The sequence below is a fragment of the Papaver somniferum genome, chromosome 8 (assembly GCF_003573695.1).
Source record: "Papaver somniferum cultivar HN1 chromosome 8, ASM357369v1, whole genome shotgun sequence".
Taxonomy (NCBI): domain Eukaryota; kingdom Viridiplantae; phylum Streptophyta; class Magnoliopsida; order Ranunculales; family Papaveraceae; genus Papaver; species Papaver somniferum.
This window is the reverse complement of record NC_039365.1, coordinates 33,806,697-33,878,785: the sequence shown is the minus strand read 5'-3', so window position 1 is coordinate 33,878,785 and position 72,089 is coordinate 33,806,697. Positions and strand designations below refer to the sequence as shown.

At 36.1% G+C, this 72,089-nt stretch overlaps 6 protein-coding genes across 6 annotated transcripts; all 6 read right to left on the bottom strand.

The window, feature by feature from the left end:
• Positions 1–5,277: 5,277 nt before the first annotated feature.
• Positions 5,278–8,955, bottom strand: LOC113301614 (chloride conductance regulatory protein ICln-like). The gene is made up of 7 exons (XM_026550395.1): positions 8,691–8,955; positions 8,450–8,573; positions 7,804–7,912; positions 7,576–7,635; positions 7,414–7,476; positions 7,239–7,315; positions 5,278–5,613 (listed from the first exon to the last, which is right to left on the bottom strand). The coding sequence occupies exons 1-7, from the start codon at positions 8,858–8,860 to the stop codon at positions 5,539–5,541; spliced, it is 678 nt and encodes a 225-aa protein (XP_026406180.1). The 5' UTR covers positions 8,861–8,955; the 3' UTR covers positions 5,278–5,538.
• Positions 8,956–9,932: 977 nt separating this feature from the next.
• On the bottom strand, positions 9,933–12,244 carry LOC113303562 (7-ethoxycoumarin O-deethylase-like). Its single transcript, XM_026552601.1, has 2 exons — positions 10,923–12,244; positions 9,933–10,715 (listed from the first exon to the last, which is right to left on the bottom strand). Exons 1-2 carry the CDS (start codon positions 11,895–11,897, stop codon positions 10,083–10,085), a joined length of 1,608 nt encoding a protein of 535 aa, XP_026408386.1. The 5' UTR covers positions 11,898–12,244; the 3' UTR covers positions 9,933–10,082.
• A 6,308-nt stretch (positions 12,245–18,552) lies between these two features.
• On the bottom strand, positions 18,553–23,251 carry LOC113306738 (geraniol 8-hydroxylase-like). Its single transcript, XM_026555646.1, has 3 exons — positions 22,187–23,251; positions 19,594–22,096; positions 18,553–19,435 (listed from the first exon to the last, which is right to left on the bottom strand). Exons 2-3 carry the CDS (start codon positions 20,539–20,541, stop codon positions 18,803–18,805), a joined length of 1,581 nt encoding a protein of 526 aa, XP_026411431.1. The 5' UTR covers positions 20,542–22,096; positions 22,187–23,251; the 3' UTR covers positions 18,553–18,802.
• On the bottom strand, positions 21,458–24,028 carry LOC113305380 (cytochrome P450 76C3-like). Its single transcript, XM_026554428.1, has 3 exons — positions 23,991–24,028; positions 22,187–22,856; positions 21,458–22,096 (listed from the first exon to the last, which is right to left on the bottom strand). The coding sequence occupies exons 1-3, from the start codon at positions 24,026–24,028 to the stop codon at positions 21,458–21,460; spliced, it is 1,347 nt and encodes a 448-aa protein (XP_026410213.1).
• A 35,880-nt stretch (positions 24,029–59,908) lies between these two features.
• Positions 59,909–63,403, bottom strand: LOC113304888 (putative disease resistance protein RGA3). Its single transcript, XM_026554018.1, has 2 exons — positions 60,388–63,403; positions 59,909–60,293 (listed from the first exon to the last, which is right to left on the bottom strand). Exons 1-2 carry the CDS (start codon positions 63,345–63,347, stop codon positions 60,260–60,262), a joined length of 2,994 nt encoding a protein of 997 aa, XP_026409803.1. The 5' UTR covers positions 63,348–63,403; the 3' UTR covers positions 59,909–60,259.
• A 4,235-nt stretch (positions 63,404–67,638) lies between these two features.
• On the bottom strand, positions 67,639–69,739 carry LOC113305379 (F-box protein At3g07870-like). The gene is made up of 2 exons (XM_026554427.1): positions 68,648–69,739; positions 67,639–67,839 (listed from the first exon to the last, which is right to left on the bottom strand). Exons 1-2 carry the CDS (start codon positions 69,737–69,739, stop codon positions 67,639–67,641), a joined length of 1,293 nt encoding a protein of 430 aa, XP_026410212.1.
• Positions 69,740–72,089: the final 2,350 nt, after the last annotated feature.

The window sequence follows — 72,089 nt, the reverse complement described above, 5'->3', positions numbered from 1 at the left end:
CTGTTACAAAGTACCCTAACACAGAACTGTTGCGAACTCTGAATAATTCTTGCAGGAATTGTGACAAAAGTGATTGAATTTTGAAAGAAAAGGCCACGGATTCTGCGACTGTCTTTTATTGTTGTTATGTGTTCTTCTTCTTCCTCTCGCATGTATCTCTGCAACTTGGTGTTTTTATGCTCTGTTATGTTCTAAACTTCCCCAAAGTGTACGTACTTCCTTCTGCGACTCCCTAGCCTCCTATATATACACGGAAGGTCCCGTATAAGGCAAGTGAAGTCCCAAAAATAACTCTTTTCTTCGGTAGTAATACTCGGAATTTTCTTCTCTTCCAAATCTTCTTTACGCGGTTTGTGAGTTATAAAACTTCCTAAAACTGAAAGATACGAATCCCAGAGAGTAAATCCTTCTGTCACAACACCAAACTTCCACAAATGTAACCAATGAAACTTCCACGAATAACCAGTGCTCTGTTTTATCCAAACTAAAGATTGATGCCTATTTTTTCGAATCTGGAAGACCTACCAACCCTGTTTAGTCGTAACAGGGTGGTACCAATCCATTCCAGCGTCAAACACCGAGAAAAACTCAACATAATTTAATCCAGCTCTTCCCAGGAAAATACGCGGCTTGTACACCAGATTCCCGCCAATTTGAAATTCGAATTTAAAGTGAAGAAAAGGGGCGCCCCCTATCCAGAGTGGGGGTGCGAATAACAGATGCCTTGGGGGTGTCCTGGGGGTGCTCCTTATCCAAACCGGGGGTCCGAATAGCAAGTGTCCTCCGGGTGCTTCCCGACAACTTTTCGAGCCAATTTTTTCCAAAAATGTTTATTGGCCAAAAATACCTATAAATAAATAAAACACCATAATAAGTACGAAAATGAGCCCTAACAATATATAGAATCGAGACAAATCGGACACAAAAATGTGTCTATCACACTTTCTAAAGAAGTCTCTAATCTACAGACTAATGTTCCCTTTGAAGTTATTGCAGTTCCAGTTTCTACAGTTCAGACTAACGTTACTTCTGACTCTACATCTGAAGTTCATGCTGTTCCACATTCTTCTTCTGAAGTTTCTGCAGTATCATCCACTTCAGCTGCCTCTTCACTTAGTTCTTTAAAGTCTCCAAGTCCAATTTTTAACAATCATCAAATGGTGACAAGAGGTAAATCTGGTATTTTCAAACCAAAAGTTTTCAATACCAGGCATGCACTCTCTACTCAACTTAGTTCTTTTATTCCTCCTTCAACTCCAACTTTCTTCTCAAAAGAAATTAAAATCCCACAATGGAAGAATTCTATGGAAGAGGAGAATACAGCTTTACAAGATGCGGGCACATGGAGTTTGGTTGATCCTGATCCATCATACAATGTTGTAGGCTGCAAATGGGTTTACAGAATCAAGCACAAAGCAGATGGTTCAATTGAAAAGTTTAAGTCCAGGCTTGTTGCAAAGGGTTTTCATCAGCAAGAAGGAATAGACTACATTGAAACCTTCTCACTTGTTGCTAAACCAACCACCATCATGCTAGTTTTATCTTTAGTTGTTAATTTTGATTGGCCAATCAAACAATTGGATGTCAGCAATGTTTTCCTTCATGGAGACTTGGAAGAAGATGTTTATATCCAAAAACCTCCAGGCTTTGTGGATAATACAAGACCTAACATGTCTGCAAGCTTCATAAATCCATTTATGGTCTTAAACAGGCACCTAGGGCCTGGTATGACAAAGACGACTATTTTGGTTTCTCACAATTTCAAGCCTTCTCTTGCAGATTCCTCACTTTTTGTTCAAAATTTGGGCACCATAATCACTATCATTCTTGTGTATGTTGATGATATTCTTATCGCAAGTAACTCCTCTACATATTGCAATGACTTCATAGCCACTTTACAGAAAGAATTTACTACCAAAGACTTAGGTTTAGTTCACTATTTTTTGGGATTGCAAGTCAAGAGGAATCACAATCAGCTGCTTCTAAGTCAGAAAAAGTATGACTTGGACTTACTTGAAAGGTTTGGCATGACTGGTGCTAAACCATGTAAGACTCATATCTCTCATTCTTCTTCTTTTTCTGTTACAGATGGTACTCCTCTTTCGGATCCTAGTCATTACAGATCCTTAGTTGGAGATCTCCAATATTTAATATGGACTAGACCTGAGATTGGATTTGTTGTTCATCAAGTTTGCTTACACATGAAGAATCCTACAGATACTCATTTAGTGGCAGCTAAGAGGATCTTAAGATACATTAAAGGTACTCTTGATTTTGGTATTCTTCTCTCTAAAGGCTTATTGGGTATTCATGGATTCAGTGATGCTGACTGGGCTGGTTCAGTTGATACTAGAAGGTCCATAGGTGTTTAATGCATCCTTTTTGGATCAAATCCTATATCATGGTCTAGCAAGAGACAAAATGGTGTTGCAAGAAGTTCTACAGAGGCTGAGTATAGGTCCTTAGCTAATACTGCAGCATAGGTAGTTTGGATTTGTCAACTACTGAAGGATTTACATCTTTTTCTTGCTACACCCCCTCTCATCTCTTGTGATAATGTCAGTGCAGTCTCCTTATCATCTAATCATGTGTTTCATAGCATAATGAAACATCTTGCTATTGATTTTCATTTTGTCAGGGAACTGGTGCAAAACAAATCTTTAAGAGTTCATTATGTATCTATTTTGGATCAGGTGGCAGATGTTTTTACAAAAGTTCTAACTGGTCCAAGATTTGCTTTTCTCAGGGACAAGTTGAAGGTTAAATCTTGCAAACACCTTCAACTTGAGGGGGGCTAATAGTACAGGTTGTAATTGTCATTTGGTCCTCTTCCTTTGTCATGTATTTTATCTGTTCAGTCATCGGTCCATGTGTCCTGTCTGTGTTGGTTACAGTCTATCCAGTCATGTTCTTTCTTTGAGTCTTTATATAGAGTTGTCTTTCTATTACATTCTGTAAGTTGAGTTCATTTTATTAAACTGATACATTCATTACAACTATTATATACCACAAATAAGGCCTTAAGCTGGGTCCTGGTTATTTGCCTTTCAGCATCTTCTTGTTCCATGAGCTCTAAAAGAAGTTGCACTAAATCCTTCATGTTCTCCTTGCTTTGGCAAGTTTGATATTGGTTCTTGTTGTCTTTTGATTTCTCCCTACGGTCGATAACCAAATCGATTTTGCAGTAACCACACAGAGAGAGTTGTTGCTTGACGTTCGATACCTTGGATATCGAAGCATCTAAGAAAGGGGAAAAAGTCCGAGACATTAGGTTTGCCTAGGACTGCACAAGACCCGTCCATGATACCCAAACCCGCCCGTACCCGCTAAACCCGTGGGTTTTTTGTCCAAACCCGCCCGTTGTGGGTGCGGGGTTGGTTAAGAAAAAAAAAACCATTGTCTGTGGGTGCGAGGTTGGTTTTAGCTAATACCCGCCCATACCCGTCCAAAAACCCCGCAAAATATATACCATTAGATAAAACGAATCCTTCTACCCAGAAGCTTATGAAAATCAAAGACTTTTAACACCAGCTAGCCAGGGCCACTACAAGATTAATTATTATTATTTCCTTTTTCTTGTTGATTGCTTCCCTCCTGCAATATCATGTTCAAACTAAATCTGATAATTCAAAACTCCCTTCACCTCAATACCCCTTTTCTCTTAAATCCTCCTCCCAGCTCTTCTTCTGCATTTCAAATTCAAATCTCCTCTAAACTTTCGATTTAGATGACCCACATCACAATAAGTATTCTAATTTAAGTATGTTATGTGTTTGATAAATTGCCTCACTGAACTGAACACAAAGTTTGTTTGTCAATCTAATCAATAAAGTTGAATCACTAATTAAATTTGTAACTTTTATTATAAGAATTATGTAGTTATTGTTTTTATTGTAAGACATTAAGACTTATGTAGTTATTGTTAGTTTTTTTTGAGTTATTAAGAACTTAAGTAAAACACTAGTTATTGTTAGTTTTTTTTGAGTTATTAAGAACTTAAGTAAAACACGAGTGTGTGTTAATGATTATTGTGGGTTTAAGCTGGTTTAAACCCAAACCCGTCCTACCCGCAGCGGGCGGGTAACGAATCCCGTCCACTGTTTATGGGTGCGGGGTTGGTTACGAAAAAAATCCCCGCAGTCAGTGGGTGCGAGGTTGATTTTAGCTTACACTCACCCATGTGTAGCCCTACGTTTGCCAACTAGTGTATTCAGCTCAACAATCACCTTCCGAAACTCAAGAGCATCAACCCTGGACCTCTCTTCTCCATGAACTGTACCACCCCATAACATTCCCGTAATCACATTAAGAATGGTTACAAAGACTTCTTCACCGAAATTTATGGGCGTACTAATCTTCAGTTTTTAAATTTCAATTACTGTTTTCCGAATTTCTTCTCTGCGTAAATCATAGCATGATTCAAGACTTTTTTTACTCGGCAGTTCATGAGCGAGAACTTTTCGAAGTTTTCTCCATTCTGAGTTACTTGGACTCCATGCAATATCTGAACCACCATAACTTGAAACTAATGCGGCAATGGGTATATCACGGTTAGCCAAAATAGAATCATAGGCTTTCAGAACTTCTTTTGCCATTGAAGCTGAACTTATTACAACATATATTTTGCTACCCATTTTAACTTTTATAACTGGACCATAGGTTTCAGCTAATTTCCCAAAATAAGTATGAAGATAGCTGCCACAAGAAAGAAGACTGCCAATTAAAGGTAAACCTCGAGCCCCAGGTGGCAATTGTAGTTCTCCATTTCTTTTCGACTTTCCATTTTCAAATGAGTACCAGAAAGAAATTACAATGATCAGCACAGCACTCACCATAGCAAATGTGATTGAGTTTTCGCCGATGATGTAACCACCTTGCTTCGCCATGCTTGCGATAGCAGATGTTTTACTAATCATCTGTTTCTAAACTGTATTTTGGATACAAAAAAAAAAAATTCAGTAACCCTGAAGAAAAAGTTTTAAGTGAAATATTTAGTCTTCACGGACCGAATTTATACAAAGATGGCAAATGACTTTCACACTCTACCCAATGGAGTAGTCTACCCAGATGTAATTCGGCCTTTGGTATGATCAAAGAGCAAAAAAGAGAGTAATCTATGATCCAAAACTATCAGGAGCTTAAGATAAAGTGTAGAAGTCTAAACATGTCGTTTTTTCATTAGGAGCTTAATAAAAAGTCTAAACATGTCGGTTTAAAAGTCTATTCTTTCCCAAAAAAAAAAAAAAAAGCCTTCTCTTCTGTAACCATCTTCTGACGTTTTTTTTTTTTTTTTTTTTTTTTCTGTTTAGAGGTCGATCGGTCACCAACCAATACCAATAAAATAAACAAAAGGTGAACAAACAAGACCCCAACCAAAACCTTACACGGACATTTTAGTTAAAAAGTACTTCTAAATACTTAAAACATTGGAACTGTTTACAAATGTACCAACTTGGACGCGCTACATGACTTGTTATAACTAGTGAAGATTCGCGTTTACAGAGGAAGAACCAAATTACGTAAACTGAAAGGGAAAGCTCACTGATGCCCACTATCTGTCTCGCGACCCATTTCCTCTGAAGCATCTTGAAAGCGTTGATCGTCAATTTGAAGCTGTTACATGTAAAAAGAAGATAAGTCATCCAAGGAAGAATTAAAAAGAGAAGGACAGAGTGTTTATAGAGAGAAGAATGTTAACAGCTTGTACAAAATATACATATGGTTCTATCTGAACAACAGCTTGTACAAAATCATATATACTGCAAGAAAAAGTTAAACATCATGTCCATCTTTGCAAAGAAATCAGCCAAGAGTCTCTATAAGCCCCGAAGTCGAGCTTTGTGGTCATTGTTACAAATATGCAAAGCAAGTGGATGCAAATATGCCCAAGCAATGCATTCAACATCACTTGAACCTTTTGATGTGTCTCGTTGGTATCATATCTCGGGGTCACCTAAACCTGTCCCGTGTCAAACTACCCAACTTCTCAGTACAAACATTATCTAATTAACACGCAAAAAGTGTAGTGTCGAACTTGCACAGTATGGTACATAATGAGTACCGACTAAACAACTTTGAAAGTGAAACTCAATCCTTCATAGACAAAGATTTGTATTGTTTACAACATGAATAGATTCAAAGTTTGGATGAACTAAATGTGAGTATAAAATAACTGTTCCTATCACTAGCCTAATGCGAGTCTTTTCAGCTATTTTGAGCAGATAATACTTTCCAGCTTTCCAGATCTGGCTAGTGCGATCATCTATCTTGAGCAGCTAATACTTATATCTGATCAAGCATGAATTGCCACTTCTATAGTTAGGATGGTTTGCCAGTCTACCCTACTTGGAAGGCCAAGTAATTTCCACTCCACCAGGCATTCTCCCAATCAAGTTTGACAACTTAAATTGGTTCGTGTTTAGTACAATGACGCCATCACCATGATAGCAAGTTGTACAATCATTTTTAAACTGATAGGCCAAAGAAAAATGTTTAAGTGATATAACATAAGTCTTAATCTCTTCGATTCATCTTTAACCCTGCCTAAAACTCATTTGCTTCATGTTTCGTATGCACTGTTGTATGCAAATTATTTTAGAGTCATTATTTTGTATAGATAAAAACAAAATGATTTTCTAATATTAGATAAACAAAAAACTCACTATTGAATTGCTATGAGTCATAAGAAAATTATCCGCAACCGAGAATCTACCACCTACTTTTATTGATTATTTACCATGGATATAAATGCTTCAGATATAAGTTTCTAAGAATTTTTGTCCCTGACACTACGTTCAATATCCAATTCCAACTTCTAAACAATTATAATATGACAAAATAAGCATCCAACAGGTACTGTTTTTTGGCAACATGATCTCAACCAATGTTTGACGCATTGAATAATGTCGTCTCTGACTACATGTCCAATTTGTTGTATGCATTCTTAACCAATACTATAATGGAACAAGATAGATCTATGTTCAAGATGAAAAACAACAGAACGACACAGAGGAGAGAAGTAGTAGGCCTCCACATCAACAATTTAACAAGCACATAAAAATTCTACAAGATTTTGATACGAAGGGTGCGAATATTGCAAGTGTGAGAATTCAGGACCATACAGCATGTACAAAAATAACTTCATCTCCGCAATATAAAAATCTTCCTATCAATCACAGGGCAGATACACAAAAACTAAAAATTTCAAGCATAATGATGAGCATTCATAGCACACATACCTCGAGCACAGAACGAGATAGCTCATGTTCACCATTTGAAAAACCAATAGGATTTTCGGGATCTTCACAATCACCATCTGATGGAAAAAGAGATCTACATTAGAGTGGAAAGCAAAAAATAACAGGTAAAGAGAGACAAATATTAGTAGCAAGTACAAATGAGTTTTGACTTTACCATCATCTTCTTCAACTTCAATCTGGTCAGCATTGAAAACCCAATCAGGATTGTCCTCTGGCTCTGCTCATTTACCAAAGTGACTAGAGTAAAAAACACAAAGCTCAAAACTTAATAAATGACGACAACATTTAAAAATAAACAATAAGTAATAGTAATAACCTGCGTCAGGGTCAGGGTTTAGTTCAGCACACTGACAGAAGATGTCAAACAAATCATCCACTGCCGAGTAAGAAAGTTAAGGACCATCAGAAGAGTATTGTCCATTGTAGGTCACACAAAAACCATGTCAACAGAATATCACAAGACCCACCCAAAAAAAAAATACAGAAAGATAAATCAGGTAACTAATAGAATTTCAAATTGTAAATTTTTAATGGTGAAGGATACACTGGGTAGGATCTGAAGGAATGAGCCTCATTTCTTCAATCTCAGATAAGTCTAATGACTGAATACTATCTGAATCTGACTGCTCTTGTCCAGTTGTTAAAGTCTCAACCTATTAAAAAAAAATAAAAAATAAAAAACAAGACATAATAAACTGATTAGTTAAGCTGCTAATAACAGAATCGACGGGCAAAGTCAATAAGGGAACACAAGGACAAAGATAAAGATTAATAAAGAATATGGAGAATGTGTGGTGGCAGTATAAGTAACGAAAAGAAGCTAACTAAATTATTTTTTAGTAAGACGCAAATCTGTTGCACAACCCATGTATAGTTACAAGTAGATAATGCAGCATTTGATGATAGAACGCTTAATCTGTAAATAATGCAGCCATGTACAGTTACATGTAGATCACGAAACATCTCAAGACAGAACGAAAAATCTGTAACGCGACCCATGTAATAGTTACAAGCATAGATTATGCAGTGTTCCATGCATTAACAAACAAATCGCCCACAGTCCATACCGCAACCAACCAAAACTTAATTGCGCACATATAGGTGAACAAAATCTCCATTCAGCTTCTCTTTTTTTACCCTAACAAAAACAAACAAAAAATATACCAAACCCTAGAAACATTAAACATTACTTGAGCATAAATACAAGGCAAAGCGTAAGCCTCAGGGTCTGTAGAAACAGCATGTAGAGAAATTGATAGGAAATCAACTACATAACCCAATGCCCTCTCTACATCACTCAACCAAATAATTCGTCTGCATTACAAAAAAAAAAAATCAAAAAATTAGAGGTTAAAAAAAAACCTAGAGAAATCTTTTTTACAAAAAAAAAAAAAAAAGAAAAAGAAAACAATAGGAATGATAGATAATTACTTGGTGGTAATATAAAGAGTTCCAGGAGATTCAGGAGGTCGATTTGCAAGAACAATGGCTACTAAGGGTTGGATATGCATCAATTCTTCACCATTCTCAACATCTAAAAGTGGTTCTCCAGCACCATCTCCGATTCTGTCTGTGAAATTTCTTATTCCAAGTGAAACCATTATGATGGTGATGAAATCGCTCGCTCTTCTTCTTTTTCTTTTGTCTGGTTAGGGTTTAGAGCGCCAAGGTGTTTCTTTCGGTGTACAAGGAGGAATGACCATATATAATGATTATGCTGCGTCTGTGTTGTAAAAGGGATTGTACATCCGCATTGTTAATGTGTCATAATAACCTACTTTTACTGGGTGCTGCTTAGAATTATCCTAAGGGGTGCAAGGAGACTTTTAGGCCGTGTTGGGGAGCTTTGACTACATAAAGCTTAGCTAGGGAATTTTTTTCTCTAACTTGAGCAACATTATCTCAAGATGTATTAATAAAGATGATGTTTGTTTTTTCGTTATATCCATCACGGATTTATCATATATTATGTTTGTCTCTTCATATTTTAAATATGTATTTTTATAAAATAGTTATGTATTATGGATAAAATTGTCGGAGAAAAAAAATAAAAACATAATAATAAAGTTAAAAAAGTTGAAAATATTTTGATTAATTAAAATAACTACATTTATAACCGTCTAACCCAGGCAAGGATATTGGTATCCTGGCTATTTTGGAGAATAGCATAACCTTGCTTTTTTAGCTTCCTAAAATCAAGGAAAATTTAGTTGTTCATATCCTAAACTAGAATTAGAACAAGACAAACATAATTTAAATGTATTTTCTTGATAACCCTACCTAGGATAGGCATTTCCAAGGGACCAAACACGACCTTAAGAGATTTTCAGGGGTAGGAACGTCAAGCAATAAAGTAGTCTCCTTCTGAAACTTGCCAGATTCCGGCTAATGTGAAGCTGAATTTTGATGCCTCATATGTTAAGAGAAACTGGTTTAGCAGGACCTGGAGGAATAATTTGTAATTCTGCAGGTTCATCCATGGACTTAGATGCTGTTCAACAAAAGTTTTAGACCCTGAGCAGGCAGAGGCACAAGCACTCCTTGATGCAGAGAAGAAATGGGGAATTGGACAAGGGATCACACACATCTTCATTTGGAGAGTAAGGGCAGCAACTGCTGATCAAAAATCGAGTAATGGCAGCAATGTGGTGTATGCGTTGTATGGAAAACAAGTATCTGTGAAGTGAACAATAAATCACCTCATAGAGGATAGCAAATAGGCACACATTGATGCTCAATAACAATGTTGATACATTATATCTCTTTACAACTTGTCACTTCAGGAAAATACTATTCGTAAGAATTTATTCGAGTAAAGTTTTCTCAATAAAAATCAAGATGTGATAACCTTGGAGTAGGAATAGCAACAAGAGGTGTTGCTTTCTTCAAAACAATCCCAAACTTCTCTGTAAGATCGAGTTTTTCCCGCTCGGGTAATTTCCAATCAAATGAATGCAAAAGAGAAGCTAATACATAGATCATCATTCTTTCAGCAAGAGGAGTTCCTGCACAAATTCTCCTCCCAGATCCAAATGGAATATAATCAAAATTGTTACCTGTGTAACCATATTTCTTGAGGTTATCATCGCTACTCAAGAACCTCTCAGGCTGAAACGTTAGCGGATTGCTCCAAGCTTCTGAGTCTCTGTGAATAGCCCACGCATTAACAAACACTCTGCTGCCCTCTGGAATAGTGTACCCAGCAACTACTGAAGATTTAATAGAGCGATGTGGAATCAATAATGGTCCTGGAGGATGTAACCTTAAAGTCTCCTTCACCACTGCTTCCAAGTAAGGCAACTGGTTCATATGAGACTCTTCTACGATGCTGTTTTTTCCTACTACTTCATCTAACTCTTCTTGAGCCTTCCTCATAACTTCTGGATTCTTAATCACTTCTGACATTGCCCATTCTAGTGTAGTCGCCGATGTGTCAGTCCCAGCTACAACAACATCCTGCATGTTTATATAAGGTTACATGATTTAGTTTCACATTTAGGCAGAAAATGTGTGAATTGATATTATCCCAATTGTGGCTTCACATGTATTATTAAAACTCAAAACCAAATGAAACATACCACTACTAAGCAGACCAATGAATACCTTAATAACTAATATTTGCTCAAATAAAAAATTTCTAAAAAAAGATGAAGTATTACGTACCAAGAGCACGGCCTTGAGCTGAACCATAGTTACTTGTGTTTTCAAATCATGTTTCTCCTTGAGCTCCAACAGAAACTGCAAAAAGTCTTTCTCACTTGTCTGTTTCTGTCCATTATTCTCCTTATCTAATTTCAAGTGTTGATCAATAACCGAATCAAACATCCGATCCATCTCACTAAAAATCTTCCACGACTTCTTCTCAATTCCTTGTATGTCAAATCTTGTAAAAACTGGAAAAAAATCTGAAACATTGGGTTTAAGGGCTAACTCAATCATCTCATCAAACAACTGCCGAAACTGAATTCCAACACTAATCCTCTCGTCCCCTTGAATAGTACCACCCCATAACATGTTCAATACCACGCTAACAGTGGTTACAAACACTTGTTCGCCAACATTTATGGGTGTATCAATCATATCATGAACATCTTTCACCATCTGTCTGATCTCAGATCGGCGTAGAGAATAAGAAGAATCAAGACTTGTGTTACTCAAGAGTTCATGAGTCAATATCTTCCGAAGCTTTCTCCACTCTTGGTCATTTTGACCCCATATAATATCTTTCCCGCCGTACGTCGAAATCAACACTGATGTCGGTATATCCCTGCCGGCAAAGTTAGCATCTTGGTCTCTAAGGACTTCTTTTGCTACAGAAGAAGAGTTCAACACAATAACACACATCCTACCAAGCTGAAGTTTGATAATTGGACCATATATTTTTGATAATTTTGCAAAGTATACATGGAGATCAGGTTCTAAGGAAAGAAGGTTTCCAACCAAAGGTAACCCTCGAGGACCAGGTGGAAATCTTAAACTTCCAATGTTCCTACTTTTCAATCTCCTACCAATAACTACAAAAATATAAGTTGCTAGCACCAATACTACCACAGAGAGTCCGGTATTGATTCTGTTTCCACCATTTGTGACGTCTTCCACCCACCGCCACCATGACAAGCCTGAAATCTGCGAAATCATCTAAATGAAGCTGAAAGTATAGACCAGCCAAAACTATTTCCACAGATAGAATTGCAGTAAGGCTGGGTAATGAACATAAAGAGAATGAACTGAAGATAAATATTTCACTATTTCCACAGATCGAGATTCATAGAGGTTATGTTTTGATGGGTTTTTTTGGATAGAATACCAAAGTTGACTAAATTATTAAGTAAAATGGTCGGCAAATTTCCTTTTTAAGTATTTTATTAATCCTATTCTAATGTTTTGGAACGTGGAATTGTATATTTGTTGTTCACATGATTGATGCTTTCCTATGGAAGTTGGATTATCAAATATAGCTAGGTTCAGTTTCTTCAAATATGCAGGAAAAACAGCTTACTAGTTTCCAGTACTAGTACTAGAATTACTACTAATTAACATCAGTGAATAATAGAGATACAAAACACACGAATTCTAATGATAAAGAGAAAGGCGGCTTTAATGGTCAGTTAGAACATTCCACAAACACATAAGCGACATAAAATCAAACATGTTACATTCAAAAAAAAAAGCCGTAATAGATGAAATTATCACAAATGAAAATCAAATTAAAAATACAAACCTATCTGTTAACCGTGCATCGTAGAGTCTTCCTCAAGACTCTCTGTTCAGTTAGTCAATCAGTCTGCACTAGACTATAGGCTAGCTAATCGTTCCCTTTTGTTGAGCTATAAACTCGTTCTCCAAATCTGTAACAATATTTGGCTTTATCTATATCTCTGTAACTGTTTTTAAGAGTATAAATAAGAGTTTAATCTTCACAGGATTTCTGTGGAAGATATTCACCAAGAATAGTGTTCTAAGTTGGTATCAGCTTGTCGATCCAACGCTTCTGCAAAATCCAAACACAAAACAAAAAAAAAAAAAAAAACCTGAAACATCAGAATGGCCTCAACATCAAGTCTTAGACAAATCCAGATACATCACCTGGTAACCCTCAAACACACAGAAACCAATCATCTTCTTTGGAAGACACAGTTCAAGCCTATTCTCAAAGGATATGGTCTCACTGGTTTTATTGATGGCACCAAGGTAAAGCCTGCAAGAAATCTTCCTGACAGTGATGACATCAACCCAGACTTTACCGAACATGAGGCTTGTGATTCACTGCTAGTTGGCTGGCTAAACTCCACTGTTACGCCTGAAGTGCTAACTGAAGTTGGAGGACTGGATACGGTTAAGCAAGTTTGGGATAAGCTAGAAAGTCACTTTACACCAAAAACTCTTGCACATCAGGTGAATCTAAAAAGTCAACTTCATTCCCTGCAGAAAGGTAATAAATCTCTTAAACAATTTCTGCAAGAAGCTAAGAATTTATTTGAGCAGCTTACTGCATCTGGATGTACAGTTTCAGATGATGAGAAGAAACAGGCCATTAGTAATGGTCTAAATCAATCTTATGACCCAATCGTAACATCCTTGAGCACTGCTGAAAATCTGATTATAGATAGCTTCTATACTCATTTACTAACCTTTGATATGCGGTTAGAGCAACAGTTACAGGCTTTGCAGCAACCTTTGGCTAATGTTGCTGTTGCAAGCAACAGGTCTGATCAGAGGCGTTTTAGCAATCATGGGAATCAATTTCAATATAATAATAATCAGAACAACAGAAGGAACAACAACAACAATCCAAGAAACTACAACAACAATCAGCAGCAACCAAGGGGTAATCAGGGAGATCAGGTCTGTCAGATTTGTAAGAAGAGAAATCACACTGCAAATCGGTGCTGGTTTCGTTATGAGAAAATTAATGACAATCAACGTCAACCTGCAGCATATGTTGCTTTACCAGGTGGCCAGAATGATAATAGTTGGGTAACGGACACGGGAGCAACTCATCATCTTACTGCAGATATGAGGAACCTCACTATACCTCATGAATATGATGGTACTGAGCAAGTACACGTTGGTAATGGTAATGCACTCAACATTGCCAATGTTGGTAATGCCTCATTCCTCTATAAGTCAAGATCTTTTGTTTTAAACAACATTTATCATGTTCCACAAATAAAAACAAACTTGCTGTCAGTTACACAATTTTGCAAAGACAATGATGTATTTTTTGAATTTCACACTTCTTACTTTGTGGTGAAGGACAAGAAATCGGGGGAAACGCTGCTGCGAGGGGTGAATAGGAATGGTCTCTACATCTTCTCGGGCATAGACATGATAGCACCCACAATAAAGCCGCAAGCTCATTCTGCTCTACTCTACCATTGTGGCACCAACGTCTGGGTCACCCAATGTTGCGTACGGTCTCCAAAATTTGTCACCAATATTCTATTCCTGTCTTAAGTAATAATTTTGAGTTCTGTCACTCCTGTCATGTTAGTAAAAGCAGGAAGCTGCCTTTCTCTCTTAGCAAAACTGTTTATGACAAGCCTTTGGGCTTGATAGTCTCAGATATTTGGGTTTCACCCAAGCTGTCTAGACTTGGTTATCGTTATTATATTCTTTTTATGGATGTTTATTCTCATTTTACATGGATATATCCTCTTGTTCAACGTTCTGATGCATTGCAAACATTCATTCTCTTTCGAAAGCAAATTGAAAATCTTACAGACCATAGCATTAAGGTCTTTCAATCTGATAATGCTCTAGAATACAAAAAATTCACATCTTACCTAAATGAGTCTGGAATCCAACACAGGTTTTCATGCCCACATACTTCACCTCAGAATGGAATTGCAGAACGTCGCATACGTCATGTGACTGAGTCGGGATTAGCCTTATTGTTTCATGCACACATGCCTCAGTCTTTTTGGGCTGATGCATTCTCTACATCTTGCTATCTCATTAACAGACTCCCCAAATCAAAATCTGAGAATATTACTCCTCTTAAACTCTTATTTAAAAAGCAACCAGATTACAGCTATCTAAGAGTTTTTGGATGCTTAGCATATCCCTGCCTTCGTCAATACAATAAACATAAGCTTGAGCCACGTTCACTTCCGTGTGTTTTTATAGGATATAGCAGTTCACATAAAGGTTACATGTGTCTGCATCGTGAAACAAATAGAATCTATATTAGTCGTCATGTTCGTTTTGAAGAGAGATCATTCCCTTTCATGCCTATACCACAGCAGATGCCGTCGTCTTGTTCAGGTATAAAGCCTTCTTGCACTAGTGTACTGTTTTCTCATCCTTTTAAGAAAAAAAATCTCTCAGCAGCTCAGGGTTCTGGTACTCAGAACTCACTTGTTCACAGTGCATCACCTGCTAACCTACCAACAGTGTTGTCTACTGAAAGTGCATCTTCATCTGCTCAATAATCTCCAGTTTCTACAGCGCAGATTATGGATCCACTCATTGTTTCTCAGGCTAACTCAAGCAGTTCTTTGGAATTAAATCAGGATATACTACAACCTGATCAGCAGGAAGTTGAACAGCATATGCAGCAAGTTACAGTCACTCATCCCATGGTTACAAGGGCTAAGGCAGGTATCTCAAAACCGATTCAAAAGTTGTGCTTGACAGCTACGAAACATCCTCTTCCTGTGTCGGATTTCATGGAGCCAACTTGCTTTTCTACTGCGAACAAAGATCCACAGTGGAGGAGACCTATGGATGATCAAATCAATGCTCTCATTCAAAATGGTACGTACTCGTTGGTTAAGTATAAGCCTGGCATGAATGTAGTTGGCTCAAAATGGGTATTTCGTGTTAAGAAAAACCCTGATGGGAGTATTGAAAGACGAAAAGCACGTTTGGTTGCAAAGGGCTTCAATCAACAGGCTGGTGTGGATTACGGAGAGACTTTCAGTCCTGTTGTAAAGCCATGTACTATTAGGCTTGTATTATCCATTGCTGTGATGAATCAATGGCAGCTGAAACAGTTAGATGTTGAGAATGCCTTTTTACATGGAAATTTGGAAGAAGATGTCTACATGACGCAACCGCCTGGATATGTTGATCCAAATTATCCCAATCATGTTTGTAAGCTGCACAAGTCGCTTTATAGTCTTAAGCAGGCTCCCCGTGCTTGGTTTTCGAAGCTCTCCAATCACTTGTTGCATCTTGGGTTTAAAGCATCAATTTCTGACAGTTCTTTATTTATACTGCTCTCTGACTCTTACACAATTTATGTGTTGGTGTATGTTGATGATATTATAGTCACAGGTTCGAATCCAAGAATGATTACCACTCTCATTAATGATCTTGGAAAAGCTTTTGCTATAAAAGACTTGGGTAATTTGTCGTTCTTTCTGGGTGTTGAGGTTCTCAGACAAGGATCAGAAATTGTTTTAACTCAGCGCAAGTATGTTACTGATCTTCTGCGCCGAAAAAAGATGGATGGTGCTAAACCAGTGACAACCCCTTTAGCCTCAAATGCCAAGATTCAAAAAGTTGGCTCAGAAAAGTTTGCAGATCCGACTTTGTATCGCAGTGTTGTTGGTGCACTTCAATATTTGCATCTGACAAGGCCTGACATTTCAGTGGCAGTTAATAAAGTGTGTCAATATATGCATGAGCCGTTTGAGGAGCATTGGGAGCTAGTGAAAAGAATCCTTCGTTATCTGAAACATACTATTGATTTTGGTTTACATCTGAGATCATCCAAGGACTTCTCTTTGCATACTTATTCTGATGCGGACTGGGCAGGTAGTTTAGATGACAGAAGGTCTACAAGTGGGTATTGTGTATACTTTGGTGGGAATTTAATTTCATGGAGTGCCAAAAAGCAGAAGACTGTCTCTAGATCGAGCACAGAGGCTGAGTACAGGGGTGTTGCAATTGCTACCTCTGAAATTATTTGGATTCAGTCATTACTTAAGGAGCTTGGTATTTTTGCATCATGTCCAACATTGTGGTGTGATAATCTTGGTGCGACGTATCTCACTGCAAATCTTGTCTTTCATGCACGAACTAAGCACATAGAAATCGACTATCATTTTGTACGGGAGAGGGTCGCTGACAAGCAGTTACATGTGCGGTTCATATGTTCTAAAGACCAACTGGCTGATATATTTACTAAGGGGATCTCTTCTCCTAGGTTTCAGTACATACGAGACAAGTTGCACATTCGTCCACTCAAGTACAACTTGAGGGGAGGTGTTAACCGTGCATCATAGAGTCTTCCTCAAGACTCTCTGTTCAGTTAGTCAATCAGTCTGCACTAGACTATAGGCTAGCTAATCGTTCCCTTTTGTTGAGCTATAAACTCGTTCTCCAAATCTGTAACAATATTTGGCTTTATCTATATCTCTGTAACTGTTTTTAAGAGTATAAATAAGAGTTTAATCTTCACAGGATTTCTGTGGAAGATATTCATCAAGAATAGTGTTCTAAGTCTATCGAATGGGATGGTCAAAATCCAATCAAGTGTGTGAAATAGGGAACAAATCAACTATCTCCGACCGTTTAGAGTTGCAAGTTACAACAGCCATCAGAAAACGGGTAACTGGAAAGAAAAAGAAAACAAAAGGGGAAAAAATGTTAAAACGGCCGTTATTATGGTAACCGCCACAAACTGTTATTACCGTTACAACAATTTGTCATATTGGGTTATGCCCTTGCTAAAATAGTAAAATGTTTTTAGTGTCATTTTAAATCAACCGCAATGTCTTGGTAATTCATTTATGTCTTACTCGTAAGGTCTGCATAACTTTAGTGCAAAGTTTTCTTTGAAATTCAAAAATTTCAGAGATGTAATATTTCCGGGTTAGTCAAATGAGACTTCAAATGAATCCTAGAGAATTTCAGAATCTATTGTTAGTCTACGGATTTTTTTTTCGAGAGTCTCCAAATATTTCTTGTTATTGGTTAGAGACTTTTTTTTAAGTCATTCAAATTCTCTGAAACTCAATGTTATTGGATTAGGATTTCGTAAGAGTCACTCCAACAACTTTGTTATTTGAAGGAGAATTGAAAGTCATTGATTTGTTGTTTTCAGAGATTTGGAGAGACTTTTTTAGTAAAATAGGCATGGTAGAAATCTCTCCCCAATAGGTGATATTTTAGGAGACTTGGAAATTTGGAGAATATTTGTTATTTAAGAGTATGACCATTTTTTTTCTCTTTTTTTTTGTTTGAGTTGATAACCAGGGAACGAGTCATTTGCGCAGTAATCCAGCTGACATCATCTGAATATATTGGAAATCTCCTCTCTTTTCTTTTTACCAGTGGCGAGATAGCATAACAAATAAAATGTGGGATGAGTGGAATAAAGAGAATAAAAAGTTAAACATAGGATAGCAGTGAGATTTATTTTTGACAATGAACGCATATTTTACTAGGTCAGATTTGTTTTTGACAATGCACACATATTTACTAGGTATCCATGGTACTTTTATTAATAGTATAACGTGCATTATCAAAAAAATTGGTAGATTTTTGAACTTTTACTTAGATACTCCCTTTGTTCTTTTTTAATAGGCTGGTTTTGTTTTTAGAGAAATTTAAGGAAATTAAGAGAACTAATCATTGAAAGTTGTCCTCTTGACACTTGTCAATAAAAGAAGTGAAGTGAAATGGTCCCCATGACACTTGTCAGCAAAAGAAGTAAAGTAAAATGGTTCACATGACACTTGTCAGCAAAAGAAGTTAAGAGAAAAGTGGTCCCAGAAAATTAAAGTAACCTTTGACTTTCCCAATTAGGAAACTGACCTATTTTTTTGAAACATTAATTTATAGAAACCAGCCTATTAAAAAAGAAACGGAGGGAGTATTATACATTTTTTTGTCTCTACAAGTCACCGAGACTCTTTACAAATCTCATATTTTGTCTCTACAAGTCACAAAGACTCCCTGAAATACTCTTAGATACTCACAAGAGATCTCTAGATTTTTAGAGAATCTCCGGAAATCACTCAAATAGAAAATCTATGAAAGTCTACAAAAATCTCATTTGACTAACCCACTGTTATTCCAGTAAAATTTTCTCAATAAAAATCAAGATTTGGTGACCTTGGAGTAGGAATAGCAACAAGAGGTGTTGCTTTCTTCAAAACAATCCCAAACTTCTCGGTAAGATCAAGTTTTTCCCCCTCGGGTAATTTCCAATCAAATGAATGCAGAAGAGAAGCTAATACATAGATCAACATTCTTTCAGCAAGAGGAGTTCCTGCACAAATCCTCCTCCCAGACCCAAATGGAATATAATCAAAATCGTTACCTGTGGAACCATATTTCTTGAGGTTATCATCACTACTCAAGAACCTCTCCGGCTGAAACGTTAGCGGATTTTTCCAAGCTTCCGGGTCTCTGTGAATAGCCCACGCATTAACAAACACTCTGCTGCCCTCTGGAATAGTGTACCCAGCAACTACTGAAGATTTAACAGAGCGATGTGGAATCAATAATGGTCCTGCAGGATGTAACCTTAAAGTCTCCTTCACCACTGCTTCCAGGTAAGGCAACTGGTTCATATGAGACTCTTCTACGATGTTGTTTTTTCCTACTACTTCATCTAACTCTTCTTGAGCCTTCCTCATAACTTCTGGATTCTTAATCACTTCTGACATTGCCCATTCTAATGTCGTCGCGGATGTGTCAGTCCCAGCTACAACAACATCCTGCATATTCATATATGATTACATGATTAAGTTTGAAATTAACCAAAGACCGTGCCAACCAATATCATTCCAGTGGTGGCTTCAAATGGATTACTAAAACCAAGCAGACCAATCAAGTAAAAAGTGATTTTATTAAGAAATGAAGAAGAATTACATACCTGGAGCAAGGCCTTAAGCTGAGCCATAGTTACTTGTGTTTTGGACTCATGTTCTTTAGTGAGCTCCAATAGATACTGCAAAAAGTCTTTACTGCTTCTCGGTTTGGAGCCATTATTCTCCTTCTCTAATTTCAAGTGCTGCTCAATGACTGAATCAAACATCCGATCCATCTCATTCAAAATCCTCCACGACTTCTTCTCGATCCCTTGCATGTCAAATCTTGTAAAAATTGGAAAAAAATCTGAAATATTGGGTTTAAGGCCTAATTCAACCATTTCATTGAACAACTGCCGAAATTGAATCCCAACACGAATCCTTTCGTCCCCCTGAATTGTGCCACCCCATAACATGTTCAATACCACATTCAGAGTTGCTACAAACACTTGCTCACCAACATTTATGGGTGTACCAATCATACCATGAACATCCTTCACCATCCGTCTGATTTCAGATCGGCGTAGAGAATAAGAAGAATCAAGACTTGTGTTACTCAATAGTTCATGAGTCAATATCTTACGAAGCTTTCTCCACTCTTGATCACTTTGACCCCATATAATATCTTTCCCACCGTACGTCATAATCAACACTGATGTCGGTAAATCCCTGCCGGAAAAGTTAGCATCTTGATCTCTAAGGACCTCTTTTGTTACAGAAGAAGAATTCACCACAATAACGCGCATCCTGCCAAGCTGAAGTTTGATAATTGGACCATATATTTTTGATAATTTTGCAAAGTATACATGGAGATCAGGTTCTAAGGAAAGAAGGCTTCCGATTAATGGTAACCCTCGTGGACCAGGTGGAAATCGTGTTTCTCCACTGCTCCTCCTTTGCAATCTCCTACCAAGAACTACAAAAATATAAGTTATAGCACCAACATTACCATCGAGACCCCGGTATTGACTTTGTTTCCGCCATTTGTGACGTTTTCCATCCACCGCCACCATGACAAATCTGAAATCTGTAAAATCATCTAAAATGAACCTGCAAGTATAGATCAGCCTAAACTATTTCCACAGAGAGAATTGCAGTGAGGCTGGGTAATGAAGATGAAGAGATTGAATTGAAGATAAATATGTATGTAAACTATCACCTACTATAAAAAATATTTTAAAAGAAGACGTGTAGAATCAGATCGAGATTCATGAAGGTTATGTTTTGATGGGTTTTCTTGTGGTAGAATACCAAAGTTGACTAAATTATTAAGTGAAAGGGTTGACAGATTATGAGAAAGGACTGTCTCACCAACTTCTTTTCCTTTTTAAGTATTTTATCCTGTTCTAATGTTTTAGAACGTGGACTTACTTTGAGAACGGCTGTATTCGTTGGTTGAGTTCACATTATTGATGCTTTTCTATAGAATTTCGATTATCAGAATATAGCTAGGTTCAGTTTCTTCAAATATGTAAAGATGGAATGTAAAAACAGCTTTAATGGTCAGTTAGAACATTCAACAAACACATAAGCGATATAAAATCAAACAAAACAGCCGTAATAGATGAAATTATCACAAGTGAAAATCAAAATTAAAATACAAACCTATCAAATGGGATAGTCCAAATCCAATCAAGTGTTGTGAAATAGGGAACAAAGCAAACGTCTGGAACGGAATTTGCTAGTTTCCATCTCTCTAATAAGCAACTATCTCGACCGTTTACACTTTAAGAGTTACAAGTTACAACAGCCATCAGAAAATGGTATTACTGGGGAAAACTAGAAAGAAAGAAAAAAACGGAAAAAACGTTTAAATAGCCGTTATTATGGTAACCGCCACGAATTGTTATTACCGTTATAACAGTCCCACTCCCCCTTTAAGACATTGTCACATTGGGTATGCCCTTGCTGAACTGTCCCATTTATGTCTTACTCGTAAAATTCAGGATTTGAAAATCTAGGAGTAGGTACAGCCACAAGTGGTATCGCCTTCCTCGAAACGATACCAAACTTCCCTGTGAGATCGGGTTTCGTACCTTCAGGTAACCGCCACTCGAACGAATGCAATAGCGTAGCTGATAGGTACGTTACCATTCTTTCTGCAAGAGAAATCCCAACACAGACCCTCCTCCCAGACCCAAATGGAAGATAGCTGAAGTTATTTCCTCTGTAATCATATTTCTTCATATTATCAGGAGTACTAGCCAAGAACCTCTCAGGTAGAAACTCTGACGGATTGCTCCAAGCGTCTGCATCCATATGCATTCCCCATGTATTGAAAATCACTTTAGCACCTTTGGGAATAGTGTACCCACCAATTGTGCAAGGTGAATCGGGGCAGCGCCTAACCAACATTGCACCTGGCGGGTGTAATCGAAGGGTTTCTCTTACTACTGCATCCAAGTAAGGCAACTTGGAAATATGAGATTCTTCCACTATGTTGTTCTTCCCGACCACTTGTTCTAACTCTTCTTGAGCTTTCTTCATCATGTCTGGATTCTGTATCATTTCAGATATCACCCATTCCACTGTCGCCGATGTTGTGTCTGTCCCCCCAACGGCAATATCCTAGCAATTGTGCAGGGTATGCCATATTAAGTTTATAATCAAGAAAATGTAAAGTAAGTGAAATGGTGAAAGAGGGAGATAAAGGATTACCATGAACAACGCCTTCATCTGGGCCATGGTAATTTGTGTTTTAGGATCCTGTTTCTCCATGAGCTCCAAAAGAAATTGTAGAAAGTCCTTGCTTTCTTTGTGCTGCTGCTCCTCGGTTCTTTCCATTTTCATGTGCTGATCGATTATTGAAGCAAAGATTCGGTCCATCCATGCTAATAGCGCCTTTGCTTTTTTGTCAATACCTTGTATGTCAAACCATTCAAGAAACGGGAAAAAATCTGAAACATTAGGCTCGGCACTCAGCTCAACAATCTCATGAAATAGTTGCCTGAACTCCGCATTAACACTTGTCTTCTCGGCCCCAACCAGTGTGCCACCCCATAGAATACTCATTATCACATTAAGGTTCGTCGTAAACACTGCTCCGTAGACGTCAACCGGAGTTTCTATCTTACTGTACAAATCTTTCACCATCTTTCGAACCTCATTTCTACGAAGACTGTAACAAGAATCAAGATTTGTGTTACTCATCAGTTCATGGGCACATATCTTTCGAAGTTTTCGCCATTCAGCGTCACTAGCACTCCATACCATGTCAATACCACCATAGGATAAAACCATCCCCACGACAGGTCCGTCGCGATCAGCAAATTTAGCATCTTGATCTCGAAGGCCTTCCTTTGCTAGAGCTGAAGAATTCAGTACAACACTTCATACCCCATTGAAGTTTGTAAATTGGACCATAAACTTTGGCTAATTTTGTAAAATAAAAATGGAGATCAGGTTCCAGAGATAGGAGGTTTCCAATCAAGGGGAACCCTCGCGGTCCCGGCAACGACTTTCCGCAGTTCCTCCTCCTGCTAATTATAGACAAAGAGATTGCCACCACGGTAACCGCCACAGAGACGACTACTCCATTGCTGCTGACAATATCCTTCCACCCTGACCAACTAGAAACTGTAGAAATCATCAAGTATCTGACACTATGTTTGCAACTAACTGAAGATGATTTAGGTTGCTTATGATGCCTATTTTAGGTAATTGAATCTAGGAAATGGTTTCTTCTCTTATTCTGATCAGATCTGAGAACTGGTTTTATTTGGGTTATTAGTGTCAACATATTTTAATGAGCAGCCGGGGAAAAACAAAGACAAGTTGCACTATTTAATAAGAGATAGATATGTCATAGAAAACTTGGCACTCACATCTCTGAATATATTATTAAAAGTTATTATTGATAAAATTTTGCCAGTTCCGGATATTGAATATTGCATTACTGCTTGGCAGAAAGTCCAATTTGCAAAATGTATTTTCGGTGTCAACTTTCTTCATTTGGATATCGTTTGGTGCAACCAGAAGCAGCATAGCATTCATTGTTCATGTCAAGCAGAAAGCAAGGACATTCTACAGTTTCTTATGGAGCTCATGGGGAGAGAGGATCTTGAAACACAAATAGTCATGACCAAGATGAAGGGCCTTGTTACTGACAAGAAAAACGTTTAATACAGAACCGAAAAGTAAGTCTGTCAAGCTGACCACTTCTCTAACCTTACTAGTTCTTTGGTTTCCGGCAAGGGACACCCCTGATGGCGCTCCTTACCTCAAGATTGCCAAATTTTGAATTGTACCAGTAAAATAAAAATCAAATGATGTTCTGTTTACTTTGACACATTTGACAGAGTTAAAGGAGATCCAACCACAAAACAAAAACTCAAAACACAAAGACAAGCCCAACACCTAGTGCCTTGTATGTGCCTTATCAATAGCCAACATCTCCCTACAAAGTCCTCGCTTATACCTTCTTCTTTTTTTGAAGCATCTGATGCACAATGTTAACACACACCTCAGAATGCGAATCCCAGCAAGATAATCGGCTGCCATAGCTCTCTCTATTGCGGGGGCAAACTTTTGATTGAATGATGTTTACTTGATCTACTCGTTGACTCCAGTCTTGCATAGTTGCATATATTGAAAACTTAGCTAGTTTGAGGCCTGTCCATTTATTATTTGAGACCTATCACAAAAAGATAAAAATGAGTCAAGCAAAATCAAAAGCCTATTATTTCCATTATTATTATTTTACCACTTTTTCTTTGATGAAAAAGTTAGAAATATATTAATCAAGCAATATGATGCAATAAGTTTACAATTTCATTTTTGTCAAAAATATTAAAAATAATGCTAGCGTTTTGAACTCTTTGTTGAATATGCAAAGATCGATGTTGAATTTTCCTGCTCCTTGCTTCTTTCGCAATCGAGTTCGTTGTCGCATTGTAATCTCTACTTATGTATCTGACTTGTGCTTGAGTAAGCTCTGCTAAAATTGTAATGGTTTCTTTGATCGTATTCTCTGTTATCCAAGAAGTATCCTTGTCTTTGTTGATGATCGAATCTGCTAAGATTTTACAATCTGTTACAAAGTCACAATTGGTAAAATGTTGTTTCTTAACCATCTTATCGCCTTTAAGAAAGATATCGCTTCTGCATGAAGAGCTGATGAAGCTAATCCCGAACCCGCTGTAAGATGTAAGAAGGTTTCTTGATCCACTGAATACAATATATAAGCATAACTCATAGATAAATTCTCTTTTTTAAAAGAGGCATCTGTGAATATTATCCAATCCGTCTTTAGATTTGACTACAAATATTTGGTAGTCTTCATTTGAATTCCATGATTTGATTTTTGTCGTTAATATTCGAAGAGATGTTGAAATTCTTTATTCGTTCAATTAAGACTGTTGGTTTTGGGCTTATATTTCCAAAAATCACTTCGCATCTATATTTCCATATGAATCATAAGATTGTCGCGCTTCTTTCACTAAATTGGGATAACTTTGCATCTGTAATCCACTTTTCTATCCATGAAGTTATTGAATTCGTAGAAATCTGAGAATTTACTGCGTCTAAAGAACAGTCAAACCATATTGCTTTAGTGAAAGGACATCTTCAGAATAAATGATTTTCTGTTTCCGAGGCTTGTAAGTTGCACATAGGGAACTAAGATAATATGTTCGGGTTGTGGGTTGCTCGTCTACTATTCGTTGGTAGAGTCTTCTGGTGCAATTTCCAAATAAACAGTTTTATTCTTGGTATTACTTGCATTTTCTTGGTTTCGGTTGATTATGAAATTGTAAAGAGATATATACAGAAGTAGGCCTGTTCTGGACCCTTGTTTTCGTTTCTAGGCCTCTTTTTTTATTTCTTACAAATCTAGGCCAGTTGAACGGATTCCATCCAAATCCGTTATCTCAGTCAATATCTCATGTTGACTGGTCAATATATCGCCAAAATCACGGCTGCAGAGATCTCATGAATGTGTGAAGATTACTAAAATGCCTTTTTATACGTTTATAAAGATGATGACAAGTGTAAGGTCAATTATAACTGACCTAATGATTTATATATCCAGAAAAAAATCAACAGTTTATAGAACCGGCGATTAAAATAATCGGCATCGACACGTGTCACGTTCTGCATCAATTATCAAATCTAATATTTGGAAATCTATAGAAGATTCGACGGTTAAGATTAAGACTATCATCATTATATTTTAACCATGATAATCTGAATTCCCCTCGTTAACAATCTCCCTGTTTCATTAGTTCTTTTTCTCTCCCTGGTTTTTCGAATCAGAGTATTCTTCTTCTTCAAAATTGATAGAAAACTTAGGGGTTCGTCTGAAATCAAGGATAATCGTACTTTGGATTAATTTTTTAGCACAAAATTAAGTTGTTTGATTGAGATTTAATCGTGGTAAGGATGGCAAAATCAAAATGAAAAAGAAAATAAAGGTTAGTGACAAACCCATTTATACATTTTTCTTCGTTTGTGTGATTCTCTATGTTTATTATTGATTATAGATAATGCATATGTTGTTATTATGGGTTAATTTTTGGACAGTGTTTATGCCAAAAAAAAAACGATTGTTTATGCCAAAAAAACGATGGGGAACATTGTTTGTCGCGTTGTTTTTATGGAAATGAATGAGGGAGATTGAGTCTAGGATAAATGTGTTTTGAATTGATGGAGTTCCAAGATGAGAAATCACGGAAATAAAGCAAGTTTAGAATTATGTTTGCTGCCAGAAATCATCAGCAGGACGTACAGAAGGTGTGTGGAAATGCGGCTTAGGAAACAATGGGAAGCTCAAGTTTGTAACACCAGCAGGACGTACAGAAGGTGTTTGTGGAAATGCTCGAGGGATCAGTTTTTCGCAGATTGATTAATGGATGTGAAGTTGTTTAACAGATCCATCTACAATCACAAGATGAACTGCTGCGCTGACTAGTTTAACGGATCTGAAGTGTTCTTCAAACTTGATAATGGTTTAACTGGTGTTTTGTTATCATTGGTGACGAGATGGAGATTGATTTGGAGATGGTACTGTTGCAGATAAATGCCATTGTGTTTGTTGTCATTGTTAGTGATTAGGAACAGTAGAGAAGATTAAATGAGTTGAGATGCAAGTGGGACGGAGATTATGCTACCAGTTTGAGGTTGAGATTGAAGTTGTTTAACGGGTTCTGGTGAAGGTGCAGGTGCACTGTTGAGAATGTAGAGAAGAAAGTTGAGCAGTTGTTGTTAATTACAGAGAAGTGGGGTGTTGGCTTGAGTCTGTTGATGCTATTGACTTCAGATAATGAAGCAATACATAGAAGGAATGTATGCTTCAATGGTGGTACTTGAACTGATTTGGTTGCAGTAATAGATGAATGTTAGGTTGAATTTCAGGGAAATAGAGATGGTAGTAGGATGGGTCGTTATGACCTTGGATTTGTTTTGATCACTGTACTAATTCTGTCTATATGCCACCACCATAATTGCATCATCATACGGTGATGAAATATGATTATGATGTTGCTGGTAGTGAAGGTTTAGCTGAGATTTGAGTAATGGTGGAATTCTATGATAAGCTGTTGTGGATTATGGAACTGTGAATGGTGACATATACAAAACTTTTCCATGGCATGATTCCTACTTGATTCCCACGTAAGCAGTCCACAGGCCATATCCGAGTCTACATGTACACAGTCTATCTTGACTTACCCGAGTGAGATCAGTGATACAGGCTTAAATTGCCGATTCAAATGACTAATAAGTCTTTTTACTTCCTCTTAACGGTGATAACTTTCCATTCATCGATATTGGTCAAAACTTTCCTAGTTTTGTAAGAAATAAAAAAAGAGGTCTAGTTTTGTAAACCATAAAACAAACATGCCTATTTTTGTAAAACGCCCAATTGTAAATGTTTTTCACCGAAAAATTTCCCGATTGATGATGTTTCCATCTGATTTTATCCACATCATTTTTATTTGGAGAAGTTGCAAGAATTTTTTTCTTTTATCTCTATATTAAAAAGATCTTCTAATTTTTCATTATAGAAATCTCCTTTTGAATTCATTAGCTCTTGGACTTTTTCTCGCAATGGGTCTTCTTTATCCGTCGGTTTTTGGGGTTTATCTGAATTAGGTATCCAGTTGTGTTCCCATATCCTTGTGTTAGCTCCATTTTTTCTTTGCCAAACGAAATTATCCTTGATAATATTAAGACCTTCTTGGATACTTATCCAGATCCAGGATAATTCATAATTTCTTGTAGGTGCCAACGGATTGGAGTTTTGGAAATATTTTGCTTCTAGCAGTTTTACCCAAAGTTGATATTTTCCCATCATTATCCTACTTGCCAACTTTGATAGTAAAGTTATGTTGATTTTGTGAGGATTTTTGATACCTAGACCCCTCTCCGATTTCGGATTGCACATGGAATTCCACGCTTTTATATACCCACGTTTTCTTTTCTTCTCATTTTTATTCCACCAAAAATTTCTTTGAATCTTATCCATGATCTAGAGTTTCTTTAGGAAGAGCAAGAACTTGCATTTTATACTTCGGATACGCTTGGAGGATGGATTGAATTAAGACTGTCCTACCTTCTTGTGATAAAAGTTTTACTTTCCAACCTTGTAGAGTCGCATAATATCTTTGGAGCAGGGGTTCAAAATTTTCCTTCCTATTTTTATCAAAGAAGAGAGGTGTACCCAGATATCTATCCTTTTTCACCATCAAGGGAACCTTTAGAATCTTCGATATTATTTTTCCATGTCTTGGATGAGCCTTCGGACTGAAATAACTTCCTGATGTATACCTTGGATATAATATTAAAAATTAACCAGTAATGCTTATAGAATATTACTCTGATTATCTCTGAATATAATATTAAAAGTTAACCAGTAATACTTATTCATAGAACTTTTCCAATTCTAGATCTTGAATATTCGCACTACTACCTGGCAGAAGTCCAATTTCCAAAAAAGTAGTTCACTACAGACCGCCTTACTGGACTACTCAAAAACTATTCAGACACATGAATGGGTCCGGTAGGTCCCACCTCTCCAAGAAAACAGTTGGGGTCCCATGTTTTGGGATGGGTCCGTGACTCGGCATTTTATATGTGGTTCACGGTATGTATATATTTTTTGTTTGCAAAGTGTATTTTTCGCATGGTTGTTAACGGGTACCGGTTTACTGGGGAAGGTACCAAAACTCTTGTAGTCCTATATGGGTTTTGGTACACCACATCAACAATGTTGTATTTTTGGTGTCAACATTTTACATTTGCATATCCTTCAGTGCAACCAGAAGCAGAAACACAAGGAAATTACACAGTTTCTTATGGAGCTCACAGGCAGAGAGGATCTTGAAACACAAATTTACATGACCAAGATGAAGAGCCCATTTTTTTAAGTTTTGATACTAAACGGTATATCTGTCAAGCTGCCAAACTTTTCTAATCTAAGTACCTTACCACTTGTCTAAACATTTCTAATCAACGGAAAGTTTGAAGTTTCCACTTGGTTGATATTGTTTCACATGTCCACCGATTAAGGTCTACAAAATCAACAGAAAACTGGCCCTTTTTTCAGGCTTGCAGAATCGGTATATATGAATATTTATAGCAACCGATTATGGAATGAAATCCACATAACTGATTGATATGTAAGGCCATATCAACCGATTGTAATCTTGTTACTACAAACCATAAGTTGAATTATGGATAAACTCATTACAAATCGAAATTAAAAACCATATGTTCATTCATGCATAAATCAACTTTGAGATAATAAGAAAACCTCATCTAAATAAGTGTTACCATAATTACAAACCAAAAAGTCTTAGAACTAAAACTTATAATGTCTTAATTATCAGAAAAAGGTAACAAAGAGCATCAGCAACACCACCACCATCAGTTGCTTTGGCGATAACAGCAGTAGCAAGTCTTTAAAAGTAACTGCTTGAATTTCATATAGCTCCTTGATCCCTTCATTATGTGCCCTCCGAAGTGCAATTTCGTTTTTCTACTTTCTTGGAAATTTGATAAGTTGATGTTCTTCATGGTCAAGTTAATCATCCAGTTCAAATTTCTTCTTTAATTTGTTCTTTATGTCATACGTGAACTTGTGTTGGCTTCTTTTGATTACCTCTAGCTTCCTTTCAATATCCTTTTCTGGTGAAATTTTGATAATATAAACCTAAGTAACTGAAGTCCATATCGACAGAAAGTAATATTACCTCTAGGTAAAGTACTTCTTGTTGGGAGACAGTTAGTTAAGCATTTCCAAATGAAGAGTTTAATTCTTTGAGACATATTTAGATTCCATAATTTCTTCCAAAACAGAGCTTGATTATCGTATTCCTGTATAACATGGTTAGTAGCACTTGAGGAATTACTAAGTTTAACATGTAGAATTTGGACCAAAAAATCAACATTTTCGACTAAATTCAACCTTAGTTGATCCTTTAGTCTTTTACATTAAATGACTTGTGCGGTCTAATACTCAAAATATGTTTAACAATTTTAACATGGTAATTTCTTGAAATGATTTGTTAATTCGACTTAAGGTGTGTGTGCCTCAGTCAACCAGTTTAGTTACAAGGGTTATATTTAGCTTTCTTAATTTAAAAACCTAACTCTACTAGAGATTTATACTTATTTGGTATCCATTTATCTGTTAAAATGTTAAATAGAGGACCCAACGTGAACCAACATGCCACCCATTGTAACTTAGAACATTTCTCAAACCCCAAGGGAGGCAACTAATTTTTATTACAAAAGCTTAACAAGTTAGTAAGTAACCCTAAAAAGAAAATTTTAATTATTTACTCCATTAGGTCCAAGTAATTTTGTCCACCCACCAAAAGTCCAAAGCCCAAATATCGGTGGTTTCATTTTCTTTTGTGAGTAAAGGGAAGAGAGAAAAGGACATGTCGTGAGGAAATGTTTAAGGGCGCCTAAATGCTAAGTACTAATCAACAACTGTTTTAGGTAAGAAATTTTTCATTTATACCTCATTTCCTCGTCTGTTTCCAATTACTTAAAATTTCGATGATTGGTGTTTAGTATTTTTCAAATTTCTATGGTTTAGTATTTTATTGGATTTGATTTCGATCGTGAGATGAGAGTTATTGTTTGCCTAAGATTGATACAATGATATTAAATTATTGGTTATTGAAATTGTCTATCACTAATTAGAAATTATCAAGGGTATGGGTTTCATACTTTTCTTAAAATTGAGAAGTTGCGCAGATTTTCTAATGAAATTGAAACTTGGCTGTGAATTGGCGATGTTTACAATGTCAACTCTTCATCATCAAGGGCCTAAACGAAGGAGAAGTACTTCAGAAACATAGTTGAGACCTCGACATTAATCTTGGATAACAAAAAAAAAAAAAGTGAACTAGAGATCTTCACCTCAACATCGGCATATTCGTCTCTGGGGAGTAAAGGAGTAGAGCAATTTGCACATGCTATCCAGACAGAAGAATCATTCATTGAAACTTTAAATTTTGAGATAACTTGGTATTCTATATTTGATCGGAACTGAATGTGCAAATCTGTTATCCTTGTACCCTTTATAAATACCTCGGTATCTTGGTCAGCACGACTTTTCCATAAATATTTTGTTGAACGAACGAATTGCTAGATTTGGTGTTATGTTCATATATTTCCAGGAACGGAAAGAATACATGTATATTCTTATCCCTAATGGGAAAACAAAAGGTAAAGATGTAATTTAATAATTTGTATCACTTCTTAGATTTATTTCTCAAAATATAGCAAAAAAAACTACAGTTAGACTTAAAAAATATTGAAAAACTATTTCGTTTTTCGATTTCTAAGTAAAAAGTATAATTAGATGACGGGGTTTTATTTTTCTTAAACACAGGTAACACATTCACCTGATAATAATATTCATTCTCTCTCTTCCCTTAATCTTGGATAACAAAAAAAAATAGTAAACTAGAAATCTTCACCTCAACACCGGCATATTCATCTTTGGGAGTAAAGGAGTCGAGCAATTTGCACAAGCTATCCAGATAGAAGAATCCTCCATTGAAACTTTAAATTTTGAGATGGGTTGGTATTCTATATTTGATCGGAACTGAATGTGCAAATCTGTTAGCCTTGTACCCTTTATATATACCTCGGTATCTTGGTCACCACGATTTTTCCATAAATATTTTTGTTGAACGAACGATTTTTTTTGCTATATATGAATTGCTAGATTTTGCGTTCTGTTAATGTATCGTCAGGAACGGAAAGAATATATGTATATTCTTATCCCTAATAGGAAAACAAAATGTAAATATTTGATTTAATAATTTGTAGCATTTCTTAGATATGTTTCTCAAAATATAGCAAAAAACTATGCTTAGACTTAAAAAATATTGAAAAACTATTTCGGTTTTCGATTTCTAACTAAATTATACTTACTTCTCAAAATATGCAGTGTTAGTTAGCAACGCAGTGGATGCGTTTCAGGGCTAACATAGCAGCTGATTTGTATCAAGGTTGTTGACCAGAGAGTTATTTGGAACTCCATAAGGTACATCCCTACTTGGGTATTCTTCGGTGCATGTGGATTGGAAGCTTATTTAGAATTGTTCGTGGAATTGCAAGGACTAGTTTCTCTTATTTTGTATTGAACATATGTTGAGGTAGCATATCGATTAGCATATCCGCATCTTAGGATAAGGATGACATTTGGTTGAGCTTCATTTTGGGATCCATCCTTGTTTCATACTTTTTCGCATTCTATTTGTGACTCTCCAGGGCGTAAGATTTTCCAAGAAGAGTGACAAGTTGTATCTTGATTAGATATGGTGGTCTGTGACGGTAAGTGGATCTGAAATGTTTTTTTGATTCGGTCATGAAACTATTGGAGCCTTCCCAGTTGTTTACTAACTTTATCATATAAACGATGAAAAGACGAATCTAATTGACAAAGAAGGAGGACAATTGGATAAATATTGAAGGAGTTATGAGTAAAATGGTAAAATGTAGTAAACTTTCTGATTCCCTTGTGATCGAGTTGTAGGGATCTTGACCTAAACGAATTTGAGAGGAAATGTTCGTAAGAATCTTAAATTTTAGATCGTTATCTGGTCCTTGAGAGTGATGAGGCTGGTTGGATGGTTGCTCCATTATATTTGTCGCGAGCTTCATCTCTTTGGTGAGTTCGGTTGCAAAGTAGCTCTCATTTGTGATATTCTCAAAAGTTTTAATACTACTACTTTGGGAAACATGTGCTCGATCTATATTTGTAGTATTTATAACCATTAGTCATTCTACATGTGTCTCAGGATGTCGATCCAAGTTTTCACAATATTATTTTGAGTCATGGGGATCTCGCCTTGGTTCTCAACCATTATCTTTGAGATATGGTGAAGGAATAATGAGCATAGGGTTCACGGAGAAGTGTTTGTATTGATGGCCAAAATTAAGGTGGAATCGGACAATGAACTAACAAATTCACAAGGGTTAAATATATGTCTATTTATTATGAGAGACACTAATGAGGATTCAAAGTCTTGGATGTGTCTGTGATAGACCTGGAGCCATCTGCAGATGACGTGGCACGTCTTGTATTTCATCTTCAGCATTCTGAAAGTTCAGATCTGAATTTCTGGAAACATTTTGTTATGATTGAAGTTCGAAGATCAGTTTCCACCCAGATGAAAACCATGATTGCAACCTAAAATTGTAACTGAATGGATAACCTCCCATGCTGGTCGCAAAAATATAGTTACCTAATAATGGTGAGAGGTTAAAAGAGAGATTTTAGGGGTTTTGAAAGTGAGTTATGGGAGGTTGAGCACTAAAAGTTATCTCTTAAACCAAGAAAAAATGTCGTACAAGGGATGCTTCAGTTACAGAAGAGATTATAGATGGTCTCTGGGAGGGAAGCAAAGAAAAGAGAGACCAAAGAATAAAAGAACTGCTCTAAGAGTTATGAGAAAGTTGTTTTTATCTTGGTGAATATATGATCTATTTATATTTTGGACGGTATCAAAAATCATTATCCAAGTGTTAATCAATTTAATCAACAACCAAAGGTTGAATTCACAATTGATTGAACTTACGCACAACCTGTGATATTTCAATTATATAAACAAATATAATGCGGAAAACAAATAACACAGACACCAGAAGTTTTGTTAACGAGGAAACCGCAAATGCAAAAAAAAAACCGGGACCTAGTCCAAATTTGAACACCACACTGTATTAAGCCACTACAGACACTAGCCTACTCCAAGTTAACTTCGGACTGGAATGTAGTTGAGCCCTAACCAATCCCACACTGATCAAGGTACAGTTGCACTCCTTACGTCTCTGAATCCCAGCGGCACAATATTTCCAGCATCCCTAATCAATCTCACCCACAACTAAGAGTTGCTACGACCCAAAGTCGAAGACTTGATAAACTAATCGGTCTCACACAGAAAAGTCTATTGAATTGATAAATTTGTCTCCCACAGATATACCTACGAGTTTTGTTCCGTCTTTTGATAAATCAAGGTGAACAGGAACCAATTGATATACCAGGCTTATATTCCCGAAGAACAGCCTAGAAATATCAATCACCTCACAATAATCTTAATCGTATGGTAGAGAAACAAGATATTGTGGAATCACAAACGATGAGACGAAGATGTTTGTGACTACTATTTATCTTGCCTATCGGAGATTAAATATCGAGCCAATCTTAGAGAAGATAGTAATCAATCATAAAATAAAACAGCAAGATCAGAACACGCAACTACAGAGAAAATAGTTGGATCTAGCTTCACAATCCCAATGAAGTTTTCAAGTCGTTAACCTACAGGGTTTTGGAAAAACCTAAGGTTAAAGGAGAATCGACTCTAGTCGCAACTAGTATCACACAGGAGGTGTGGGGATCAGGTTTCCCAGTTGCTAGAGTTCTTCCTTATATAGTTTTCAAATCAGGGTTTGCAATCAATGTTACCTTGGTAACAAAGCATTCAATATTTACGGTTAGATAAAAACCTGATTAGACTCAAGCTAACATCTTTCAACCGTTAGATCGATCTTATCTTGTTATACACAAATGAAAAGTGACTTCATTTAGATATGGGTAACCATACCTAAACATGTACACCTTTGTTGGGTCAACAATAGTTAACCGAAGTTAGCCATATGAACACTTTCATGTCAACCATATTCATCTTAACCATAACTAGTTCAAATGACTCAAATGAAACTAGAATTTTTCAATTGTTTATATTCTCATAGAAGTATACAAGACACAAATTGAAGCAAAATCGATTTTGATTCACTTGAATCAATTCATGAACATTATAGCCAAGGTTTGAAAAATATCGCATTCCTTATTATATAAACATATTAGTTCATGAACAAACCCATTTTAGAACATAACCTACTCAAGTATGCGAACAGGTACGCATACCTAAGTGGCCGGACTAAATTATGGTTCACCAGTACACAAATGGGTACGCATATCACCAAACTCAGTTAAGTCCCAGAACTTGAAACTCACGCCAGTACGTGTACCAGTATGCGTGTATAGTTCCCGGACCTCTACTAAACCAAAGTATGCATACGGGTATGCATACCATGGTTCCAGGATTTGGAATAACTTGTAACAGTTAGCGTACAAGTACGCATACTATGTTATATCCAATCATGGCTATTTGTTCTAAACTTCCAATTTAATCATTGAAACATTCTCGGAAGACGGGAATAGCTGTCTCACACAATCTATTAGCTTTAAAGCAATTTTCAAGTGATCAAATGATCAATACAAAACATTTCAAGTCTTCATCAAATGAATGTCTCACACAAATCATGTAAGATTTTACCAGGCGATTTTCACATGGTCATCTTTGGACTTTTGTCAAGAATCTAAGATGAACTTGGTTAAAGTGAAAGCTTACCAACACATATTTCGAGAAGTATATAAGTGAGTTAAACTCAGCTCGAAATATCAAATGTGTATAATCGAAGTCTATATAGCTATACGACTTTTGTCTCAAATAGGAGATAGAGTAGATATACTTTTGAGTGATATATGAGTTCAAGTCTCCACATAACTTTTATTGATGAAGTTCCCCAAGCTCCCCTTAATAGTTCTTCGTCTTCAATCGATGAACGTCGTGAAGTCTATAGCTCAACTACACTTACTATCCTAATCCGAGACTTAGCTATAAGTAGACTAGAAATCAAGACTTATAGTTTTGACAACTAAACTTGACAAACAAGCTTGAGATAGAAACGCTTGCGAGTTCGACCGAGAAGTGCTCTAACAATCTCCCATTTTGTTAATGTTAGTGACAAAATTATCAATACATATGGATTACAAAATGAGTAAACTTTGTAGCTTCTCATCCAAATGCTTGATTTCCTTGGTTCTTCAACATTACTCAAAATCTTCGTCACTTCCAAGTACTCCAGTGATTCTGAACGTGTTCAACTCAGCATCATAGTTGTTTAAGATCCATATCTATAACAATGAGAAAACAGTAGCTCTCAATCATTGATATACAGTGTCATGGTATTATTAATTACACAGCATCAAAGTCCAATTGTATCACAACTTTGACAACAATACTATGGTGATATGTATCACTCCCCTTTAGTCAATACCTTATCTCACATGAAAACCACTCCCCCTTACATAATGATCCGTAAACCATATGTATTTGTAGTGTGAACTACACATTAATTCTCTCCCTTTTTGTCAGTATAAATTGGCGAAGGTACGAAAACTAGTGGGATCATAATGAAATTCTCATGGAGATACTTCATGACCAAAAGAAAACATATCAACTTTGTTTATACGCAATCATATAGACGAAACTAAATTCATTCATCAAGGAGTTAATAAGGATACAATGAAACTCCTATAACATTCCACAGCCGGACTCCCCACAAAGATTTGGCAACTAAGCACAAGTTCAATTAAAAACTCTCCCACATAAAATGTCATTCCCGAAAGAACAACAAGAGCGGCCTTACTTTTACAAGAAAATGAGGATTTCTTTGGACATTAACAAATCACATGAAACATGAATTTGTATCCAGAAAAATCAATTAAATTAACCACAAGAAAACCCATGATTAATTTAATCAGAAATGCTCAACATAAGAGAACTTACGGAGCCGCACAGTACTTACACATAGAAGTGGATAAGGGAAAGACCAATACTGCGGAATATTCAACGATTCATTATATTTTTCATCAATATTTGCATAAAGACATATAATATACTTAATCTTTGCAATCAAAAGTTCATCCTATCTTCCATCAATATTTGCATAATGACATAATAGGCTTAGCCTTTGACATATTCATCTATACTTCTTATGGATTTAACACATTTAGCAATTTAATTGAAAAAAAAAATCATTCAAGGATAAAATACCATTAAAGTTATTACAACTATTAAAAGATAACAGTTACTTAAGCTCAAGATAAGAAGTTCAACATACAAACCAAGCAACAAAATTGCAAATACAGATATTAATCAATCATCTCATAATAAGCAATAGCAATTTCATCAAAATTTTCAATTAGATCTGGATGTTTTGCTTCAGCATACTCCAACTGCTCTCTCATGCACCCAACTACATGCCGAAGACGGGCAAGTTCATAGTTTGCAGTTGCAGAATTACTTGCTGAGACTCTGGTTGAAGGTTGCTTCATCTTTTCGATGCTTGACATAGTCAGGACTTTTGGTCCTCCAAGATCGGAGCCAAAAGAAGTGATGCCAAAATGACTGCAAATCCTTGAAATGAGACAAGGAAATCCTGGAGTTTTCCTCGAAGTTTGTTTCCCACTTATCATCTGATAAACAATAAGTCCACAGAAATCAATATCTCTCCCTTCAACAATGTAACAGACCAATTCAGCAAGAGACATAGTCTATAGCATTTTGTCAATAGTGTTCGGCATCATGTTAGCCACAATCAGTTTCTCAACAACTTTGAGAAACAACTCAGCACCATGAACATCAATCTTGCCATCTCTATGAGAGACGTCTTTATTAAGGAGACGATCTGACATCACTTCTTGAGTCAACCTTTCATTCTCAGGAGGAGGAAATCAGATACTACCAACATGAGTCACACTCAACAGGTATGCTTATCTCCTACATAGTCTTGAACATGCAATTGGACGGGTCTGGATCATGAATGTTTGCATAAAATTGTGCAGTTATATCAATGTGATAAGTTCCCATTGGTTTGTGAATTAAACCCCATGTGTGATTTTTGAAAAACTCAGTTAGGTTCTCTACCTCAATTTCAGAAGCATTATAGTATCTTTCAAAAATAGGTTGTTTATTCTTATACTCCAAATAGAGGTCACGAGCAGCAGGGTTAACAAACCTAGCACGAATACTGGGATCATAGTAAGTATTATCACCAGCTTGTCCACTTGAGCTCCCACCATGACTAGTTCTCTTCCTATAGTGTCATTGTTGAAAAGATACACAAAGGAAGAAGAAGAACTTACTCGGATACCTGAACTGTTAGAAATAGTAGCGCTTCGAAACGATGATTAAATCGTTCTTGACCCTTATAACCAAAACCTTCTCTTGATATACGAACTGACATTGATGGTGAAACTCCGGAACTGCAATGAAAATATAAACAAGAACCAACCCTTGAAGTAATTTCTTGTTGTGATTCCAATGATATCAATAACGCCCAAAAAGATTGAGAATTGAGGTTATGGAGATCAAAGGTACACAAACTGTTTGAGTTTCTTATTCACACTCGAACTGTGAATAAGAAGAGGCGGGGTGAACGAAGAGAATTCTTTCCCTCTTTTTTAAAGTATAAAATGGTGGAACCCTAACCTGTTAAGTTCATTCTGGAACGCGGTTCAAACACACAAAGGATACGAGTTCAGGGTATGTGAACCGTAAGTGTGTGACAAGGGCTCGTTTGTTTTACGAATTGTTATTAAACAAGCTATAAAAATAATTGTAGCAAAAATCTACAAATATTTACCACATAATTCACAGAAACAAAACCTTGCATATCATGACACCAAGAAACAGTTTCTTTCCAACAACTCTTACATCTCACAATAATGAGAGAAACCCACAAAACTGTTTTCACAAGTTCTTCAAAGAACTTAAAAAGAGAAAAAGATAATTTGTGTTCCTTATTTCTTCGTTTACGACTCGTAACACACAGTTTCTGCAGATAATATTCGGTACTGCACAGGGAAACTCTTTTGATAAAAAGACACATCCTGACTTTATCATTAAATTGAGCAGTACCATTATCTTGAACAGGTGTATCGGGGTTTGAATGATGAACAATGTCAAATTCAGAGATGGAACTGACTGATAGATGAGGTTTACATACTTCTTGTATTATATCCAATCTGTCTGAGACACAGGAAAGAGAGGGATTACCCTTTCTGATAAGAAGATCAATATCAACTTCAACATGAAAGTTATTCATCATAACTTGATTTATCTTATCAAGAGATTCTTTCTCTTTCTGGAGATATAACTCAACATCAAGAGATAAGCTCTCAAGCCTTTTTTCAACCCTTGAAAACACTTCTAAGGATATTAAACCTGGTGGAGATTTAGATAGAATTTCTTCTACAGATTTTATTAAATCAGTCATGGTAGAGAATTCTGAAGTCCCTAGATCTGGTGGTGCATTTAGTGAGATAGCACTACTGTCCATAGGGTCAGATCGCTACAAACACAGACCTGTGATTTCTTAAACGTGTTTGCTTGCTCTGATACCAATTAAAAAGGCGAGGATCTAACAACCACACCCAATATTTCTCTTAGCAATCTTTATGGACTAACTCCAATATACTTTCAAGAGAATCAACTAGACAGTTAGACTTAATCTTAAGAAAAGTAAATCAAAGAGTAATATCTCAATTTCTCAATTCAATCTGCAATCAAACAAATAGGAATCGCGAGCCCGAATGAATATAAAAAATAACTTAGACGATATCAAAAACCAATATCCAAATGTCAATCAATTTAATCAACAACCAAATGTTGGATTCACAATTGATTGAACTTATGCACAAACTGTGATATTTCAATTATATAAACAAATATAATGCGAAAAAGAAATAACACAGACACCAGAATTTTTGTTAACGAGGAAACCGCAAATACAGAAAAACCCCGGGACCTAGTCCAGATTTGAACACCACACTGTATTAAGACGCTACAGACACTAGCCTACTCCAATTAACTTCGGACTGGAATGTAGTTGAGCCGTAACCAATCTCATACTGATCAAGGTACAGTTGCGCTCCTTACTTCTATGAATCCCAGTAGGACTCTACGCACTTGATTCCCTTAGCTGATCTCATCCACAACTAATAGTTGCTACGATCCAAAGTCGGGGACTTGATAAACCAATTCGTCTCACACAGAAAAGTCTATTGAATAGATAAATCTGTCTCCCACAGATATACTCATGAGTTTTGTTCTGTCTTTTGATAAATCAAAGTGAACTGGAACCAATTGATATACCAGACTTATATTCCCGAAGAAAAGCCTAGAAATATCAATCACCTCACAATAATCTTAATCGTATGTTAGCGAAACAAGATATTGTGGAATCACAAACGATGAGACGAAGATGTCTGTGACTACTTTTTATCTTTCCTATCAAAGATTAAATCTCGAGCCAATCTTATAGAAGATAGTACTCAATCACGATAGAAAACAGCAAGATCAGAACACGCAACTACAGAGAAAATAGTTGGGTATGGCTTCACAATCCCAATGAAGTCTGCAAGTAGTTATTCTATAGGGTTTTGAAAAAACCTAAGGTTAAAGGAGGTGTGGGATTAGGTTTCCCAGTTGCTAGAGTTCTCCCTTATATATTCTTCAAATCAGGGTTTGCAATCAATGTAACCTTGGTAACAAAGCATTCAATATTCACCGTTAGATGAAAACCTGATAAGATTCAATCTAATATCTTTCAACCGTTAGATCGAACTTAGCTTGTTACACACAAACAAAAAGTGAATTCATTTAGATATGGGTAATTGTACCTAAATGTGTATGCCTTTGTTGGCTCAACAATAGTTAACCGAAGTTAGCTATATGAACACTTTCATATCTACCATTTTCATCTTAACCATAACTAGTTCAAATGACTCAAATGAAACTAGTTCTAGAGTTTTTCAATTGTTTATATTCTCATAGAAGTATACAAGTCACAATTGAAGCAAAATCGATTTTGATTCACTCGAATCAATTCTTGAACATTATAGCCACGGTTTGCAAAATATTACATTCCTTATTATATAAATGTTTTAGTTCATGAACAAACCGATTTTAGAACATAACCTACTCAAGTATGAGAAAGGGTACGCATACCTAAGTGGCCGGACTGAGTTTGGGTTCGCCAGTATGCGAAAAGGTATGCATACCACCAAACTCAGTTAAGTCTCGGAACTTGAAACTCACGCCAGTACGCGTACTGGTATGCGTACTTAGTTCCCGGACCTCTATTAAACCAATCAGTAGCATACGGGTATGCATACCATGGTTCCGGGACTTGGAATAACTTGCAACAGTTAGCATATAAGTACGCATATTGTGTTATATCAAATCATGGTTATTTGTTTTAAACTCCCAATTCAATCATTAAAACATTCTCGAAAGACGGGAATAGCTATCTCACGCAAACTATTAACTTTAAAGCAATTTTCAAGTGTTCGAATTATCAATACGAAACATTCCAGGTCTACATCAAATGATTGTCTCACACAAATCATATAAGATATTACCAGGCGATTTTTACATGATCATCTTTTAAATTTCGTCAAGAAAATAAGATGAATTTGGTTAAAGCGAAAGCTTACCAACGCATATTTCGAGAAATATGTAAGCGAGTTAAACGCGACTCGAAATATCAAATGTGTATAATCGAAGTCTATATAGTTATACGACTTTTGTATCAAATAGGAGATAGAGTAGATAGACTTTTGAGTGATAGATGAGTTCAAGTCTCCAGATACCTTTTGTTGATGAAGTTCCACAAGGACCCCTTAGTAGTTCTTCGTCTTCAATCGATGAACGCCGTGAAGTATAAAGTTCTACTACACTTACTATCCTAATCCGAGACTTAGCTATAAGTAGACTAGAAGTCAAGACTTATAGTTTTGACAATTAAACTTGACAAAAAAGCTTGAGATAGCAACGCTTGCGAGTTCGACCGAGCAGTGCTCTAATATCGTATATTTTTTTACACGTTCGACAGCCAGACCAAAACCCTAATTGAGATCCTCATATTTGTATAACTGAGTCAACCTTTTTGTTGATGTGTTAACATGGAGTGATATAACGCATCACTGATACTGGTCAAGAGATACATTCTATTAATTATGAGCATGACTAGAATGAGTCATGTTAGAGGTGAGGAATGCCTAAGAAATCATGTGCAGAACATAATGGGAGATAAGCTTGAGATCTATCTTTGAATGGTCGGTCACATATGACACGTTCCTCTCATAAGCATACATATATATCCTAGGGATGTTTATACACATTTTTGGGTAAGATTATGAGTATCCAATTCAATTTAATAACGTGAGCATATTTTGAGAAGCTAAAAAGGAAGCTTGTGCCTGAGTCTTGTATTTTTACATGCCTCTTCAGATGATAGTTGAGCTCAGATTGTCATTAGGCCAGCTGAGGCTTAGCTCATGATATTAGGTCTTTTCATATCCAGCTGGGACGTGTTCGAGATAGAGAATGGGGCTTGCATGCCTAATAATTTCATTACGATATTATTGATCACTTGTATTTGACCAACATATGATGAGATTCAATCATAATTGTGTGCATATGATGACCAGTTGTTATCTCACGGGGATGTACTCAAAATTACTCATGAGGCCCGGGTAAGATAGGATCATGGATCGAGTAGACATGACCAGTTGCATCTCGCAGAGATAATCCTTAGACAGTCTCTGATCTCAGATATGGGCGAGTTGTGGTTACGGAAGCTCTTGAGTAAACCAGAGACGTTTCATGAGGTTTTAGAGCCTTCGTGACCAGTAATATCTCGCGGGATGTACTTGGAATCTCGATTTCACGACTAGTGTGTCTCGTAGGGACGTATGCTGAAAACCATGGTTATAAGTGCCTTGTAGACCAACAGTTGAGTATCTCTCCCGTGAGAATTGTATTTGGCCGCTGAATTTGTCTCTTCTAGCCAAGGACTGAAGCTAAGGCTGAGCTTCTCTTTTGGAAATGGAGTTGAACTATGGTTGAGCCTGGTTGTTGGCGATAAGCATGAGCTTCATCTTTGGAAATCTCTTTTTACGCTTTAGTCTTTGAACGTCTTTGATTTTAGTTTTGCCGAACCCCCAAAATTACCATTTTACCAATAGTCTGAAAATTTGCTTGAAATGATAGTTTTGCCCTTCGTCCAAATTTCGCCATCTATAGCTGGATAAAACTCTTGAAAAATGAAACTCATAGAATCGGTGGATAAGACACATGTATATGCACTGATTCCCACTGAAAAAATTTATAGAAATTAATTCCACAAAATTGGTGGATAATAGACATGCATCAAAAGATTTATGAAATGAATTGGTAGATACAACGCACTAATATCCACCGATTGTCACTGCACAGATCCCAAAAAATACAACAAAATCGGTAAATGTTGAACCATATCATACACAGATTCTGTTTATGTTACTAAGACATAAAAAACATCAACATAGTCGACAGATGTAGACATGTCTTATGCACCGACATTATTGCATATTCTTCGTGGACATGTAGAATATAACAGAAATTGGTCAATACGGGAAATCTACGTTCATCGATTCTGAGTGATTTTCATAAATCTTGATTTACGAAAATCCAATTTTAAATGTATAACACAATAATACTAATAATACGGGTTTATAACGAATTTCCTAAATTCGAATCAGTGGTCGAGCTTCTTCAAAAAAAAAATAGATGACATATGGTTTTAGGATTTGGAAAGTTTTAATGGACACAAAAGTTGTTTAGGATTTTTTATATTAAGAGAAAGCGATAGAAATAGAAATGATTTTCTATTTATATGTAGTTAGAGTTAGGGTTAAAGATATGTAATTAGAGTTAAGGTTAAAGTAGAGGATATAATTTGGTATTTCTGTTCAATTTTTTTTAATAGAATAGGAAAATAAAACATACATTGATAATTAATTAGGAGTTCCAATACATTAATATAATTTAGATACTCAAAGATGTATTAATAACTAGGAGTTCATGCTTAAAAAAGAAAAAACAATACCTAGGAGTTCACATTATAATCCTTTAGAAAGATGCACATGGAAAACCAGCATCCTCGAGGATCTCCTGCAACTCCTTGGGGAATTCATTGGGTTCAAATGTTTTTGCCTTGGGTCTCGATCCCTTCAGAAATTTTTCCTGGAAATCTGCCCCTTGGTTAAAATATCTTTGCCCAGATACTACAATAGAGCCTTTTAAATTACGGCGTCTGTAAAGTACAATTTCTTTGATGATGTTGCAGCTCAGAGTAAATTCATCACCATGCACCCCCATAGTGTCCTTCAAACAAGGAATGCAAAATGTGTCAAATTCACCTCCAGGATGACAAGTGTAAGGACCCTCGAGCTCGTCAACGCTATTTGACTGGTCTAGCGATAGTCAAGAGACGATTAAGGCGATAATGACTCGATTAGTTTAACACAAGCGTTAAATAATAGAAATTAATCTAACAACGATCTACAAACGAAAGTAGTACTGTTAGATATAACTCGAAAAGTTACACAGAATGGACTACTCGAACGTGTCAATCGGGTACCGGACAAAGAAGATATCACTGGATTAGTACAAAGGGTAAAATCATCATTTCTCGGATAAACACTTTTAATGCAACTCAGACACGTCATGGAGGGCCTTACCGAAGCAAGTGCGTGTCCTGGTATTTTCTTTGGGCTCATTACCAAAACCGATCGGGAAGTCATTCTTTCTTCTTATCTTCTTTATTCTTCTTTGTTCTTTTCTCTTCTCTCTTCTGCTCTTTTTCTTCTTCTTTTGTTTCTTCACCTCTGAAGAATTCGTGTGAGAACTCTGTTGATGTGAAGTCGAGAGGGTAGCAGGAACATCAGGGTTTGATAGATGCTGCTGATGGTGGTGATTGTGTTTATTGTTGATTCAAATTCGAATCTGAGATGAATTGAAATTAGGGTTCTGGGATGGTTTCGAGTTTGTGTAAAATTGGAGGTCAGTATAGAAACAATAAGAGATAGAACAAAGATGGGTTGTTGTTAGATTGAAGAACATGAGGGTGGAAGTTGAATTAAAGTTATGAAGTTGATTCGGTGAATAAACAAAGGGTTAGGGTTTTTGTGGTTTCAATTGGAGTTCAATTTAGGTGATGATTAAGAAGAAATTAGAAGATGGGTGTTGAAGAACGTGATGTAAATAAGATTGTTATGGTTTTAATTTGGGGTTTTCGTTACAAGGAATAAGATGGATTAAGAAATTTGAAAAATTAGGGTTCATGTTCTTCCCCAATTTATGAACTAGGGAGGGATTCAGCGGAATTGATTTGAGAAATTAGAAATTCAGAAGACGCTATTGCTTGGGTGAGTCTTTAATTGTTCTGAACTTTAATAATTTGAATTGAACTACTTTAATTAATGAGATTGTGTTAGATATGAGTGTATGTGTTGTGATGATGTTAAGTTGGTTATGGTGTTTAGACTATTGCAGTTGGTTTTGTTACAGTAATGGTGAAGATCCAGTGGTTATGACAAGAAGAAGTGGAATTACATGGTGCTGAAAAATAAGAAGATGAATATGAGAATGTTTGTAATGAAATGTTGTGAATGATCTAGGTAGATGTTTGAACTGTGGAGCTGTAGTTGTAATTGACTTGGTGATTAGGAATGAAGTGTTCTAGAGTCTTGTAATGGGGTTGCAGATGATGCAAGTGAAGCTTTAGATGAATGTTAAGGGGTTACAGATAATGGTTTTAGGTGACTGCAATGTTTAGCTGGACTGAGGTTACAATTGTAGATGAGTTGTAGGACTATGGTTAGTGCTATCAGTGAAAGCTTGCAACTTCTGCTGTTGCAGGTAAGCTTAGCTTACATTTGTAGTTGAGTTATAAAGTTTTCTTTAAATGGAATGTGCTTTTGTAAGAAATAGAGTTGAGGTTAGTCTGCAATAGAATTGTTGCCTGTTAGTCATTCCAGTCAGTCTAGCTGACTCGCCTGAATCAGTCTTAGGACTGAGTTAACTCAGTGTTGACTCAGTTGACCAGACCTTAACTCAGTTGACCTTGATTAGGTTTGACCTTTGACTGTTAACTGGACTTAGACTTTGACTGTTAGTTGGCTCTATCTGACCGTCACTTTGACCGTTAGTGACCGTTAGTTAACTTAGTTGGATTGGACCTTAGTTAATGGGCCTATTTAGATAGCTTGGGCTTAGTATCATGTATTCATAGATTGATATTTTGGACCCCTTATGGTCCTAATTGACCTTTGATTCCTTCTACAAAGTTGTAGATATTCGTAAGACTTAGCTAATGGACTATAGAACAACCCTAATTCAATTATTAAACCTTAACTATACTAAAGTTAGAGAATAAAAAGGGTAGATACATAAATGGGCTTACAACCATTAGATAGATTTGTATGTCTCTTGTGTGAGCCATTTTGGCTAGATTCTTACATTTCTTGTGTGATTAGCAGTTAGTCTGTATTAACAACGATCGATTTAAAGGATGAACCAGTGGATCGTGGATCTCGAGGTAGGCGTGGCTTGTCATCAAAAGAGGTGGGAATACTTTTGACTCTTTTGTAACCATTATTGTTGCTTTTAGAAAAGTTTATGCTTAACAAACTCATGCATTGTCTGTCCGTGCATTCCATGCTTTGTTTAAATTGCATTATGATAATTCTGTGGATTCTGTGTATCTTTCCATGGTTTAGAAAGGACTTGTAATGTTTGTTTGTCATATGAATTGTTATGGGAAATACGAATTTCCACTTATGGTATATAGGATACGCTCCTTCACATTTATACCTACATGAATTCAGCTTTCATTGCTTAGAGTGGGTCATCATGGTCTTGGTGATATCGATAGATAATGAGTGTGGTGAGAACGAATATTATACATTGTTTGAAGAAGGAGTTTGTCCATATACATGCTAGTTTATTTCAGTGACTTGGTAACTTTTTAATGTTTGGGAAAACAATAATCTTGCCATGATTACCTGAAAGTTAAATGTTATTCCTGCTGGGAACCCCCTTTAGGGATGATGTGCTCACTCATTCCCACTTTCAGTTTCAGAGACATATCAGAGTTGCGCAACGAAAGCTTCAAGGGTTATTTTCGTCAGTTGGTTAACTTCTATTATGTTTATTATATTACATATTATATCTGTAAACCAAATGACTATTGTATATGTATCATTTGAGAGGACTTCTTGTATATATATATGTTTCTGAGCGGGTTAGTTTTGGATTAAGTTTTGTATCGCATTTCTTAATTAAATGCTTAAGTATATGTTTTAGATTTTTAGTGCCTCTTTATTTATCTAATCTCTTGGATTAGTCAGCTGCTAGCTTAGGGGGCGCTACAACTAGGACATTTTTCTTGACCGTAAAAGTTGTAACAATTTTCCATCATCCAATAAGCCCAATCAGAATTGCAAGACATGATGACATATATAACCTTCTTCTTGTGAGCGAGTTTAAAACCAGCTAGCATCCCCGGAAGACGTGATAGAGTCCTGAAACCGGTGTTTCAGAAACCCCAGCTAGAGCAGCAATGGGCAGACCAGATTCACACCGCAAAACTGCCCCAAAACCTCCTCCTCTGCCCTTTCTGTAATATCCATCTATCATTACATAGTAAACAATATTTGGGTTGATCACTGGGATCCCCATAGCGTCAGTAGGGAAATTTTTGCAAACCCTATGAGCATTGAAAATAACCATCACCAGCCTTCTTCTTCTCTTTAGTGATTTTCTTTTTATCATCTTCCTTCCCAAAAAGATCATGCTTTGTTTCCCATACAATTTCTTTCTCCTCATAATAACTAGGAGGAGATCTGAAGAAGGACCCGCACTAAAACTGTTACCAGGATCCTGAATCCATAATCAATAAAAAGTGAGGAATGCAGAAAACCCTCGGCTTCAGATCACGGGGCGCCTGGCTCCAAGAGAGATAACAATATATAATCGGCCATATCCAAGTTTTAGGATGCGAACAATATATAATCGGCCCAGATAAATAAGACTTAATAAGATAGGATTGAAACTATGCAAGATATAAAAGCCACCTTTTATACTTGGTTTAATTGGGGGCCATAAAAATTAAATGGGGCCTGCACTAGATGACAAAAAAAGTCACCCCACCCCAATTTGGGTTATCCCTTATAAAAAAAATCTAATTCGCTGAAATGCCCCTAAATAATTAGTGATAATCTTAATTAATTAGTGATAATTTTATTTAATTAGAGTTTAGTTCTTCTTTTTTCCAGATTTTTTGACTGAATTTGTTTTTTTTACCCAGATCTGTATGAAAAGTCGTCATGGTATTTAAAAAAAATCAGTGACGACCCTAAACAGTCGTTAATGTTTCGACTGTTTCAGTGACGATTCTAAACCGTCGAAGATTCATTAATGGCGGAAATGTACGACAGTTTTGAGTCATCATAAACATAATAAGTTCCCTGACGACCCTTTGGAAGAGTCGTTATTGTTTTGATTACGTGTATGACGACTGTAAACAATCGTTAATGTTCTAGAAATGTCGTTACAAACTGTCGTTAGTCTATTAGAAGAGTCGTTATCTTCGTCGTTAATGGCGAAAATGTACGACAGTTTAGAGTGGTCATGGTATTGAAATTTTTTCAATGACGACTCTAAACTGTCGTTAATGTCTATGAAGGGTCGTTAATTAGGATCGTTGTTTGAAAAAAAAAAAAGAATATTAACCAAGGATAAAACAGTATATTCACGATCAGATTAATACGTCCCTGAAAATTTTGGGATTTTCATGTCCCCATTTAATGTTTATGGCCCCCAATTAAATTAGGCTTTTATAGAAAAAAAAAAAAGTATGGGACCAAAACCTCCATCTTTCAAAAAAAAACAGAAAAAAAAAACAGAAAAAAAAATGTTTAGCGAACCGAACAAAAAGGTTAAGCACCAACAATATGAAAACGGGAAGTACAAAAATGCGTCATGAACGTAATCTTTTCGAATGGACCATAATGCATCGGGTCAGGGAAATGAATTGCCATTTTACTTTTCTTTTTGCACTTCCTAGGTTTCAGTTTGGTGTGTAAATGAGATTTAATTGCAATAGCTAAAGGACCTTCCATTTTTTAATCATATTAGTCCTTGCTATATATGGCTATATGCTCCCTGTTGAAGTTTTTTTTCTAATACAAAAACAAGGACAATTTATTAACTTAAATCATTGATATTGGCTCACAATAACTGATTCGAAATACAGCAGTTGGAGGCTCATTAAACTAGACTACTAATTCTAAACTTCCTACTCGAATTAGCAAGCTCATCAGCCACATTGTTGCATACTTGCATAATTTAGGAATATAAGTGTATACACGTAATTCATCATCTGCCACGTGTAGAGGGAACAATACGTACACTTAAGCATGGTACATCAAGGTATGATGACACGTTTCAACATTCAAGGGGCATCTGTCATCTACATCCATCCATCATCAGACACATCAACGATAGAGGATCAAGAGGCACAGAAGAATGAGTTAGCGCGAAGTACCGTAGAAGGTCAAGAGATTTACTTTACTCCATCCCGAGGAAGATCCAAGATGAAGGGTAGGGATGGATTTGGCAGACAGATGTGACAGGGGAACCAAACAGCTGCCTGACGCGTGCAGGCTATCCCAACCACCCGCATTAAATGACACAAGTATGGGATACATGTCAAACATCCTATGGAGAATGAGGAGGTTCACCTTCGTTTCTGCATAATACCGTTGGGAGACGATGGATCAGAACGAAGGTATCATCGGAATGGCACGTTAACCTAGACGATAAAGACTGTTGTACTCCAAGGACATGACCCACAGAAGAAGCTTATATATACCCTTCTCCACTAAGAGAGAAGGGGTCGACCATTTTTTAGTTAAAGTTAAAGAGAGCTTAAGAGAGAGAAACTGTAAGAGTAAGTATGAGTTCTTTTTCCTCCCTAGCTTCGTCCCCCACTTAAAGTTATTTGACTATCTTTGTAATCTCTGAATATATAATGCAACACCAACCTCCGTGGACGTAGGCCTTAGTGCTGAACCACGTAAATTTGCGTCTCATTTACATTCTGCACCTTTAACATTCGTATTCTTTACTTTATGCATCTTTTAAGTGATCATAGGAATCCGTATGATAAGAAGCAAGGACGAGCCCTTAGGCTCAGAACTCATCTTATTGTTTTATACGATTCAGTCATATCACTGTCATTTCGACCACCTTGCTATGATTGCGAACCTTGTTCGTGGACACGAAAATATCATCGTTATTTCTGTGCCCACAATAAGTGCATTTGATTTCAAAGAATCAAGTAGAGTGACTTCATTTTTCCAGGCACTGGTCGGAGATGAATGACTAAATACCGAGCAATTAATGCTCTTAAGATCGGACTTTATCGAAATGCGGTTACCTTTCTACACTTGTGAAGTCATTTTTCCAAGAAGAATGATTTATTTATTTATTTTTCCTTTACTTAAACTTGGTTCCATAAATTTCAGCGGGTTCGGCCCTTTTAAAGAAGCATTATCTGCGACGTATTATATTATTGGTTCTTGCCACAAGATGCACCATTGCGTTCTAGTCTTCTAGGTGTATTATTGGTTCTAACATAAAAATGGTAGGTTTATTATTGGTTCTAACATAAAAACGGGGATGCTTTTAACATTTTTAAAAGCTACGTTATCAAAATAATTTAGGGTTATTTAACAAATGTCACCTGGCAAATGACCAACACCTTTGATATGCAACATTTCAATATTAATGAATGGTACTGAATGCCAAAATTTGCATTGACCAATATACTTTTTGTTTCTCAATTTTTCATTAATAAATGTTTTTTTCACAATTTTTCATTTATAGAACCCTTGCATTCTTCTTCTAAATGTTAACTTCTGAATAAGTACCGATTGTTTTTTGCTTCATCATTTACATTTTTATAATCTTTAATTTAATATACTTTTTTAGAAAAATACTAAATTTCAACAAAACAGATTGGTCCTCAATAGATCGAAAATCTTTGTTAGGGATAAAAATTTTAAAAATGAAAATATATATATTGGTCTAGCGAAGATCTTAACAGTCAACACGTCAGTCCAGATACCATCCATTAATATTTGAAATGTTGGGTATTAAACTTAGATATCGGTCATTTGCCTGGACTATCCATTAAATGGCCTAATAATTTATCTTTTGTCTGATTAAGAAACGTAAAATCCAATGTTTTTATGAAAGATGGAAAATAGCGGTGCCATTACCTTGAAAATTAGGTCAAAATCACATCAATCGATGTTGGCATTTAGGCTTGCCATTTTTAACTTTTTGCAATGTCTCTATGTCTTCGGTACTTTTTCTATATGGCACTTAGACTCTTGCAAATCAAAATTTACTATTCCAACCACTTTGTAGGTTCAGTTCATAAGTCTGAGTCTGTATGTACCTGCAAATCTTTCTTATGAGTGGTGTAATTTTTTACGATGGATACTTTTTGCTCTCAAAGTCTTCTTCTTATTCTGATATACATTATACATGCATAGATTATTTTGTCTTAGGCTAATAAAACCCTTGTGTAATACTGAAATGGTATCAAAGTCAATGATAGGCCACCTGTTTAGGGTGAGAGAGCATGTTGGACGGTTTAGACCAGTTATTGTTATCATGAGTGGCAGGGAACGCTAAATATATGGACTTGTATGTTATGGAACCTGGTACGTATCCGATCTAAAAGGATGAGATCGTAATATCCAATATTTGTTGGTGGTTGTCCGAGTAGAATATAATTAATGATATACAATAAACAAACACCGAGATCTCTTCAATACAATTAGCGTCAGAGTTGAAAGAATTATGGATCTAAGCGTGCTCCAACCGGGAACAATCCAAAGATAAGTGACCTCCCTGGAAGCTACTGGGGGATGAGCGTAACAAAGCCCGTTTAAAACACCGGATTGTTGGATGATTGCAGTGACTAAGCGAGAACGATACCGGTGGAGGATCGGGTCATTACAATAGATTTTCATAAATTACCAGATTTCTTGCTAAGTTATCCTTCATCCATTTCCAGGACAAATATATAGATTTAAAGTTACTCATGCATGGAACAAAGGAAAAAGTAAAGGTAAAGTCGAAAGGTTTCTTGTTAATATCAAGATAAGTGTTAATTATCTTAATTAATAGCAAAAAATAAACAAAAAATTATGATGAGCATTATTATAAATAATGACAACAGAGTAAAAAATCTTGTTTTAGTTTATGTGTGGAAATCGAGATCGAGTAATTACTAGGTTGCAAATCACTTGCATGACTTTGTGAAAGGATTTTAATTCCTTAGTTTGATGTAACTACAAATTAACCAGTGGATTAGAAGATCTGCAAATCGGTATAATTTTTAGGATTTTCTAGTATGATTACTATAAGAACTAACTCAAGAAAAGATCGTACCATGAAAGGATTTAACCTGAACAATACAATGGAAGGTAATAATGATAGGAAGAATAAAAAGATAATGGAGAAATCTTTGGAGAATGCAAGAATAACATGGAGTAGCGCTAATGAAGAATAATGAATGGTACGATCTCAACCAAAGATTGGTACCGATGGAGTAACCTTCTCAATTGAGGTTGAGTACTTTGATTCAATAAACACCACCAGGATTAAAATGGATTATAAATGACATAGAGCTTGAATATGTTTTCGTCCACAAATGGTATCATGGGAGAAAGATATCCTAGTTTTGGTTACTGGTGATGGATCTATTAAAACAAAATAAACTAAATACATGGGAGAAAAAGTAGAATTCATGAGATTCTCAAGATTCTGGAGGGGAAGGGAAGGAAAATCTTATTTTTGGATTGTTTCTCGGTTGAACCCACCAACCGGTTGAACCCACCAATCGTTGGTATGTCCGATTTGGTTTTCAATTTTAGTTCAAAAACTCGTAGTCGCTTGATTTGATTACGAAAGTAAACTTTGTAAGGTTAGACTAGGAACATAGAAATGTTGATTGATGTGGTTACTTAATAATACCTGTAAAAGTACCGAAGACAATAAAGACATCATCCTTCGCTTAGAGGTTAGTAACTACAGACTTGACTTGTTTATTTTTATCTTTTACTCTTTTAAATATTTATTCATTGAAACATAACATACGAAGTTAAGTTCGTTTACAATGGCTTTAGTATTGGTGACTTGGTCATTATACTATGATCAAAATATCATTAAAGAATGATATACTAGTTATTTACATAACTTCAGTATATGGAATTACGAAGTACAGTTTATCTATGTGCTTCGTTATTATTTAGTGTGTTGAACTTCTGAATGAATTTGAACCTTGGAGTTATGTTTGAAAGTAATTTCAGAAACATAATTATTTGTTATTTTAGTTTTTCGATTGATTATTCGACTATTACAAATTCAAAGGTGAAACTATTGATCAATCAACGTTAATATACTTCATTTTATGTATGTTGATCAATATAGTGGAGTTGTTTGAAGAGTTTACTTTGAAGTTTGAAGACTAAAAACTTGAAAACCTTTCTTTTTGGTTTATAACATATTTGTTTCTTCTTGCACACTTGATTCTATGGGGTCGACAATATGTTTATTTTGATAAACATAAGTCTTCTAGAAAGATCGGACGAACTGTCTAGTTGCTTGGGTATATTATTTATATGTCCCTATTTTTGACACCCAATAAATATATCCTTATACAACAATAAATATGGACCTACTTTTTAATAACCTTATCCATTTAAAATTAGATTCCCTTAATACCCTCACCCATATAATATTTTTCTTTATTTCAAAATGCAACAAATTTCTTCCTCTACCACTTCACCACCACCACTAGCACCACCACCACAAACATTCTATTACCGTTCCACCACCACCGTTCAACCACCACCTACCAAGCGCCACCACCACTAATATTCTACCACCACTCCTTCACCACCACCATTACACCACCACTAGTTCGTCGTCTCCACCACCACTAGTCCGCCACCACCACCGCCACCACCACTGGTTCAGATATTTTTGTATCAACAATAGTAGTTGATCCAAATAAAAATAGAACCAACAATAGAAGTTGATCCAATTTAAGGGGATCAACAATGGTAGTTGGTCCAAAAAAAAGGGATCAACATTAGAAGTTGATCTAATTTAGGGGATCAACAATGGTAGTTGATCCCCTAAATTGGATCAATAATGAAAGTTGATTCATGCAAATGGAGTGAACTTGGCGTGAATTGAACACGCATCATCTGACATGGAGTCAGTCGTGCTACCATTGCACCCCAAGTTCAACATTGGAAGAAATTTACATGATTTAAACTACAAGCATGATTTAAACTACAAGCATGATTATACTTATCCAAGGAAATAATGTCAACAATAGGAGTTGAAAGGATTAATAGCAATAGTTGATCCCATAAAAAATTGGGTCAACAACAAGAGTTGATCCCATAAATGGATCAACAACCGTAGTTGATCCCATAAAAAATTGGGTCAACAACAACAATTGATCCCATAAAAACATTTAAACAACACCAATTGATCATCACATGTAGCTTCATAAACAACAACAGCTTCATCTCCTTCATTGCAGTAACCACCAACAGAACCATCAACCACCATTTATAATCCATATCAGCAACCGCCACTGTCTTATATGAAGCTTCAACACCAATTCGAACCACCACCACCGTCGCCACCAGAACCACCACCGCCGCTACCGTTATTATCATTACTTCTCTCTTCATAATTCTACACATTCATCTATTCATTTTAATCACAATCCATTAGAAGCATCAGCAGCTTCAGATTCGAACACACCCATTACTTCTTAGCAAACAAGTTCATTATCTCCAACATATCCTATTGATTCACACATCATAACCATCTCGAAATCAATTTTATCGTAGCAGCTCTCAGATCCCCTTTTCTTAATCGAATCGAACCACCAAATCGTTCGCAGACGTTGCTCAAAACTTGATTTCAAAACCTAAAAAATCAGATCTCGTTTTCTTTGGATATGATTTTAAAAAACGATTATAGAAGAAGAAGAAGGTTTTATATGTTGCTGATACATCTCGATTTTCGGTGGCGAAGGTAGGAGAATTTGCAGAGGTGGTGACGGCAATGGAGATGATGGTTCGCTGCTAAATGAAGAAGAAGAAAAAAAAAAAAAAGTAAGTAGGGATAGATAAAAGCAATAGATATAGGGAAATTTTTGGAAGAAATAAAATCCTTATTGGACCCCTGATGGGCTTATAGATAGAGAGGGACATATTTATTGTGTGATAAGGATATTTGTAAAGTCCATCAAAAGTAGGGACAAATATTCAATTACCACTAGTTGCTTGGATATAGCTTGTTCTTTGAGATTAATTATTTTGATAATCAATGTTTTTGTTTAATCTTTCACCAAAGGAATTTATATTGAATAAACGGAAAATCATTTACTCTACTATATCTGTAATAAAGATTGATTTGGGAGATTGAAAAGTGAGTTGGTTACTGAAACATATTTAGTCCTTTGATGTTTCGGGTTATGCTCCAGTTGAGAGCGGAAGCTTTCATAGCGGTGAAGCAACTCAAGATAGTAGATTCTGTCTTGAGATTCACGCGCACAGACCATATTGGTTGTATGCGTAGGGATACCGAAGGAATTGAGTAATGAAAGTATGTTTACTTGGTCTCAACAATACGCAGTTGCGGTAGCCAATTTATATAGAAGCTTAATACTGAGAGTATTTAAAACTGGACTACGCTTTAAAATATTTTTTTTGAGATATAACAGGAAATGATGGGAATGTTGAAAGTAACTAAGAATATTTTATGGATTGCAACAGAAAATAGTTCTAAGGAATAACAAAGGATTTAATAAACTAAGTAATTATCCTTGTATTTGTAAAAAAAAAAATTAGATTTTTAATATAAATGTATTCTTAGATTTTTTTTGAAATAAGCACAATGTTGGAACATGAAAAGGATAGTGTACCTAGTACACCATCAACTTTTTTTTTCGTGAACCTGTATGCACAATTCTTGTACGACCAATATATTAAGATTTTAACAAAGAAGATCCTTATTCCTGATTGTAATGTCAAGGTAAACCTAGTATGTACTTAAACCTTCAGGATCCAAATTCAATCAAGACAAAGTCTAGCATGATCTGTATTTCAAGATCTGAATTCAACAAGAGCAAGTCTTGTAACATCTTTACCATCAATCTAAAAAACTATCTATGTTGATTAGGATACTATTTGTGATATTTCAATTATAAAGATATATAGTATAACACCTGAAATTTCGTTAACAAGGAAACCTGCAATCTAGCAGTAAAACTCCGAGACCTCGCCTAATATGAATACCAAACTGTATTAAACATCTACATACACTAGCATGCTGTTAGCTTAATACTGGAATGTGATTGAGGCCGAATATACCCTCCAAGCTATTTGGCTCCAGTTATGCTCCTTACATCTCTTGGAACTCGCAAGACCATGCGCACTTGATTCCCCTAGGTAGCATATTTTACATGCCAAGAAGTTTCTCCATAGTATTTCGTGAAGAGTAGTGCTACCCTACCTCCAATCCATCTAGTTTATTCAGATATATTCCAATATAGTGAAAATCTATTTGTTTTGAGGGATCTTAAGGTAAAAAAAAATGTCAAGCAAACCTCAAAATATGAGATCATAATCTCTTCAAAAGATTATAGAGATGCTTAATTGATTTTACCTCACCAGATATATCTAATCCAAGTTTAGATTGTAATCTTGTGGAACCACAAGGTTAGAGACGAAGAACTCCTTGTAGTTTCTATCAATCTTATTCCTCAAACAATAATTCTTGAATGGTTGTATAACACGAGATGCGGACCTTTAGTATAGACAAGAACTATGATGATCAAGATAAGATTATGAATCCCAAGTCAAATCTTTAAAGTGTAACCTAATTATATTTCTCGAGAAAACCTAGATTTAAGGAGGATGACTCTTGCAACAACAAAATCCAATGCACGCATGGATTGAGAATCTTAGTTGCAGAGACTCATCTATCTATTTATAATAATGGATAAGGCTAATTTGCTTAAAGTTCAAACAATTGTTACTTGTATTCAAAGCAAGTTCATGAACTAGTTTCTAAGTTTACGACTTGCTTTGATCCCAAGTGATCTCTTAATGCTTAGAGTAGATTTTTACTTTGGTTCCGAGTAAGACTTGTTTCCTTAGTTAGAATGCTTAATAAATATAGTTTTTTCCCTTTGATAGAAGCCGTAAGAATGGAAACCAAGTACTTTCGAAAGAAAGACACTTCTTAAGCTTGGCTTCTACATAATTAGGAGAAGAATTTGCATACTTGCAATAGCATGGTACCAAGAAAGGAAACCACTAAGCTTGCGAGAAGTTTTCTTTGTAATACAAAAAAGATTGTACATATGTGTATTTGTCAATTAAGGTCCATGCACAAAGTTTCTAAGAGTTAACCAATATGGTCTGTAAAGTATCAAGAAAATTTTAAAGTTTGGCAACGAAACTTGTCCATAATTGTGAAATTTGTGAATAAGAAAAGTTTGTTCATGAATTCAAGTGGAGTCAAAACAAAACAAAAACAAAACAAAAAAAATTAGAATTCTATTTCGCGAACTCCAGTGCAATGTGGATGTTGACATAAATCTACACGATTTGCATAGTTCGCAAAATAACATTTTTAGATCATGGAACCTAGAGAAAAACCAGAGTCCAACTTTACATAGTTCACGAACAATCATGTTCAGTTCGTAAACTCTGTTCACAGCTTGAAGGGCTTCTTATCATAGTTTGTTGAACAAAGGAATTATTCTCAAATACAGTAAGCCCTTGAGTATTCATTTCTTGAGTTCGAGTTTCAAGAATAGTGAAGTACAAGCTTGAACTCGTAACTTTTTCTTTGTACCTCATTATATATTATTGCCATACAATATTATCTTAGAAGATCGAACGGTAAAAACAAACAATGAGTAAATGTGATACTCAATTTCACATACCTTTATTGATGAAGTTTCCGCTGATATCTTAGTGACCTTCAATTTTCAAGGGGTGATTTCTGATACTCAACTGCCTAAATTTGTTCTAGTCCGAGACTGGCTTTAGTAGTCAATAAATCAAGAAATGGTCGAATGGTCGACTAACATTGACAACGAGCTGACATACCAATACTTGTGGGCTCAACCGAGCAATGCTATAACAAAACATGTCATTTTTTATAGTAGTGTTTTACCCATCTAAATAAACTAAATTCTTCTTAAATAAAGCGGAGAAAAACTTAAATTCTACATGTATTACTAAAGTTTGCATGTTTATGTTACTAAAATACAAGTCACTTGATTGCGGGGTCTAGCTTTTATGTGTAATTTTGGCATCGACACTTTTATTTGCGAATTCTTTTGTTTAATCTTAAAAATGTGAAAGTTTAGTCTAAATTTTATCGCCCGGAATCTCCCACCTATATTTTGTAATGTATGTATCTAGATTTTACTCCTACAATCACTTGTTGATCGAGACAATATCCATGAGAAGCATTGATTTGAGAATGAAAAATTAACGAACCTACTTGCTTTTTTCCTTCCCAATTATTTCCGCAAAACCTTTTTGTTCTCAAAAACGTTGCAGAAGATGGGATATTTCCGACTAACGTGAGGTTTCAACCAAATTTTATTTGTGGTTTTGAGTGGCAACCTATAAAATAATGGAACCTCAATAGAGAAATCAGAAAAAGTAAGTAAATCAAAATGAATTCATAAAAAAATCTCTAAAAAAAAGGTCACCCATTGAACATACAATTCCTGTTATACTATAACAATTCTCCGCCTTCAGTGCATCACGGAAATCAATCTTGTTAATTAACTTTATTCAAGTGCTCAATTACTTTCCAACATATAACGGAAGTTTACAAAAAGCAAAGCCCTTATTGACTGACCAAGCTTGCACCATACAGATACAGTACCAATAGTATGAGTAAAAAATTAGCTTAAAAGCCTCGCACTGTAAACGATTTCTTAAATATCTAACACCACTTGCATTAGATAGAGTCTCCAAATTGGGATAAAGTCGCTTCAATTTCAACCCATTGAGAAACGCATTTGTTGGATCCAAGAAAGTGATTTATTTATACGTACACAAGTACAGTTTCCGTATTACAGTATGTAATCTGTTTCGTACCCACTTCCGGCTCCTAATACCACTACTTCCCCCAGTACTATATAATCACCATCCCACTACTATTCCAGTTCATTACTCGAGTACCCGTGCAATACGACTTTTAGTTAGATTCCTCAGATCTGTTTTGTTGCAGGTTAGAGATAGAGAAAAAACAAATTTTGTTGTTTTGTTTGTGATTTTAGAACAATCTGGGAAGAACCCATTTCTCAGAAACTCTAAACAAGTAATGGGTCGTTCTTGCTTTCTTGGGTTTCTTATGTTTTCAGCTGTTTTACTTCTCTGTTCCTCTCAAGGTATGTATGTCCTTTTTCATGTCTTCCTTTTGTTTCTTCTTGTATAAATACATGTTTTAAATTCTTAATTAAGGTGTGTTAAAGAAAAAATTATTCAAATAGGTTCCGGGAGAAAACTAATGGCACTGGAGATTATTAATCAAGACTCTACTGCAGCTGTCTTATTGCCGGAGGTAAGAAAGATGATTGAAATCATGGATTACAATCCTGATCCAGAGGCAAATACAAATTCTAAAGGTGCGTTCGCATCTCCTCTGTCTCCTCCTCCACCTGCTCCTCCTCCGCAGCAGCATCACAGAAATCATGATTAGTGATACAGAGAAAATTGTAGTATCATTTTCAGATTTTTTTTAAATAAAACATACTCTTTTTTCTTATAAATTGCTGTTTTGTTTTTGGTGGATGAAAATCGGACTGATGTTGACTCATGTGAGAGTCGAGAGAGATTATTATAGCGACTTATTTTTGTAATTACAGGTATTTGTATTCTGGTCATCATGTTACTTTTAGGCACTATAAGCCCCAAATTGAAGTTACTTGACTTTCATTTCACATGTTTTCGAGCTACTTAGAAGCTAGAGCCATAAAATCTGGTAAAACCATTATTTATCTCTTCAATTACAGGAATAGTGCAGAAGGGGAAAAACCAAACAGAAATTTAGCCCGAGATAATATCCTCAATCTACTAGCTTTAAAAATTGCAAATATCAGTTCTACATAAAGTCTGAAAGTACATTTTAATGTGTTTTCTCTTGAAGAGTGACAACTGAAAGATCTTATACATGTGGATTCAGTAAGCAAATTGTTGCAGCTAAACTCAGAAGACCCAAACTGTTCATAGTAAAGATGAAACACATATACCATACAGTAGTTTTATAAAAGAAAGAATGTAATAGAAATCTTTGGTCTTCCTTGATCCACTCATCGCGTTTAACAAGCTTCCAAGCATTTGGCTTTGCTGTGACGAAAAACTTCCATGTCATTTCAGGAAATCGACTAGATGATCGCCTAATTAAAGGTAGCATATCTCTTGTATGGTATCCTGCAGACAAGGTTATGAGCATTTCATCAGTGTTCATACATTTGTAAAAGAATATAAAGTGCCAGTGACAGACCCTGTTATAGAAACTACTAACCGAATTTTCATGACGCCATCCAGTTTGTATTCTTTAAGCCAAGGAAAGAAACCTCTTATGAAGGTAAGATCATGACTTCTTTCCAACTTTGGGCATTTCTCCACAGTCATCTTCTCAAGGCAAGGATAAGAGGTGGAAAAAGAAGACAGAGAAGTAGGTAGAGAAGTACTTGCAAACCCCCTTGTGTAAATTGATGATGGCGGCTCCCACATCCTTAGGCGAGGCAAGTCGTGTAAAGTGAAGCTTATCAATGACAGGAATGTTGGACGTGCTTCGCCGTAAAAATCAGTACCAAGAGACTGCACAACATCCATTGTAGATATTGTAAGTACCTTAAGACTTGGAAGCTGCCCAAGGGCTGGAAGTTGTTGACATCCATAGCAATTTTTTAGCTCAACCTCCACCAAATTTGGTAGAGCTGATGAAATAGTACTACTAATCATCCATGTTGGAAACTTCACACCCATGAAGCCAACGATCTTCAATATTACCAGACTAGGGTTAGGCTGCAACTGCTCCATCACTGTACTATCATTAGTACATTCATTAACATTCCCTCTGCAACTCCACTCAAGCATTAAACTCCCAATGTTTTGTTTCCCCTGCAAATTTGCTTTTTGGGCATCTGCTGCTTCTGTCACATTTTGCAGGTTACTGATATGTAGATTTCCTTCAAGCAGTTTTAAATATCCCAACTCCCAAATAGAAGACCTGCTAGTGCCTCCGTTGTACCGTGCCACTTTAAATACCGGCAATGTTTGAAGTTGTGTCAGATGCTCAATCCCTCTTGGCATTTCATTCCATTTTCCGTGGTCGCTTAGTACCAGATGTCTTAAATTGATCAACTGATGTAGGTCCTCCGGAAGCTCTCTAATATAAGAACAATCTTCCAGCTTCAAAGTCCGCAAGTTGCTAAGCTTGGTAATGAACTCCGGTAATACCTCAAAATGAGAACCAGATACATCTAGGTATCTTAGACATTTCAGCGATCCCATTTTTTTTCTCGGAAACTTTTGTAGAAAGTGGCAATACCTAAGAAGCAAAGTCTGCAAATTGTAGAGACATGTTATAAATTCAGGTAATTCTACAATTTTAGTGTTTGAGAGATCAAGATACCGAAGATGCTTCATATTTTCGATAGATGGTGGCAGCTCTTTAATGCCACTCCATTGCAAATCCAACACGCGGAACTGCTTATTCTTGAAGAAGTTGTGATAATCAATGCTCTGATCTTCTCCTTGAACATCGCTGATGAAAGTGCGCAATTTTGATGCATTCTCCAATGATTTTGGATACGTAGGTTCATCAAAACTCAACCTCAAACGTCGGATATCTGCAACATTGTCAATCTTACTAGCCTTCAAAATGGAGAATTCTGGCATTCCAACATGTTCTGCAAGATCGTGCACAAGGTGATGCATTTTGCAGAAATGAGTTTCGCCATTGTCATCTCCTGGTACATCTTGTAGTAAAAAATTCGCAAGCAAACAATCGAAATATTCATTTCCTACATCCTCAATCTGTTTGTCAGAATTTTTTCCAGATCGATGAAGGAACCCTTCTGCCATCCATAACTGAACCAGCACCTGCTTCTCAATTAAAGTGTCTTTCGGAAACAACGAGCAATATGCAAAACACTGTTTTATCTGTGAAGATAAATGAATATAACTTAACTTTAATGCAGGTAGCAATTGATTTTCTCTGTGTAGATCCCAAATTTTACTGTCTCTGGTAACCGCTTCCCACTCGCTGTCTTTCTTCTTGAAGTATAGTGCACCCCCGATACTTTTTGCTGCCAATGGCACACCTCCACAGTTCTGCGCAATTATATAACCAAGTGCTTCCAATTTCGGAGTCGCTTTTGCTCCACCAGGAGCAAATGCCCTTTGCCTTAAGATTATCCAGCAATCATCATCTGATAATTCTGATAAATCATAAGAAGGGCTTTTCCCACGAACAACCAAAGCAACTTCATTGCTGCGTGTGGTGACAATTATTTTGCTTCCAGTTGCACCAATGTTTAAGTGATTACGAAGAGTATCCCAGTCACCAGGCTTCTCAGTCCACAAATCATCAAGTACAAGCAGATACTTTTTACCTCTTAAATATTTGTTAATTTTGTTTTCTATCAGCATCAGATTATCTTCGCTACATTTAGCTTTTGTTATAGACTCAATGACTTTTATTAGAACTCCATTGACACTAAAATCTGTAGAAACATGGACCCATATTCTCAGTGCAAAGATATCAGATAGGAATTCCTCATTGTAGATTAGGCGAGCCAAGGCGGTCTTTCCTAGGCCTCCCATCCCTACAATCGGAATTACTGAAACTCCCCCATCTGCATGAGTACGACCGCTTGAGGATGAGGATGCTGATGCAGAGTGGGATGAGGTGTTACTCGCCGTTAGCAACATATTTATTATCTTCTCTTTATCTTTTTCTCGTCCAATTACTTTTACGTCGTCTACCAGCGAAGATGTTGTTTCTTGGTTCTCTTTATTACTTTCCTCGTGACGGAGATTGGAATGATCTTTTAGAAAATCAAGATAAATCCTATCTCTTCTAATATCATCCAATTGTCTATTGATATCTCCTATTTTCCTAGCGATGTTATGATTGAATACAACTGAGTTTGAGCTTGAAAAAATTATACGCACCATATCCCTCTTCCGACATGCCATTTCTTGAGCATGTATAGCTTTATATGAGAAGTCGTCAAGAATGTCCACAGCATCATAAGCTACATCTTTAAGCCTTTTCAGCCAACGATTAAGAGAATCCTCCGCAATTTGTTGCTTCTCAGCATGCTCTAGTACTTCTTGAATTAAGGACACAGTATTTTGAAGTGAAATCAGGTCACCATTCACCTTCGAAGCCGCTTCGATTTCTGAGGCAACCACGGAACACAGGTATTTCACCATCTCCAGCGCACATGCAGCAAAAAAAGACTCAGCCATTGGAGATCAACTAGACAACAAACACGGATTTAATAGAATGGGATTTTATAGAACGGGATCGGTGTGTTATGGTAATGAAGAACGCAAGATGATGATGCACCCACATATATATATGGTTCAGTTCAGCAACTGATAATGCAAGTTTATATTAAATAATCTTTTAAGAAGCTGCATATACATGACATGTTAAGATGTCAACAACCAGAGTTGCAAATATATTTAATCAAAACATTTGGCCACCATTTTTAGGTAATGCAAAAGATTCCAGCTCCTAATTTAACTTCAAGCGTGTGCTATTTCTTCCACCTACTTTTTTTGTTTGTTTCTTGACCATATGGGTGATGAATTACGAACTCAGCTTTTACCTATCATAACCCAACAATTTTACAGCTCAGTAGAGAAGCCTTTTTCCACCTGATCTTCTAGTGAATTCGTATACCACATAGCCTTTGAAAATGCCTTGTCTAGAAGTAGAAGTGGACTCCACCAATATATACAGTGATTAACTAACTGATTAACACCACTTGGTGAGATGTAAACATCGGGATTAAACAATAATCCAACATGACTTAAATATTGTTTCTTGACTAAATCAACCTTAATACAAAATATTGAAACTTGTCATTTGGTTGATACTATAGTGAAACTTGTTCAGTTGACTTGGCAGATCAGACAACTTCAACCTTTAAGCTGTGCATTACTATTACAATGTCCAGGTCAGTTAACCACATGGTTAGTTTTGGTGAAGGTTTTCTAGCCAATGTGCTGACACCTAGGAGGCTAGGACTAAATAGGAAGACATGCATCGACAGACTTATTCAGCCAACCACTTGTTCCACTCTTACATTTTCATACAAAGGTCCACTGCACTGCAGTCATTCTGTACATGTTGTTTCTATATAAATTACATTTAGAATTAAACAACTACATTCTAGGTTTTCACAACCCTTAGCATCTATGAAATTCTAACAAACAAAAGTTAATCAAAGGAAAAAGCTAGGGCATTACTTGGTCATATATATTCTTTTTAAGGTTCAAAAAGGCACCAATAAGGACATAGGATGTTAGTAAGTTACAAATTCAGTTTGTAGCTATCAACACCCAACAAGTGTACAACTCTACTTGAGAAATGAGTGTATACCTGATTTTCTAGAGAGTTTGTATTCCCTAAAGCCTTTCATAAATTCCTTGGCAAGAAGTAACTGACTAACACCACTTATGTAAACAACAGTCCCTACCAAAAAAATAAAAAGAGATGTAAACAACAGGATTAAATATTAATCCAACATGTCTTGAATATAGTTTCTTGACTAAATCAATGTTGATACAAAATAATGAAACTTGTCCATTTGGTTAATATTAGAGTGAAACTTGTTCTCTTGACTTGGCAGATCAGACAAATTCAACCTTTAAGTGGAGCATTATTAAACTTTAACTGAGGTGGTTTCTTGATCGATAAGATCAACACAGAAAAAACAATGCACCGGGGTAACAAGGGCTACAACTACCTGGTATACAAGAAAGAAAATATCACAAAGATTCTGCATACCAAGGGAATCCGAAAAGAAAAAACTTGCAACAGTCACATGCTATGAGATAGACCTGACTAAGGGACGTCAGGCATAGCTCTAACGGTCGGGAAATTCATTTCAGCTAAGCACGCGGTTGAATAAAGGTTTTCTAGCTGATTCTTCTCTAGTCATTATTGTGAAACTGAATTAGATGCCGACTTGATGATGCACAAACCCTTTGTTGAATCATTTCTAATCTGTTGGGATGCTCAACTTAAGTCAGCTAAGTTCAACTAAGACTAAGACTCTATGGGTCCTCAGACGAAAACATTTTATCTAATGTCTCTCTCATAGAGTGGGTTAGATCAATGTATTGATACATAGAACCTAAGTGCACCGTTCTTATCTTTACCAACTGGTGGAATAAAATTCTATAACTAACCATTACAATCTATGAATAAATATGAGCAAAGAATCGACTGACTTGTTCGGTCAACAACTCGTTCCACTCTTACTTTTTCCTAGAGAGGTCCACTGACTGCAGTCGTTGTCTACATGTTGTTTCTATTATCAAATTACATTTTGAAATAAACAACAACATTCTGTGTTTGCACATCTATGAAGCTTTCTAACAAACTAAAATTAATCAAATTGAAAAATTAGGGCACCACTTGGTCATATATTTTCTTCAAAATCATAGAAAAAGAAAAGATTCAAATGGCATCTGGGGTTGAAATTCATATTAGTACCAACTGAAAAATTGCAAAAAAAAAAATAATAACATTACTTACCGGGAGAAGCTCATGCATCTGGATTCTAGAGCGTCACCGCTGGTTGCATTTCTTCTCAAAGGAAGAGAGTAGAAGTCGCACAGTAAACGCCCCTCCGTTAAACTGTCAGATCTGCATGCTTGAAGGATGGTTTATTGCCTGTTGGGTTTGTAGAGTACATAGTAGCTCCATATTCTTTAAATTTGTATTTTTGCAGGCTCAAATGCAGTTTAGTAGTCATTTTCCTGAAACTGAATCACAATCTGATACTTCGATGGATAATGAATTGTTCAGAAATTGTAATCGCATCTTCGCATTGTCTAGTATCTAGTGCTGGATGGTTATTAGATACTAAGTTCTCATCACCTGTCACTCAGTTCTCAGCCAAAAAACTAGGTTAAAGTGTTGAGTGACCCATCTCAGATTAACTATTACAAAGGGGGATGTTCAATCAAATTTTGCGAGAAATCTGATTTGCACTTGCCACTTGATGATGGGAAAACGTGCAAGCACTTCACCAACCTAATCCCTTAACTGGAATGGATCTCTTAATAACACTCCACTTACCTTTAGACGAGGTTCATGTGTTTACTGACCTATCTTAGATCAAATACTTGGCACTAGAAACGTTCAGCAATGTGACAAAATTGATGTATGCCCCTTTCGAACAACCCACTAATTCCTACTCAACTGGTTGACTCAACCACTGCCTAGTCTGATTAACATATGGACTGGTTTCCCTATCACTGTTTTGGTGCTGTGTAGTTAACAAGAGTAGCATTCTAGAGCAGTGGAAAGATCTATCTCCAGATGGTGAGCAATGAGCATCACCTCGTAATACAACTGGTTACTAAGCTTTCATGGACAGGCCTGTCTCAATAACATTGGCCCCATGAGTTGGTTCCTTGGCCCTCCCAACTAGCAACTAACAGACAAATAAGAATAAATCCATAGAGACGGAGAAACAAGCAAAACAAAATAATTGCAGTCTATATGTCTGCCTGTGTGTACTGTCATAGTATTCGTTCACAGTTCACACTGCTGTTACTTCTTGTAAATAAATCTAACATTCACAGCATTTCTGGTGATGAATATTATAGATCAGAAGAGCAAATGGCACAAGATTGATAAGCCTAAACATTATCATATGTAAGCAATTAAATAGTGTGTCATGAGATATCTCATAACACCCAGAACAGTAAATTATCTACACCAGAGTTGGAAACTTTATGCATAGCATGTTACCATGACAAGGTTCTGCCTGAAAGTGTTCACTGTTCTTATTAAATTTACTGGCAAACTAAGACAGAATTTTCTATTTTATTAATATTATTACATAATTAACTAGTGAATTTAATCATTAACATTAAAATTGATTATCATCACTAAACTAGGTTATAAATTATGAGGGTTAATTTGTCATTTCCAGTTTTTTGATAAGGGACACCTTGAATGATCATGTAATGGCCCTTTTGTCCTATTAGAATGCTGCCTCTCTAATAAACCATCCCCCTATAATAAGCTTGTAGTTTTAATGAAACCAAGGTATTCTTGTGACTGATTACTTTAGAAATAACCTTGCCATAATTCACATCCATATTGGTTGATGAAGCTTCTGGATCGTAAATATAAATTTTACTATGCCCGTAGAACAGAAGCCTAACACTCCTTGTGTACCCAAATGGCACCAATATGTAACTGTCAAAAGGATCAAACCTGAACTCTTTACTCCAGCTCAATTCATTATAATTATCTTCATTCTTCTTCAGTAACCATATTTCACAACCACCGGCGTTGTGATGATCACTATAATAAGTAGCGCTTAGGAAATCACCCAAAACCCCAAGTGAAATAGCGAAATCTGGAACACCACAAGGTGGAGGTGGAAGCTCACTAAACTTTTCATCAGTCAAATTGAAAGCAAGAATGTTTTCTTCGTCGTGCAATTGAAAGCAAGAATGTTTGCAAACGTACCAATACATAATATAAGATGTTTCATATTTTTCAACTTCAAGTCCAACTCTCCCAAATTCCTTTATCCATTGCCGCTGACAAGAGTGTACACTTGAGGAATTCCAAAATTCGGTTCGTCAGAGTCAAAACAGATTCTAACAACCTTGTACTCATTGGTTGAATGACTGTAACCAAATCCATGGTCAGGCCTGGCTCAATAACAGGGGCGGCATGAGTTGATTCCTTGTCCCTCTCATTCTGCAATAACAAGAAAATAAATCACTCAATAAGGAGAGACAAGTGCAACACATTTTGAAACCGTGTGATTGTAGAGAAGCCTTAGCAGATCAAGATTATAAACAAATCTAAACCCAATTCAACAGTTTGATCTTAGCAGTGGACAGATCAATGTTCTCTTTATGTTACAAACATATACAGTTTTTGCAGAAACTATGAAACTATGGTCTATACTAGACCTAGCCACGGCTATAAGTGAACATCAAAAATTGGACCATAAACTTCAGCCAATGTTGTGACTGTGCATTAAGACAGAAGGAATTTGGTAGAAGAAGGGGAAGGGCCTTCCTGCATATACTTCTCAGACTTTGTTTTTAAACACGAAACAAGTTTACCAATGTAGGCATCACATTCTCCATCAAGATTTACTATAAGTTAATGTAGCAAATAAAGCAATTATTATAGCAACATTGCTTAATAACAGGCTACAAGAGTAATGCATAGATATTATAACATCACTACACCATGTCAATCAAATAAGAGATATTATAACATCACTACACCATGTCAATCAAATAAAAGTAGTTCATAGATACTCAAAGCATAATAACAGGCTACAAGAGTAATCTCAGAATGATTAAAATTTCAATGAAGGGTATCAATTTATACTTACCTAGAGAGAGATTTGTAACACTGGATTGATGCTTCTAAGGCTAAGCACTGATATCTATCACCTCAGTTGAACTTGCTCTTTCATCGGATCCATTGTTTTTGCATCTTTTTTTCCTAATACTTTTAACGAAATTAACGTGTTCTTATGGTTGATTACTTTAGAAATAACTATGCGATCCTTGCCAAAATTCACATCCGTTGATGAAGCTTCTGAATCGTAAATATAAAATTTACTATCCCCATAGAACAGAAGATTACCACTCCTCGTATACCCAAATGGCGGCGATATATAACTGTCAAAAGAATCAAACCTAAACTCTTTACTCCAGCTCAAGTCATTATAATTATTATCTTTGTTCTTCTTCAATAACCATATTTCACAATCACCGACACCGCCATAAGTATCATTAAACTTATAAGCACTTAGAAAATCACCTAAAACCCCTAGTGTAGGACAAAGATTTTGAACACCACAAGGTGGTAGTGGAAGCTCACTAAACTTTTCATCAGCCAAATGGAAAGCAAGAAATCTTTTTTTGTCCTTGTTCACCCAATGAAGAGCTTCATTTGCAAACATACCAGCACAAAATATAACAATTTGTATATTTTTCAACTCCATGTCCATCTCTCTCAAATTTCTCCATCCATTGCCACTGCCAACAGTGTATACTTGAGGAATTCCAAAATTTGGTTCGTCAGAGTCTAGACAGATTCTAACAACCTTGTACTCATTGGTTGAATGACTGTAACCAAATCCGCTCCATTTGTACACCCCTTCAAAATTTGGAAGGATAATATGTTCTTTGCTGACTGGATTACAGATATAAACGGGTCCATAATGAAACTTAGAAACATTGTATGAAGTTAAACAATCAAACCAAGGACCGAAGCAAATTAACCCATTACAAGAACCAACAAAAGAATACTTCTTAAATTCAGGGTTTAAATGCATCCTCATTTTTCTACTGAAGGGTGTCTCATGACAATTCTCATCATATTCGGTATAATAAAGGTCTTCCATCCCTGGATCAAACGTATCCATATTCTCACAACTTAAGATAATAAAACTTAGCTTACCAGAATCATCAGCAGAATCAAGAAGATTGAAGTGCAACTGAGAGAATGATGGATCACCAATAAGATCTCTCCACGGTTTGTATACCAGCTTGCAGTCTAGAACAGACTCAGTTGGTACCCTAGTCAGGATGTCTAGTATGATCCCTTCCGGTAGACTGTTAAGCCCCTTCATCATGAAACCTTTTGTTATTTGAAGAGACAGATCGAGAAAAAAATTGAATTCACAATTTTTTTGGTTTCACCTATTTGCCACCCTCAGTTTTCCTATTTGCCACACACTCAAAATATTAAAAATGATTTTACTTTCCAATTTTACATTCTCTTATTTACCACCTACAAAAATGAAATTAAATTTGACCATTATTCTTCTTCATTAATCCCCTTCTTCATCGAATATCATTTTGCTCTTTTCCTTCTTTAACCCCCTTTCCACTAAGAAACTAATTACTCTAGCAAGGCACACCAAGAATTTATTATTTTTCGGAAGATTCTATTGTTGGTAATCATCAGGATGAAAAGTTGATGGCTTGTCTAATTGGTTGCTTCCATTTGGAAAAGCTCCCGCCTCATCATGGGTTGGGCTATCTGACAAGAAACGGGTTATGATTTATTTAACAAGACTGTTATAGGGGCGGCATGGTTTATTAGAGGGGTGCCAGTGTGATAGTAATGTTCCTTTAGTTGGTTAGGGATGTCCTATAAGGAGTGTAAATTGACTAGATTACCCTTCCCATCTTTTAACCTAAATCAAAGCTAAATTGAAAATTTGTTTTCTTTCTTCTTCTCTTCTCCTCCTCCCATCAACCGTAATCTCCATTAAAACTCAAAATTTCATCGTCTTCGATTAATCGATGATTCGAAAATTAATCAAGTGTAGTGTAATGACTTATATGAGGTATGTTTTGAAAACCCAATTACGATTTGGTTTATTTTGTTCGATTTAAATTTAATTTCTATCAAAAATTAGGGTTTTAAATGAATATTGAAATTGAAATTTCTGGGTTTATGTGAGTTACGGTTGATTTTAACTCAATTACGAACCGTAACTGGAGATTTTGATGTTGTTACGGTTGGTAATAGTTCAATTACCAACCGTATGTTCTTATATCTGAGAATTTTCTTCAGTATCGAGCATTTGGTTACCAACTGTAACTCAGTTACGGTTGGTATCGAGCATTTAGTTACCAACCGTAACTGGTTTTACGATTGGGTTTTCTTCAAATTTAATCAGTTACGGTTGGTAGTTCATCTTTTACGAACCGTAACTTCGATTTACGGTTGGTTATGAGCAAAATTCCAACCGTAATTAGCTCTGAAAATGTAGAAAAATTGAATTTTTTACGTACTTTAGATAACTTTGAGCAACAAAAAACTAGTTGGGACTAATTTAAAAGTATACCCGGTCATTTTCAAGTCCTGGTTCTTCATTTTTTGGTTAATTTCTTCAATTGATTGAGATTGACCTTCTCCTCTAAACTTTTTTTTTTTAACTCTAAAAATCTGATTTTGATTTTGAGTTAATATAAGTGAAATTAATCATTAATACTAAACTTGATTATCATCACTAAACTAGGTTATCAATTATGAGGGTTAATTTGTTATTTCTAATTATTTTTTTTTGGATAAGGGACACTTGAATTATCATGTAATCACCTTTTTTGTTCTATTATAATGTCGCCACTCTGATAAACCATGCTATAACAGTCTCGTTATTTAAGCAAATGGAAAACTAGATTTTACCATCTGTTATTGTTGTTCGTGAAGAACTATCACTTATTAACGGGCGGAACAGAGTGGATTGTTGGTGCACGGAATCATAAGGAGGCTTTTACATCTGTTTATGCGAAGGGAATTACTTGGCCTTATACACTCTTTCCTGGTGCCTCTTCAACATCGAAATTGATGTTTGTATGCCCCAGTTAACGGCCCTTATTAACTTCGGAACAGTTATGGCATCGTTTTCCATTAATTTCCGGTGGGTGGAGACGTGAAGAAGAAATAATTTGTAATTTAGGGTTTTGTTTTGTGTAATTGGGTTGGTATTATTATGGGTCCAAGAACATAGCTCAGTGGTATTCCATCAACTCCAGTAAAGAGGAAGTCAGGGGTTCGATCCCCACCGTGGTAGAGGTTTGTATTTAATTAGTTGTATAGAGGGATTTGACGGGGTTGTGTATTATTATTATTGTTGGGTGTAAAAAACAGTCAACAATAAAAAAAAAAAAAAAAAAAAAAAAAAAAAAAAAAAAAAAAAAAAAAAAAAAAAAAGTGAACGTACACAATTGTTGGACCATAAACTTCATCCAATTTTATAAAGGATTATATGCAGAAATAGGCCTGTTCTGGACCCTCACTTTCGTTTCTAGGCTTGTTTTTTTTATTTATTGCAAATCTAAGCCTATCGAACGGATTCCATCCAAATCCGTTATCTCAGTCAATATCTCGCCAAAATCTCGTATCGAGAGATCTCGTGCAGGTGTTAAGATTACTAAATTGCCCTTTCTGTACGTCTGTCAGTAGAT

Coding starts and splice junctions, on each gene's coding strand:
- LOC113305380 (XM_026554428.1), bottom strand. CDS start 24,028: ATGGCAGCCGATTATCTTGCTGGGATTCGCATTCTGAG. Junction 22,857..23,990: donor GCTGGGATTCGCATTCTGAG/GTGTGTGTTAAC, acceptor TGGGGTATGAAG/TGTTGTACTGAATTCTTCAG. Junction 22,097..22,186: donor AGATGAAGGCGTTGTTCATG/GTAATCCTTTAT, acceptor CACAATTGCTAG/GATATTGCCGTTGGGGGGAC.
- LOC113305379 (XM_026554427.1), bottom strand. CDS start 69,739: ATGAAGGGGCTTAACAGTCTACCGGAAGGGATCATACTAGACATCCTG. Junction 67,840..68,647: donor ATCGCATAGTTATTTCTAAA/GTAATCAACCAT, acceptor TTGTTATTGCAG/AATGAGAGGGACAAGGAATC.
- LOC113304888 (XM_026554018.1), bottom strand. CDS start 63,347: ATGGCTGAGTCTTTTTTTGCTGCATGTGCGCTGGAGATGGTGAAATAC. Junction 60,294..60,387: donor GATGGCGTCATGAAAATTCG/GTTAGTAGTTTC, acceptor CCTTGTCTGCAG/GATACCATACAAGAGATATG.
- LOC113306738 (XM_026555646.1), bottom strand. CDS start 20,541: ATGGTGGCGGTGGATGGAAAACGTCACAAATGGCGGAAACAAAGTCAA. Junction 19,436..19,593: donor AGCTTAAGGCCTTGCTCCAG/GTATGTAATTCT, acceptor ATGAATATGCAG/GATGTTGTTGTAGCTGGGAC.
- LOC113303562 (XM_026552601.1), bottom strand. CDS start 11,897: ATGATTTCGCAGATTTCAGGCTTGTCATGGTGGCGGTGGGTGGAAGAC. Junction 10,716..10,922: donor AGCTCAAGGCCGTGCTCTTG/GTACGTAATACT, acceptor ATAAACATGCAG/GATGTTGTTGTAGCTGGGAC.
- LOC113301614 (XM_026550395.1), bottom strand. CDS start 8,860: ATGGTTTCACTTGGAATAAGAAATTTCACAGACAGAATCGGAGATGGT. Junction 7,636..7,803: donor TCCTTCAGATCCTACCCAGT/GTATCCTTCACC, acceptor CTTACTCGGCAG/TGGATGATTTGTTTGACATC. Junction 5,614..7,238: donor TATCTCGTTCTGTGCTCGAG/GTATGTGTGCTA, acceptor TACATGTAACAG/CTTCAAATTGACGATCAACG.